Source organism: Orbicella faveolata, unplaced genomic scaffold, assembly GCF_042242905.1.
Source record: "Orbicella faveolata isolate gen_17 unplaced genomic scaffold, um_ofav_v1 contig_24, whole genome shotgun sequence".
Classification (NCBI taxonomy): domain Eukaryota; kingdom Metazoa; phylum Cnidaria; class Anthozoa; order Scleractinia; family Merulinidae; genus Orbicella; species Orbicella faveolata.
Window position 1 is genome coordinate 28,659,260 of NW_028301552.1, and position 70,008 is coordinate 28,729,267.

Here is a 70,008-nt window from a genome sequence, read left to right on the forward strand (position 1 = left end):
TTACCTAGTTTTAAATTATTATGAGAGTTTATTATAGATGATAAATTCTTCGGATGAACTTGTAAAATGTACAAATATTTATTATTATTATTATTATTACTATTATTATTATTATTATTATTATTATTATTATTATTATTGTGCAGACCGAGGGGACATTGATTGAGGTTTGCAAGAAAACCAAGCCATTCACCATTTGTTTTGATTTTGGCTTAATTACTGTTGAATATTTTGTTGGCCTTTAGGATGCAAATATAAAGATACCAACAGGAATTTAAGTGTAGACATAGGTAAGATTATCATTTTTACATGTCAGAAGATTAATAGAATTATGTTTGCTTGATAAAAAAACCTGGCCTTATACACAATGGGGATAGTATGTGGTAGCTTTATGTAAGTAAGAATAAAAGCAGTGATGACATGTCAAATGCCAGTCTGGTTAGACTGTTCGTGAGTAACATGATCAAAATGCATGTTGCTTTTATTGTTTGTTCTTTGCAGCTCACCTCAAGGCCATCAACATTACAGATGTGTTTGTGTTCTGTTCTAATCGTGAGATGGTCAGGTAATTTGATCATATCTATGTAATAATTTTATTTGTGGACTGAAATGGATGTTACGCGTATGGGAAATATAGGCCTTTTGCATTAGTTGCTTACATGACTGATAATTTCTTAAGTTTTAGCTACAGCTAAATGAATTTCAGAACTGGAACAAGCGTGTTTTAAATGGCTAGTGAGAGCAAGGAATCTTTTTCTTCTACAAATCCTTCTAATCCTTCCATAGAAAATCCCTCTTTTTGCATGTAAGTTTGTAAATCTTCTTTTCATTTCTGATAACATTTTTGGTGCATTACCAATGACTAGATCAGTGTGTTCTTGAAAAGTGCATCACATGACCAAAAAGGCCTATTTCTGAGAAAGTTGTTATTCAGACACTTACATGTAGTCACAATGAGACTGTCTCAAGCTACTCTAAAGATAGTTTCTAAGTTCTCTCAATAGGAGTCAAAGTTATGACTCTCATAGGCCAGGGTGATGGTCACTCACCTCTTGGCTCCAGCTAAGTATCTGTCTTCAACTGGTGTGCATGTTAAGCCACACATGTAGGCCTAATACTTTTTCAGGAGGATTCAGAGAAGAGTGGTTAAACAACATAAAACCTCAACATGAATTGGATAGTCTAATGTTCAATTCTTCCTTCATGAGAAAGATGCCAAGCTTCTTTTGGAAAAATTTTGTATTAATGATCCAGTTGAACAGAGGTTGGTTTGTAGTGTTTTGGAATGCTTGTCACTTGCATGCAAAATTTCAAAGCTATAATGATTGACGAATGCTAAATGATGGATCTTGGAAAAGCTAACAATGTCATCAGTATGGAATTTTTTTGGGTTGATTCTAAGACATCTCGTGTGGGAGAAGAATCGAATACACGGGCTTATTGTCATTTGCCAGTGATAGAACATTTGTTCAACACACTTGCAATTGATTTGTGTGGTGTATGTGTACCTCAATCGTCTTTCCAGGTGTAGAGTCCCTTATCTTGTTGACGAGTACAGCTGTGCTGGATTTAAAGCTCATCATTTCCCAGTTGAAGAAGGAAATGTTCCTACCATGGCTGATTGCAGTGATATGATTGAACAGTTGAGACAATGTATCAGCTTTGGACACAGGACACTTTTACAGTGAGTATGGCGGTAAATACCTATTCGTGCCAGAGAGCCGATCTCATCGGCCCATTGATTTAACAAGTAATTTGAATGGATACGATCATCCCAAAAGCTTCAAGATGAATTCGCTCGCAAAAAGCTAGTCAGATGAATGCAGAGCAGAGAGCAGTGATATTATTTCAGAAGCAGATGTTTTAAGTGAAGATGAAAGTGTAGAACCTGTTGATTCACATGGGTTGTCAGATGAAGAAATCAGTGCACTTTGGACAAGAATTTGCCCTCCATAACCAGATGGTCAAGTGGAAAACAACTTCAGTGTTCGAAATCCTGATGTCCAGAACATGTTTTCGCAAATGAAGAGATTTAGGTGCATACAAGTAGTTAGCGTATGAAACTCCCTAAATCGACCCTAAACGTACAGCTATACAGTAGAACAAAACAAGTGATGCACTGAATCGCTACGTACATCACAAGTCTCGACAGTCTCTGAGCTTATACGATGTAAAGTAGAAAACATGTTCTATAATTATATCTTTTGTTAGACTAAATCTGAATATGAGCACCAAACCAGGGCTTATTTTCAGACAGAATTTTGCATCTGAGATTTTGGGGGTGGAGTGTTACTTTGAGGAGGGCTTATAGTAATATTTTGAATTCTAATGATAGTTAGTTTTTGTTTCAGTTGTGTTTCTGGCTTAGGAATTTCTTGTGTAGGTGAGTGTTTCAGATATCGTTGAATACCGTAAGTACTAGAAGAATCTAATTCCACACATGTAAAGACTAGAAATGCCAACACGTTCCATTGTATACCGCGCAATGCCCAATGCAATGCAATGCAATTATTTTTTTTCCGCCACAACGCGCCTCCGGTTTCTTTTTCGTGTCTGACAAAACGCCCAGTTTTTTCCCGCCAAAATATTAGCGTGTCTGTCAGTACTTCGATTTTTTTCCGCCGAGAAACCATTAATATGCAATAAAATAGTTTTGTCATCAAAGTTATTATCAAGCTATTATCAATTTAAGTACATGTTCTCTGCTCTTTTATATGATAAGACTTTATTTTTTTTATCAGCTGCAGCAATCCTACTGCTAACCCTGGATGAACTTGTGACTCCCGATCACGTCATTTCCAAGCTGCGCCAAATCAGAGGTCAGCGGGCATTCCAGACAGTGAAGGTACGTGCTGTTTCTCAATTTCATCCATTCAATGTGCAATCTCGTTCCCAGAGCCCTCGTGTCTTTTGGACAGTGCCAAGACACGGAGCTCTGGAATAATCAATTTCCAGACTCCAAGAATTTAGGAGTTCCAGTTTCACGGCGCATGCGTGCCTTGGTTTAAAACATGGCAATCTCAATCCCAGAGCCCACGTGTCTTTTGGTCAGCGCCTGACCAAAAGACACGTGGGCTCTGGGAACGAGATTGCTATGTTTTAAACCAAGGTACGCATGCGCCGTGAAACTGGAACTCCTAAAATCTTGGAGTCTGGAAATTGATTATTCAAGAGCTCCGTGTCTTAGCGCTGAACAAAAGACACGTGGGCTCTGGGAACGAGATTGTTCAAGGTGGAGCAAGTATCCGTCTTAACCAATCAGATAAAAGCGGAAGCCGGTCGTGGTTTGTGTCTCGTAGTCTGTCTCGTAATGTTCCCGGCGCCATTGAGGGTTATATGATTCAACTGTACAGCGGTCATCTAAATTTCGCCACCCGTTAACTGACAGAGAAAATTTTAAACTGCTGTCAATCAAAACAATGATCGTCGTGGGGTTTAAATTCTCGGGAATTTCCCGTGTGATGACCAAAATCCACGACGTCATTCGGCAATGCTATCCGCAAACTTAATGGTTTACGCAATTTTAAAATCGCGTTAAGTTCAAGTTACAGAGGAAGGTGGAGGGCTTTGAGCTACACACTAGTGAGTTAAATTCTAACTAGAGTCTAGTTTTACAACTAAAATCTCAGAGAACCGCGATCACTGTTCATTTTTTTTCATTTTCTTTTCCAGCAATATAACTTTATTTACGAGTTCCGTGACTCATACAAAGCTCACCTGGAAAATCAACGAAATTCTGTGGAAGCTACGCCAAGATCGCTTTCAAGATGAAGTACAGAAAAATAATTATTTGTACAGACTCATTTGATATGTTGTGTTAATAGGAATTGTTTAAATTATTATTCTTGAATGTTAATATTGATTGTATAACAAATATCACTAGACTAGGATATGAAATGTTTGTAACTAACCACTGAAAAGGAATAATTTTTACAGTTCGTTATCATTAATTATAACCCACATAATTGTTAATTATCCATGTAATGTTCGTTAGTTAGGGAGTACCATGAGTTTGTCATGTTACAAATGTTTGACATTATGAATTATCGCAGCCATATTTTTCGTGTTTCCAACACAAACCCCTCGATTTATTGGATATGATCGCAAGATTGAAGAGAACGAGAGAAATAAACAGGAAACTTAGCGTTGTGTGAAAACAATATCGGTGAAATGTTATAACTTAATATACGTTTGGGTCAAATGGGGATCACATCGTTACCCGATATAAATTATCCATGAAGTTCCATGCTGGTGAAAAAAAAAAAAATGTCAATAAATTTGTCTCTGTGGTTTTTAACTCGTGGATTACGTAAGCAAGCTTACGGGTTGTAGTGGGGGATCAGACTGTCAGTGAGGGGTTCGTCCATCATCTGTTAACTTTTCGCAATTCTGCTGTTTTGAGGGCGCATATATAGTTTGACATCTCGAGGACAACGTGTTTCGTTCGGCCGTGTGTCACGCAACGGTGAATTAGATGCTGCGAAGGAGACTAGGAAAGGGTCAAGGTAAGTCACCAAAAAGTTGGCTTATGTATCTGTCAATATTGTCTTACATCGCTGGCAAGCAGTTTTTAAATAACCTTTCTTCTGTGGGCATGAAGTCCAGAGAAATGATCTTTGAGAAAGTTTACTGTCAGAATAATTCTTTTCGGTTAAAAAGCTTTGATTAATGCTTATTATAAACTTTGCTCTAAAGCACTGGTTTTCTTTATGAAAAGAGTAATTCCATTTTACGCAAAGGTTAACTCGGATCAATTATTATTCATTACAGAATTCACGTGTTTGCTCATAGAACACTTTGATTACATCTTATTGCTGCCCAGGCAACCTCCTATTTTCGTCCTGATATCTAGACTTCGGGTTATCTGTTTGTTAGCAGTTCCCAGGCCCCACTGCGTAGAAAGTCTGCGATTGGCGAATTGGTGGACAGACTTGAATCTGCGACCTCGTGCTTTGACCGTTCGTTGAGTACATTCGTTGACGGCAAGGGAAGCGTTCGAAGGGAGTATATTCGTTGATGCAAAGGGAAGCGTTCGAAGAGTTTGATTATTTTGAAGTAGTTTTTCTCCTAAAACAGCGACGATAACCCGCCATTTCGTTCGTGGCGAATTTTTGACGTGCAGGCGGTCCAACCTACTATAGGCGAAGAGCCTGCAAACTACTTCATCGTCGATGTTGCGGATGTCCCACAAGAACGCAGCGACGAATTATACACAAGATTCTACGGAAAACCCTTGTTAAATGAAGAACTGATACCTGTCAACAAGTAATAGAAACAGATCAGGCATATGTGACAGTTGGCGGGCATAATGATTTTAAAATAAGTTTAATCTATTAAAGAGTTTAAACTGCGGGTGAGACTTTGAAGTGCTTTTCGTTTCACTGTTGTTCATACACTGGAAAGGCTGTATTAATTTGTTAATTTTTCTGCATCCTGTCAGATGGCATGTATTTTCCTCTTTCACTGTCTTGCTCATTCCTCTTGGTGGCATCTGAAGTATACCAACTTTAGACGCCCCGGTAGAGCTAGGTGTAGTGGCTTCATGGTTAGAGCGCTTGTATCTCCCCCTCCCCCCCAGCCCCCTACCATCTTTCTACATGGGCAGGAGCTCATGACATGGTGCAGCACGTCACTTCCAACATGGAACCCCTAGTTTTCTTAGTTTTGCTTCCCTAGATTCTACCTCGTGCCCAGTCTGCAGCACCACGTTCGCTTTGGGAGGGCAAGGGACTAAGGAGGGCGTCTCTGGGTCGTTACGCATTCCACGAAGCCTCGCCGTCATCCTCGTAGTCAGGCCGAAAATCCTCAGAAGCATCCAGACCGTCCAGTCACGGGACGGCTTCGGAATTTTATGCTTTGTCTTCACCAACCACAATCTCCAGTTTGAAGAAAGGAAAATGCATTAGGCAGAGAGTTAAGTTTCTTTGCCTCTACAGTTATGCCGATATCTTTTTGCGTGATTTCTGGATTGTTTTTCAGTTATCTTTCACCATTTCTTCAGCTTTCCCTCTCAACTCGCCGGCACTGCTGAATGCGTCAGAAACTTCTCATCGTTTGCCAATTACATCATAACAAAGTCAATAAACGAGAAAAGAAACGATTGCGCCAGAGTTTCCATTCAGTTTGCCTCACTAGCTACAGGGAGGCTGGTTAAGTTTCTGAAATGGGATCATTTAGCTCGAAGGTACGTACACCACACGATGGTAAAGAACATTGCGAGGCCACCGAAGTTGAAGTGGATGCGACTGGAATGGCAGAAAGCTCGGTTGGTCGGCCCAACGAAACATCGAATGAAGACAGTTCAGAGGTGGCGTCCACAAGTGAAGAACAGCATTCTCCGCCGAAATTCCGCCAGTCATTTTCTTGGCTGGTGGACACGCCAGTCGTTCTGACCACCGGCACTGGAAAAGAACAGAAATCAAAAGGGAAAAGATGCGGCGATGGAAAAGAAAAGACGAGCAGCAACATGCTGAAATACACCAATGGAAAATATCTAAAATCCTGCCAGCACCTCACGGAGATGCCGCCATCAGACCTGAAACGACCGATCACAGACGCTGCACAGAGTTCGTCGTCAGCGTCGTGCAGTAAACACGTCAGGTATTCTAGGTGTGATGCTAAGCATGAAGCAAGTAAGAGTGGGTTGAAATTAAACCAGAAAAGCCTTGGTAAAAGAGATGTCATTCCATCGGCGAGTGGTTTTCGTGTTGGCTTTGGTGCGGACGGAACTGAGCAGATTTGTCAAAGCCAGACTCGGCAAACATCATACAAAGGGAATATTTAAACTCATGGCATGGGACTCAGTGGAAACAAAAAGACATTAATAACCCATTTGGGACATGACTTTCAGTGTAGTTTATTTCGCGTGTAAGGTAATTTGTTTCGATGGCTGCAAATGTTCACAGGCTAGCACTATTGATTTTTAACGAGATTTCTGACGTAGTGAAATTGAGTGGTTTATAATTCTCCTGTTACGATCATGAAAAAGATTTTTTTCCATGTAGTGATAATCAATTCATCATTGTCCTGTTTCGTTCAAATTTGTTTTTAACATTGTCGTGTTTCGCTAATAAATTTGTTAAGACCTTGATATAATTCAGTGTAATTCTTATAGTTAGCGCAGCTCTGTTGTTTTGGTTAATTAAATATCTCCAGGTGCAGGTTCCAGTGTACAAAACGAAGTAGATAAATAGCGCATCAAAACCACACACACAGAAAAACCAGCGTTAGTCCTACATTTATAGGTTTGCGAGTGCGGCACGAGGTGTAATCTTTGGAAAAACGATGAGCAGAATGAATTGTAAATGTTTTAACGAACTTGAAAAAGAAAATTAAGTACGTCGATTTAGTGCAAATGGAGCGATGTTCATAAAAGCGAATAAAGAGCGTCGGCTGGGATTTTAATAAGACGAACAGCGTTTTCTTTGATGGTGTCGGGAAGTTTTAAGATTACCCAAAACAGTACATTTTCATTAATTCCGTAGCGAAAAAAAAAACACCACATTTCTGCTACTGAAAGCGAAAAGTCTATTATTTTACATCTACTCCGATATATCTCAATTTTGAAAAAAAAAAATTAACCCGTGATCCTGATTAGCTCGAGTTGAAATTAATAGGAATCAAATAATCTGTTTATTTGAAAACGATAAATTTCTTGAAATCGAGTCGAATCGAAGATTTCAGAAACGGAAGGAATGCAAATTGAAAGTTGTGGTAATTTTCCGTTAAATCAATTACGCGGTCATTAACTCGATGACGTCAAACGACAGCAAGTAAAATACTGAATATTGTCGCACACTTGATATGATAAGCACTGGGATATGAGGTTGGTTTTGGTACAGGAAGAGTGATTTTCAGAGGTGCAGCCAGGATTTTTCCTAGGGGTCAGCCCAAATACGAATTCGGTAAATGTTGCGCAACACATTGATTTGTACCAGAGAGGCAAAGGAGAGAGAGAGCCTGGGATCGAGGTTGGATTTATACGTGTCTTGATATTGTTCTTGTTTCTCCCTTTGCTGTTATTCGTTTCAAATTTATTAATGGCGGATGAAAGTTCCTGTTACAACTACAACAGTTCGTTTCTCTTATCATTCAAAATCTCTACAAATAACAAGCGGCGTGGTTGCTGTGTAGCAAAGACATCAGTGATAGCATTCTCTTTCGTTATTCATTGTATTGCGCAAGTATGTTTTCAGTCGCTTCACAGAGCTGAAGGACCGCTCGCTTTCAACTGAGCCTGCTGGTAATGTGCAAAGGATTGCCAACACCATGTTTATGTTAGGGATTTACACGGCATCACAGCTTCCTTGAGCTCCCAATATGTTTGTAGGGAGGAAGGTTTTTTCAACTTTCACCCGCATATTGCGCATCAATTGCCTCGGGCGAAACTTTGTCGCTCTCACAGAACTTAACTGCTTCAGCGATGTCGCTGTGATCTGTGACAAGCAAATGAACTTGCATACAGGGATCACGCACCGGGGAGGTGCTTACGTTTACGTGAGCTCTTCCGCTACTCCGGTTCAATAGATTTCAGTAGATCTCTTCTGGTTAATGCTAATGCTGAGCGGGGTGGGGGGGGGGGGGGGGGGGGGCGCAATCACGGAACAAACGATGTTTACGTGTCGCACCAGGAAAAGGTTAGGAGAACCCACTGGGAAACCAAGAAAGAACGCACGTGTTACGTATGTTACAACGTACCGGGAAGGGTCAGGAAAAACATAAAACGGGAGAAAATGAACGTGGCATGAACAGGAAACTTGCTGAATAATGTACAATTAAATTTACCATTGGCCGCTTAGGAAAAGCACGGTGTCATATACAAGGAAGGCACGGCGAGTATTGCAGGGACTTATCAGGGAACCATTAAGGAATTGATTGGACAAGAGAAGGAAACATGAACTGAAAACATGAGGGAAAGCCTGCAAAACGTACGGGGAACGGATTGGAAACCGATATGAATTGCGCTATTCCCACAATGAATGCACGGAGTATCGGACGGGAAAAGGCATTGGGGAACCTACATTAAATGAACGGGAAATGTAAGGGGAATCTCACAGGGAACCCACGGTGTAACAAACGGGAAAACACATGGGTGGGAACCCACGGTGAATGTACAGGGAACGCAGAAGAGACCCCACTAGGAAACCTACCGAGGAGGGGAGGGGGGGAGGGGGACGCAAGGGGTTACGTATGGGGGAACAACGTGTAGGGGAGCGCACGGGAAATAGAAGAGACGCAAAGTGAATGCACGCATGTAAGGCAGGTCACATAGGGCAGCAGGCCGCATAGGGCATTCTTGACGAAATGCATGAGGAAACCTACGGTGTAACAAATAGGCAAGGGCATTGGGAAACTCACAGCTAAAGTATGGGTGACTTGCAGGTAACGCACGTGCTCAAAGCACAAGGAAAGCCGTAGTAAAACGCAGGAAAACCCACGACAATGCACGCGAAGCGTGTAACGCAGGGAGGTCACGGCGTAACGGAAGAGAGAACACGAGGAAACCCAGTACGAATTCACGGATGTCGGTGAGGGAGACCCGCAGATGAATGAACGACTTAGCGTGTGGCGAAAAGCGCAGGGATTAGAAGGAGAACCAGATCGAGAAAGGCAAGAGGAAACGCACGAGGGAATGCACAGTGAAAAGAAGGATTAATTATTAATTAAAAGCCCGCGGGATTGTGAATGCAAGCCGGAAAAGAGGTGGGAAGCCACACGGGAACCCATGATTTCCAACGGTAATACCTCGATTTTGTGTTAGTGCCCTTGATTTCAACGATAACATACAATATCAAATTTTAGAAACGGTTTAATTATAGTATTTTTTTTTCTTTTTTAATTGTTTCTAACTTCCACCTAATTTTAAGTTTTGATTCGTAGGCCATCAGGTCTTTGCACGGGGATGTTAAAAACCTTTCAAAATCGACCATTACGATTATCACAAAAGGTTTATTTAACGAAATATGACGACCGCGTGATTCAGTCTTGACAAATGTTATGTTGTCTAAATAAAGCCTAAAAATGCAAAGATATGGAGAAAAATTGATATTTTTGAAGTGATACAATAGTATCCAAGCCGTGAAAATGCGGGACATTTTGATCAGCGATTGGTACTGGTTTGTAATCAATATTCATGACTACTTGTGGAATTGCGTCCAACCAAACACTTGTTTATGGTGCGCAGACGTGGATTTATGTGCTCCTGGTGATGTCGTACCTGGCTATGTTCTTCCTTCGAAGCACAACGAGAGAGAAGTATTAAAATATTGATGGTGAGTGTACGTTTGAACCTTTCTGCTCTTCACCAAACGGAACAATTTCTTCCTTCGTAAAGTTAAGTTCCAACTTTCGCTCGCAATTTTGTCTGCCGAGCTGCACACAACTTCGCTCATAAACCAGACATCTGGATTTTAATTCGTAGTTTTGCAATCACTGAGATGAAACGTTTCAGTGAAGGGTTAAGAAATAATTTTTGCAGAAGTTTGTAAGATACTTGAGGTGAATTTGTTTAATATTTCCTGTTCTTCTCGTTGCGTGTTGCTCCCTGAAAGTCGAAAACCGTTGCCACGTGCAGCCGGCTCATACGAACTTTGGTAACTGCTTGCCTTTGTGGTAATAGTGTATCTTGGAAATACATTTGTCCTGAGAAAAATACTTATGTTTCTCTTTATTGTCTTCTTCAAGGAGAGGAAATGGCCTAACGACGAAGACGGAATTCATTGGTATGACCCGTGGAACGAAAGAAGAGATTGAAATTCATGAGGAGTTCAAATGGTTATTCAACAGTGGAGATGACAAAGAGATGAGAATTTTAATTTCATAACTTTCGATTAAAATGGTGGCGATATATTTGAAGCTTGCGTTGTAAGGATTAGTTGCCGAAGTTTTTTCTAGTAGAAAAACTCATGGTATTTATTTGTTTCGAACGACTGATATATATTTTCAATATTTTTTCAATAACTAAACTTCGACCGTACTTCAAACCTGAGATCTCGATTCTGGTAGCCACCATTTTGGTTCGGACAATTTTTGGAAATATTTTTCTGGAAAAATTTTAAGTGGATAAACAACGTTGAGTTTTTACGGTGGCACTATTCAAATAGTGGGTGTTTTTTTTAGACAAAAGGAGACTAAATTGGCCTGTGCGACAACGAAAACATATGTTTGACAACAACGAAATTCACTCTACAACAATAAATTGTCTTGCTACAATTAAAATGATGTCGCAACAGTCTACTCTTCGGATCGAGTAAAACCTCAAGTTATATTCAGTGTTTTCCCATGTACGAGGAGATTAAAATAGGACCGCATGCCTGTAGCGTGAAACAGAGAAAATATATTTTGGAACAAACGAAATTATTGTGTAACAAATTTAAATTGTCTTCCTGTTATTGAAATTATCTTCAAACATTAAATTCTCATCGCATAAAGCCTCGAAATCATAATGTTATAAGCATAAAAATTCCAGGATAAAAAAAACTACTCTTGAAGTCATCTGAATTGATCACAGGAACACAGAATTGAATAATGAAATTATTTACAAACATGTTCAGCAATCTTGAAACACTTCAAAACAAATATCGACTCTGGCCAAAAACGGCGACTGCAAATTACGAAGAAGATTTCTGAAGAAATGCGAAGATTCCGAACGGCTGCCGACAGCCATCCGAGGTATTCCGAAGATTGCCGACGATAGAATTCCGGAGATCACTCGAAGATTTCCCAAGGGTAACGTACGTTTGGGAATACTTTAAGGAATTCGGAAGGCTAAACTGCAAATCGAAGCTTTTCTTGCTTATCGTTGTGCCACAATTACTTAAAAATAAATTGAAAATATCTTCAGGTTATTGGACGTACTAAACAGCTCTCAATTTTTGAAAGTGCCACCTTAACGACAGATCAACGTTTGTTTTAACCCCTAGATATTGAATGTTTAAGCTTCTAAAATCAATATCTGGTTTATAAAAGGTGTTGTGAAAAGGAAAAAGCAGAGAAGTATAGCGAGAGTGATAAACAAAATGATCGAATATAGGTGATATTGCCTTGATGTCCTACTGAATTCTCAGAACGACAGATAACACCAAGATAAGCAATTGTTAAGGAAAATTGATATTTTCAGCGTTAAAGTACGAACGAGTTTTGCATCGCGAACAACTTAAAATATAAAACCTGTTTCTGTACATGCTTTAACATTTGCAAATCAAATTCGATTCTGCTATCTTTTGTTTTTCAAAAAGGCTGCCGACAATTTTGTAACAATCGCAACCAAAACTAGAAAAAAACCAGCAACTGTATTTGTTAACAAGGATGATGCTGAATATTTGCATATGAATTGGTATTAAAACGTGCCTTGTCATATATAAAGTTCTCGTTGCGCCTTTGCAAAACATGTTAGTTTTCTTCTGTTATTTCTCACGATTAAATTTCTGGACGTCCAAAAGAAGTACCTCAGCATTTTTCTTTGATAACCTTTGTTCCAAACAGAGTAAAACATTTTTGAAAATATTTCAACAAGAGCACTTGACGAGTTTATAAAATATACTGAAGCGGCCGGAGGAATTTGGCGTTATTCTAGGAAACATCTTTGTTACCAGATATTGATTATTTTGTGGTGTTAAAACTTTGGTCGTTGTGCGGGAAAAGAGAACGGAGCGAACAGTCTCATCGGAAGAGAAAATTAACTTGTTTCGAAACTTAGATGGGTTTATAACCCATCGAAATTTGGTCAATTTTGCGGGGGAAAATGATTGGATTTTAACACGAAATTATTAATTGATGAGAGAGTTCTTGCTCCTGCGTAACTGATCCGAAGAGTACAATCTATATCATCGTCTGACAGAGAGAGACATGAAATGAAGAGTTACAAACAGTTGCAGATCATACTCGATTGGATATAAACTGATTCAACTCAGTCAGTTGAAACGGTACTTCACGGTCATTTTGCGAGGTTTAAAAAATCTATTTCGGAATTAAATTTCATTTGGTCGCCTATTTGATCAGTTTGTCTTTCACGTCTCGAGGAATTCTTGCACCAGCCTCTTCCAGGCGTTCAGTTAGTTGGGGCGCATCGCGCAAAACAGCTCGCGAAAAAATAAAAAAAGCGCGGTGAGAGGAAGCACTTTTTATTTTTTCGCGCGCTAATTTTCGCGCTGCGCCATAACTGAACGCCTGGAAGAGGCTATTCTTGCACCACCTCGCACAAAAACCATCGGGAAATTTGAAGACTGTTTGGCAAAAATTTATTTCGAGACGGAAAAAAAGAAAATTGCTTTTTTAATGCGAGGTGGTGCAGTAGTTAGTTTTTGACAAGATTTTCTGTCAACTTTTGCCTTTGAGAGTTTTTTACAATCAGAAACTTTTGAAGGGTAACCTCATTAAACTTTTCTCAAAAAAGTTGTAAGGGGAAACGCTGTGCAAATTTCTCAGATTTTCCGCCAAAAGTCTTAGTTTTTAAATGCGAACTTTTTCCTTCACACTTTTTAATTTAATTTTACTGATTTTCATTTAATTAATTAGTTACTTATTGCAAAACAATAAAATGAAATGAAATGAAAACAGCTAGTGATGACTTTTGTGTACATTATTTTAGCATTGTTAAAAGATATTACAGACAATAAAAATACAACAGCAAATAGAACTCAATTACACAGGCGAATACAATATAACTTTTATTGACTCTTTAATAATTCAATTAAAATTCATTACAAACAAGTGAGGAAAAAAAAATGCGCTTTTAAAAGGGCCTGGTAACTAGTCAAAATGTAGGCTCTCTTTTACTATTTTTTGACTATGTAGGGTTGCCAAAAAGAAAAAAATTCTGCGTATTTGAACAGAGTCTAGCCAGAAATCAAGTATATACCGTGAGTTTTAATGGGAAAAACCCTACATAGTGCAAGATTTTTTCAACCAAAAGACTCCGTATATGTTTGACTCTAAACCAGACACCATTTAAGATTGCAGACTTTTTTTCTAAGGACAATTTTTCCACTTTTCAATTTTTTCCTTGACCCTTTTAAAAGCGCAACCTTTTTTTATCAATTCAATGCGTCTTTGAAAACTAGAGAGATTTCAGTAAATTTGTGAAATATATACAAGACAATTTGACAGTAATTTCAACAAGTTTACTAACGAGACTTCGTGTTGCAAAAACAAATCCAGGTAGAACTAATGTTCTACCTTAATTTTACAGCTACAAACTTGGAATACACTTCACGGCTTCCTCAAAAAACTAGCAAGACACGAGACAATTTGACAGCAACTCTTGTGTTGTGAAATCACTAATACGAGCTCCGCCCTAACAATCTCTCGCATGAAAACTCAATCGAGATAAACTTTGCCTTGTAATCTACCTTACTTTTAAAACGTGATCCATCTACAGTGTAAACGAAGTTCTTTGCCTTCCTTTGCTTCCTTCTCCATGGTAATGTAGCTGCATGTACACTTGAGATGGCAGCCTGAAAGAAAGAAAAATAAAATGTCCAATTAACCATGGGCATTCTGAAACCCCCAAAACAAAATATACATACAGTGCATTCTCGACCATAGTTTACAAGTTAATTCTCTCATCGGGAATGCGCTTGTCGTTTGGTTAAATCATCATCACAGAAATACACGGAGTTAACATAATGAAATTAAGAACAACCTAAAACGGGGACAAGCAGCAACACGAAATAAATAACCCCAGCAAAAATATAGCACTCTATATTTTTAAAAAGTGTATATGACACAATTTTTTTCCCCACTGATTCTGGTCGTTAATAATGTTAGAAAAACAGTTGTAAAGTTTTTAGATCGTGAGAATATTTTGAATTATTATATGGAGAAGAGTGTTTTACTGGGAACTAAACCACTCGTAGATTCCATACGCCACTTCATCCGGGACCCGAGTGGCGTATTTTCCGTATGTCACCTTTGTGAGTGTCGTATCGTTCAATGAAGTCACGATTCCCGCCTTTTGCTTTTGTTGAATTGGTTTCTCCATATAATAAAAAGAACATTACACGTTGGCTCGAAGATATGAATTTTATGTTCTCGTGGCAAGAACAATATCTCACTCGTTCGCTTTGCTCACTCGTGAGATATTGTTCTTGCCACTCGAACATAAAATTCATATCTTCTCGCCACCGTGTAATATCCTCTATATACGTGCTATTTTCATGTTGAAATTGTCCCAGGGATCGCACGGCCAAAATGTCACATGATTTACGTCTGTGACGTCACTGTGTTTGATAAACAAACCAATATGGTTGAAAGCGAAGGGAAATGGAGCGGGTTGAAAATTAGCGTTGCTAGCTAGCTAATCACTTGCACATTTGAAGCCATGTGCAAGAGAAATGACAAGGTGGCTTTGTGCCACTGCAATGTTATCAAACACTGTGACATAACAAACACAATTCTCATCCCCAGTTTCCCGGGACACTTTTATAGTGAAATTGACTGTATTTTGGCCACGAAAAATCATCCACATAATTTTTTTTTTTTGCATTTTCAAAACAGTATTCGTCTATTAGATATATCCAGGAAGGAAAATATTTAAAAAAAAAAATTGTGTCATACACTTAAAATTCTTCATCTGCATTGTGTACAATTACATGTACTCCTAGTACTTGCACCATCTAGTGATGAAAAACTCTCTGTTTTAAAATAAATTATTGTCACTCACCTAATAAGGGATCCAATGCCTCAATTTAATTCTTTTTCCTCTAAAGTCTCAGAACAGCCTTTCTTGTTTCTTCTCTGTTTTGTATCTAGTAAGAATCAGAAAATGTTTTAACCTTTATGACATCCTTCAACTCTTAATTTCAAAAACTACGCAACTAAAACGAAACCATAAGAATTTTCCATTTCAACCCTACAGGGACAAGTTTCCACAATGAAGGTACGGTTAAGTCTGCATCAGGCCAAGGGATCCAAACCCCCACAGCTTATCCAGGTCTATAAGGTGTATTTCTATTCTGCCAGTATGGGATGCTAGTCTGTCATAGGACTAGCACCAAGTATTAAATTCAGCCAGCACCCATTTGTACACCTGGGTGGAGAGAGGTAGTGTGAGAGTAGAGTGTCTTGCTCAAGAACACAACAAAGAGACCCTAAGCATTGGCTCAAACCCAGACTGCTTGATGTTCAGTCCAGTACACTGACCATTATACCACTGTGTCCTTCCCCCACAAAACAACACTCCTCAACAACAGTACCACTGGCATTGTAGTCTTGAGGAATTTTTGTACGCCCTACCCCCAAAGAGCTAAGGTATATGGTCACATAACAATGGTTTGTTGGAATAACCTAACAGTAATGAAACAATAAAATCTTTATGCATTTTAATTTTTAGCCTCCCCCTACTAAGGGGTGTTTAGATGATGAAGGTTAAGGTAAAGTCTTCATCAGGCTAAGTGATCCAAACTTCCACACCTTATCCTAGTTCCTGTAGCATCAATTGACAATGCGTCTTTCTACTCTGTGCTCTCCAACCCATCCCCGACCAAATGGGATGCCAGTCTGTGGCAGGTTTAGTCCCAGTATGAAATTCACCCAACATGCATTTGTATATTTGGGTGAAGGGAAGCTGTGTGAGAGTAACATGTATCTCCTCAATATAAATCTTTCTCCACATAAGTCTCGGCATACATCTTTCTGGTTTGAATCTAGTAAGAAATGGGAACTGTTTTAACCTTTATGACAGCCTTGATCTCTTAAGTTCTGCAAACTACTCAATTAAATATAAGCCATCAGATTTTTAAGGTTTTAATTAGGGTAAATTTGGAGTTTGAAGGCAAGGTAAAGTCTGTATCAGGCCAAGTGATCTAAGCCACCATCCCCAGTCTCTGTTACATCAAGTGAAATTGAGTAGTTCTAATCCCCTGTGTATTGGATGCCAGTCTGTTTGTTTCACAGAACTACACGTTGATTAGAAAATCATCACATTTGTAAGAAGTGGCAATTTTGAAAATGGGATGGGATAGGATAAAAGCCTGTTGCAGGGTACAACTAAATTTACCCAGTAACCGTCTGTACATTTAGTACACCAAGGTGGAAAGAGGTAGTGTGAGAGTTAAGTGTCTTGCCCAAGAACACAATGCGAAGACCCTAACTGTTGGGTCAAACCCTGACTTGTTGATCTACAGTCTAGTGTGCTCAATTAACATTAGATTACTGTGTCCCTCCTCCCACAAAAGAATACTAATCTTGTCAACAAGTTTCCCAGGCATTGCAGTTTTAAGGAAGGGCTAAGCTGTAGTATTGCCACATAACAACAGTTTCTTGAAATAGCTGAAAAATAAAACAGTAGCCTTTCTATTTTTTATAAAAATTTCCACCTGAAAATGTCATGCCTAGTGCATGAAACCAAACACAAAGAAATTGTGGCTCACTTACTAAGAATATGGAATCCAATGTTTCAACATGATTCTTTCTCCTCATGACTCTTGGCACACACTTTCATTGTTGCTTCTCTGTTTGGCATGTAGTAAGAGAAGAAAATGTTTCAACCTTTACCAAATTCCTTGATCTCTTATGCTTTACAAAATACACAATTCAACATAATTCATCAGATTTTTAAAGTTCACTAAGGCCCAGTTGAGATGCTGAACTCAATTATTTGAATTTAGACTGGCCCATATTATCAAAAGTATGCCTGTTGATTCAGATGTTGAACTTAATTCACCAAACTTTAGTTAGTTTGAACCAAATCACATCGAAATGTCGGCGATTTTCAGGCAAAGTGTAAACTGCTCGTAAAATGTGTTATAATAATTTATGCATTAGGCTCGGCACGTGAAAAGTTCGACGTCTGAAACAAAGCCGTTCCAAAGCCAAAATGCCTGGCTGAGCTAGGCGGGAAGAATGACTGAGCCATTCTAAATTCAAATAGCCGTTCTTAACTGTTTCAGGTGCCAAACTTTTCATGTACTTAATTCAACGTATTACATTCGGCTCATGAAACGTCTAGCGTCTGAATTGGACCTAAGTACCAATTGTACAGCTGGGTGGTGAGAGGTACTGAGAGAGTAAAGAGTCTTGCCCAAGAAAAAAAACGGCTTGATGTGCAGTCCAGTCCACAAACCATTAGATGATCAACACTGTCTCTAATTTTTCCACAATAACAAATTATAACTAAATAGCATGAAGCTAAATGGTTAAGGAAGTACTGACGCATACAGTGGAAAGAAATTAAATTTCTTTCCACTGTATGCAGCAGTACTTCCCTAACCATTATGGTCCCTCCCTCCCTCATCAACAACGGTACCCCAGGCACGGCTAGGTTATCTTGTCACATACATCTTCAAGTAACAAGCAATTCTTGAGGTAATACATCAAACACGAAAGACCGTGTTTGACCACATTTCCAAACACCACGAAGAGAGTTGAAAATATGACGTGCAACTGAGTATTATTGGTGAACTTCAAGGTGTTTGGAATTGTGGTCAAACATTGTCTTGAGTGTTTGATATATGTTCTCAATCGAATCCAAAACTATGGCGAAAACAGAGAAATAAAATCGTAAAAATCTATGCTAATTAAGATCAGATATCCAAACACTGCCACGGTCATGATTTCCCTTGTTTAAACTTGATGAATTATTAATGAATTTGAGAAATAGCTGAACAACATTGAAACAACCACTTCCCTGTTCATTTAATTTAGCAAGTAAGCAATAAAGGAATATTAATAATCACTCCAACCAAACACAGACAAATCATGATCCACCTTCTCTGGGATCTAATGTCTCAAAGTGAATCGTTTTCATATAAGTCTTGGTACATAGAGTTATTGCTGCTTCTCTGTTTTCTATCTAGTAAATATAGGAAAGGTTTTAAATACATTCAAGCTTTGTAAGCACTGGAAAAACTGCAAATATGAAACAAGAGGCCACAGTCGTAAGATGAACAGAAGAACAATACGACAGGGAAAACTTTGCTTTCAACATGCAGATAGCAACAGCTACCCAAAAGGTTCCTGACCCATTAATTTGCTTTGATTACCAATAACCTTCTCTTCTGAATGCAGCTGGATGTGTCTGCTGGGGAGATAAACAAAGTATAAATAACAGCCATGCACCTATAATTTGCCTGTCATACAAACTGCTGAGAACCTGTTTTCTCTTAAAGCAATATGCTGAACAGCTGTTGAACCACTAATTAATGAATCTGGTAAATGCTTTAACCTGTAAGTGTTAAGACTGTCTCATCCAGCCATCAGCGTGATAGTGTTAAGGCCTTTAACAGTGCAACATGGAGACCTTGATTTGAGTTAGGTCAGTTGTCCACTTGGCAAACATCAGAACCTGTTGCCTGCTGGCTTTGAATAAAAGTTCTTCTGGATATTCCTAATAAGAAAATATAAATTGTATTGAAAAAAATATATAGACCATTAAGAGGTAACAAGTAAACTAAAGAGAAAAAAAAACCACCATTAAGAAAGGCATTATTATATGGGATAAAGAACAAATTTTTCTGGTGAGACACTGCATGTAGCCTGGAGTGGCAAGATAGTGCCATCTATTAGTCCCTGCTGGGGTAGCCAATCACAGTGCAGGATTTAGTTAATCTTGCCTGCTCAGGGAGCTAGGCATGTAGGATCATATAGTAGTATTACTAATACTAAACTACACCTCCATTCAGAGATTTGTAATAATTTGATTAGAAGGATAACATCAACAATTCACAGGGAGACTAGTTTCATTAAGAGCCAGGCACCAGGCAAATTGACTAGTTGTGAGGGTGATTTGACCTGTCTGGTTTGACCATCTAGAGGAAGTCTTTAAAGTCTTTAATAAGTATACTCCTTAAACAGTGGAACTATACTAGGAGTTTAAAATAACATAATAAAAGCACGTAATAAAGGAAAGTTTCTTTTATCAAGAAGTTGTTATGAAAATCAAACAAAGGATTTAGTAGCTTAGACTATGTACTGACTGTGGTATTGAAGCCCTAATGAAGTGATACAAATTGCAGTGAAATTGCCATGTGCTAAAATTCAACAGAGGCTCCTGAAAACGCTTCCTTCCGCTTGCATTAACTTCTGCAAGTTACTTTTCAAGTTGACGGAATAAACCTCACTTATGATAATATAAGACAAAGCCACATAAGGGCAAATAAAAACAGAAAAACGCTAAAATGCCTTACCTTCATACCTTGCAAGAAACAAACCCCCGCCATATTTTTCGTAGACATCATGCTTCCGGACACGTGATATTGAATTGTGTATGATGGGATATTCAACCGGATGTGACATCATGTCATTGCGATGCTACACCTCTGAATCAAGACCGAACACTGTAAACTGTAAACTCGAGTAAGTATTCCTTTTTCTCTCTAGGTCGTTAAGATTTCCCTCTTTCTTTATTAAACATTTACAGCTGTTTTCTTTGCTCGTGTCACGAAACGCTGACGCTCCACATCAGCGTTGCGTGACCATCCCGGCGACCTGAAAAGAAATTTCCTTGCCCAGAGAAAACACGAAGTTTATGACAAAGTCAACAAAGTTCAAGCAAAGGAGCAAGATGGGACTGGGTATTTAATTAAATGCTGAGGAATTTTCTAGGATCGTAAGAACCGTGCCGCGTTTCATCATCATCAGCATGACCGAGCATTACTGGGTTTTGTAGTTTGTGATGACACTTCCGGTGAAACTTCCAAATTTGGCAAATTTCATTATGCCGCGAAGTTTGTTTATCTCGTGAGGGTATAAAAATCTGACAGCGTGCTTCAAGAAAATCAGTCTTGATTGTGTTGCATCAGACTTCACAGAGAGGATACTGTTCACCAAAAGCTTCAAAATGTCCTTGCTTCCAAAGTTTCGTCTGCTTTGGCCAGCCATGCACCGAATTAGGTGAGTTTCTTATTTAAAAAGCGTGGCGAAATCAGTAATAGCATTTTTAAAATTCACCTCTACATAGAATTTTTAATTCAGTCGATACTGTGCCAGATACTGTGGAACAAGCCTGCTCAAAATGTGGAGAACTGCCCGCATATTTAAATGTGTACGACCTCCTATACAAGGTACAATGTTTTTTTTTGAAAAAAAAAAAAAAAAAACACGAAAAAAGAAAAAAAGCTTAGCTTTTCTGTCCAATTTTGCAACAAATTGAGAAATGTTTTGAATTTACCCTGAATTTCTTTCAGTAATTTTCTGGCACATGTTCATCTACAGGCATAATCCTGAATTTTGGTCAGGCCATGATCGATTCTTTCCATCATTATGGGATTCGTTCCACTCTCCTTGGTATCGGACGCCCGCACTTGGTACAAGTTACACTTACATTGAATTCACAGAAACTGGAGGGGGTACGGCGAAAAAAGACAGCAAAGATGGAGTGAAGGAGGCACGGAAATCTCCCGAGAACCTTGTGGAAGATCGTGACAGCTTCAAGGTTTCGTTTGATGTGTCCAAATTCAAGCCAGAGGAGATCACTATTCGCTCAGAAGATGGAGAATTAGTGGTGGAAGGAAAGCAAGAAGTAAGGAACGAAGAAGGCTTTTCCACTCGCCACTTTGTTCGTGCGTTTTCTTTACCCAGGAATATTGATCGCGACTCTTTCAAGTCCCGTCTCTCCAAGGATGGAATACTGAGCATCGAGGCGAAAAAGCTGCAGCAGGCAGAAGCGAAGGATAACTATATCAAGATCGAGAAAGAAGAAGAGGTGGACTAAAGTTTCAAAGGTGATAATTTCATCCGGAACTGTTGATCAAGATAGAGCAAAAATTGTTTACATAGAATTGACAGCATGACTCGCAAGGCAGTTAAAATCAGTGATAAAGGTATTAAACTGTTGTTTTTCACTAGCTACAGACTTCAGCTAATATTGTATCTGTAACCATTCATGTTAAAGTGGTGTAGAATAAAGCAAATGCTTTATGCCGTAGAAACTGCTGACTCATCTTATTTACAGTTAGGGCAGGTGGGGGAAAGATGTGGTGCCCGTAGGGTGTGTGTGTGTGGGGGGGGGGGGGGGGAGAGGTAGCTTCTTCAGATCCTGTGGGAGCACATGCAGGACTGTCAACCCCGGGGAGACTCTCATATAAAGAGGAGGGGGGTGCTAGCCAAAAGTTTTGAAAAGAACCCCTAAGAGGTACCAAGATCTTGTTTTGTGGGTGTGGCTTGAATTTTTTACACCCCTAAGAGATACCAATTCTAAAACAACACATCTCCTGTCATATTTTTTCAGCCTAATACCCTTAGAGGTACCGCAAAAGGTCCTGCTGTGGACCTTTTGAGGCTTGACACTCTAAGAGGAACCAAAACCACGTTTTTAACCCCTAAAAGGTTCAACAAGCACCCACGTCCTTTTTATATGGGAGTCCGCAATGGGCTATCAACCATGCCAAATCTACTGCTTGATTGACTTCCCATCGCTATTGTCCTACTCTAAGTGGAATCTCCATATACTGACCACAATATACTGGCCTGTCTTCATTGTCTTAATTCCTTAGACATGTAGGCAGCCAGACTCAAACTGTGCCACGAGTAAAATCTCGTCGAAAAAACTTGTTCTTTAAAAACGCACATCACATGATATTCTGTAAATCATGGAACAAAACTTGATGATAGGTACTTAGCTGCACCTATATTGCAGCGGTTATAAGACCTTCCTTCTAATTATTGTGCCCCCATGTGTTTCCAGGCATAATGATACTTTACAAAGTACTTCTTTCCACCCAGCAGTACAATTAATGCTTCCTTAACTGAGTGACCTTTTCCTTCAAACCTAGAAAACACTGAGGACTAGTTTTGGCTGAAAACTGTCAAATAGAGGTAACAATAGTGTTGAACAACATTGAATGATCCAATAGAAACTAAAATGTGCAGTGATGAAACCAGTTTAAAATGTTCATTGAAATATAGGCTGTAATTAAACCTGAAAATGACTCAACTACCATCAGTATACCATTTTATTCTGTTTGGTACAGCTTTGTAATCAACAGTTAAAAATTTATACATAACACAATAACATACCATTCCCTTTTTGACTACACTGTCTGTACACACCATACAGATAACATCTCCATATGTAGATACTTAGGGCACGTTCCTTTGGGGTGATCTGGATCAGGATCAGTGATCAGATCACTTGGATCATGGTGCATCAGAGAAGCTGATGAATCCGTGACCATTGTGATTAATCGGTTCCTTTGATGTACCATGATCTGGGTGATCTTGAATCACTGATCTGGATCCAGATCACTCCAAAGAAACGCACCCTTAACAAGGTCCCAGCCACATTAAAACACAAGATTCTTAACCTTCCACAAGTGGATACCTCTCCTGTGGATCCTTTTTCTGCCCCTAGCTACGACATCCGCTTACAGGAGGTTCCAGTTTGTAATATTAAGCCTGGGTAGGAATTATTCCTATACAAACAGTTTTTTGTTCTTGCCCCAATTTTGGCAGGACTAAGAGGCAAGAAACTCCGGAATCGAAAGTACGGAAATGATTGCTACACAGGCTATAAATTTAATATTATCATCAACTTGACAATTTAAGTGCCAATTTTAGTCATATTTTGCATTTTATCATTTATCACTAATGTATCACACACACAAAAAAAACAACTTGGCATACAAATCAAACCTCATTCAAAACACACTAAATATAACTTAACAAATGCATGAAGGACTTTGAACTTGCACAGTTCTAAAATGAGTCATACTGTCGAGTTGACTGTCAAAAGGAAAATTAGCTTGGTGTCTAATTTTTTTGCCAAAGCTTTGTCAATAAAATGAAAATGAATGCCACCTTTAATTTGAAACTCTTGCCATCCTACTAAAATGTGACAAATCTTGTGTGTAATGACAGTAAGTGAAGGGTACATGATAGAGAAGGTGAAACAAGTTTTCATGCAAAACCCTTCACATGAAAATGAGTTTGATTTGCATGAAATGAACCTGAAGGGGAAACACATTTTCATAGGAATGGTTTTGCATGAGGACTCATTTTCACACGGCAGCAAAAGGCAACACAACAACATAAAGGCAACAAAAATTTCCAGGTATGGAGTTAAGATGACTTCCGTCTTTTCCAAATTGTTGTGTGTGCCACACTCCACTGATTTTTATGTGCAGTTTCCCTGATAAAGAAAGACATGGGTTTATCTTCTATCAACTCAAAGTTTGGTCCAAGGTAACTCTTGAGCTTGTCAAATCCTGTAACAACTTTCCCTTCAGTATCCTTGTAGCCTCCAAGCCAAAGATTCTGTGAACAACAAATGAAGATGCTGGTACTGTATTGTTAAAGTTCTGTATGGAATTATTTATGATATGCAAATTTATTAATTTAAGAATTCCTTTATGTCAACCACCCTGGCCTTGAATATAATCACAACTTTACGGGCCAAAGCTAAGGTGATGATTGCATCAACGGTGTGCCACTGCATCTAAGTGAACAGAAGGAGTGAGTGATTTATTATTTTGGGTGTACAAAATGATTGATAAAATAAAGAATAATAAAAATAAAAATCAAATTAAAAAGGCAAACAGAAAACAAAAATTATGATACAAAAAAGAAAAACAATAAATAACAATAATTATACTTATATTTACATAACGTCTTCATGTGTCAAGCTTCTGGGATACCAAGAGACATACAGCACATTGAATTGAAATAGCCGTGTTATTGCAGTTGAGTCTGTGGTCAAACGATTCTTTTGTTGACAAAGGCATACAAATTACTGAATGAGATGAAAGGGTCGATAGCAAGCAGAACCGACCTCTTTTGGCTCATTTGTATATCAGACTGCTGCAAACTGTGATGCTGAGTTTTGGTTCTTTTTGGGTGGTAAATTTTTGTGGGTGAATCATGTTCCTGAAGACTGAAATTTGATTTATATTATGAGAGTTTTACTTGTCTTATGATCACTAAAACACACCTTGGGTGTGAACTCCTCCAACCAAGAATAGGGTGAGGTGATGACCAAAATACCACCGGGTGCGACCAGAGAAGGGAGCCTGTCCAAGAACTGATATGGATTTGGAAGACGGCAAACCAAATTTGCAGCTAGAACACATCCAAACTGCCCAAGATCACTGGGTAAGTTACAAGCATCTCCTTGGAAAAAGGATACATGACTCCTATCCTAAAGAAGAAGGCAAAAAAATTGTACATTTAAATTTTGATAGTACAGATGCCTTAAGTTCCCTTCACAATGAAAAGAAACAAAAAAAAAGAAAACACCTTGCAAAATATTGTGACTTGCCACAGCTTTATGAAAAAATCAAGACTGTAAGACACACATAACCTGTGGCCACTGTTTAATACTGTGAATATAGCCTGTATTTTTTAAACTTAAATTGTTGGGCTACAACATTTGATTATGGAACCCTCACCTTTGATACAGAGGTTGGGCCCTGAGTAGTTTTGTCCTCTCCTTAGGCCCTGTCAACACTTCACTGAAGTAATTTGAAACACAGCTTTATTTCTATGGCTAGGCCTCCCACCAACACTAATACATCACAAAAACAGAGCTTTTTGAAAACGTTCTTCAGACCAGAGGAATTTGAAAACACCAGCTTTGCATTTTATTGTGGATAGAAAACATTTTGAAAACAAAGCTTTTGAAAATGATGATGTCGCGATAGTCATGTGATTTCCCTACCCGAGTTTTCCTCAAGGACAATATCCAAAATAACCAGCGATTGTTTTGTTTTCAAATTTCTCTGGTGTAGTGTGGACGGAAAGCATTAGATGCATTAATGCTGCTTTCAAATTTCTTCAGCAGAGTTTGGATGGGGCCTTCTTTTAGGTTCCTCTCTTCAATTTCAAGCTGATCAGGTCTCAAGATCAAACATAACAAATTGTTGACTGCCGGGCTACTCTTCAGATAGCATGGTACACAGTATTATAAACATAAGCACTTTAGTACACAGGCACAGGCAGAATACCAAACACACAGGTTTACTTACAATCTCAGGATCTACTTCTGCTACATGTTCCGATACAAGACTTCCTTCTGTCTGTACAGTGAAGGGTAATTTTCCATATGTCTTAAGCTTATTGCAGGCATCAATAAAACCATGCGAGAAATCGATCCCCACAACTTGATTAAATCTCTTGGCAAGTTCAAAAGTAGAACGACCTACAGCACAGCCAATGTCAAGTGCTATACTTGGTACATTATCCTATAATGAAATTAAAATATTAGGTCATCGATATCATCACAGTGCTTATTATTGTAATTTTATATGATTGTATTCAATTATGGCTTTTCTCAGGGATGGCATTTTATGAAAATTAATAAAAAGGGTAGGGGATAATAATTATTGGACCTTGAGGCAGACAGACGTACTCCTCTTTTTTCTGTGTGGAATGTAATGGAAGAAATTTCTTTGCCATTTTCTCAATTAAAAAAAAAGAAACTAGTGAAGCATTAAACAGTCCTGGTGACAGCATAATTGTCAAGTTCAAACATCAGTGGCTTGTGGGATAAAGTATTTATAACACTCAAATATACTTCATCGCACTTCACACTGATGTTTGAACTTGACAAACTATGCTGACATGATCAGGACAGCGAAACGTTGTTGGCTACTGATTTCACTAGTCACTTCATTTTAAGATGTTTCTCCACAACATCTCTAATTTACTCAACTCCCCAGGAAACGATATACAGCAAACCAAACTGTAAACAGGTATATAAGCGTCGTCTTGTTCGGTTGTTTTGCTGATTTTGAAAAAACCCTTACTATTATTTTGACGGCCATCTCAACCAGTCCCTTCAGATTAATGGTAGGCACCCAGAGCCTTTGATGAGTACCCCCTCCCCCACCCCGCTCTGGACAAATAGCTTTGAAATACCTTGCCGGTTTATCTAAACTACATTACACAATATCTAGAGCTTAAATTTGAAATGCGTTTGCAGTAAAGTCACTGATGTCAAAGTCCCTGTAAGCTAAGGAATTTAAAGCTGATGTGAACTGAAGTTATTAAAGTAAGCTTACATTTGGTCACTGATCTCGCTAAGCGTAGGTCTGTCCTGAGCTTGTATGCTTCAAGCATGCCTAATATATATTGCTTCATGTGATGCCGGCATCTACATTTCACCTCTGCCAATGCACTAAATTAAAGTAAACAAAAGGATTGAAGGTCATTGAACGCACGAACTTACCTCGGTATGTTTTATGCATTCTAAAGCGCACCGTTTTGGAAAATCGAGGGATTCTGTTGGGCCAAATCCATACGGTAACAACTCATCAGGTTTACCAAAATGGAATATAAGGTATTCGCCGATCAACTTCTCTGTTTCGTAAACGTTTTCCTTCGCTTCACGACGTTTAGAAAGGTAACGGCAAGCTATGAATGTCAAAGCTGAAGCACTTAGAGCACTAGCAGAAGCAATCATAAGCTGTTTCTCCATGATTTTGAGATCTTTTGATGTTGAGTAACCGGCACCACGTGGGAAAGTTGGGCTGCGGTTTGAGATTCAAGGGTAGGGTGGGTGGTGGATGGGTGTCACAAGTGTTCTATCGGAAGAGAGGAGCTGTTTTCTCTTACCGGAAGTAATTTTGTGCAGTTGATCCCTGAGTCGATCATCGGACAATTATTGAGCAGGATTTTATTTTAAAAATCTATGCCAAAAAACCTTTTCGGAGATCTAATCGTTTGGGGGTCCTTATCGGGCTTGCTTGTCTGAAAGCCAGGTTAAATTGTGTTTGCCTTTAGACGAGATAAAATGAAATGAAATTTCCCCATAGAAATAATACTCCCTTTTCTAGCCAGGTGGAGATATTTACGTTTGGTTCATTTTTGTTGGTCTGGATAAATTATTTAGCAAATTAATGGGTTACATTTGTAGCATTTGTTGAATTGTTATTCAAATATTTTAATTTCCACCCCACAGACATCCGTAGGGGATGTAGCTCAGTGGTAGAGCGCTCGCTTCGCATTCTAGATTTGGGTCTGCGAGAGGCCCGGGGTTCGACTCCCCGTATCTCCACCTTTTTTTTTTTTTTCCTGTCTTTTCATTTTCAACATGCAGAATACTTTTTCAACGTTTTTAAGATTTTAGAAAAGGAAATAACAGCGTGAATGATCAAAAATTCCGGCGCAGCAAATGCATGGCGAAAACGACTTTGGGGTTTAGTCACCGTCAGATCAATTTTAAAGAATGCTCTGAAAAATTGTTTATTCTAGAGCAGAAATGCAAAAAAAAAAAAACCACACAAAAAAAAAAAAAAACAAAAACAAATGAAAACCCATCGAAAGCGACCTGTAAAGGGTTTCCAACAAGGCACTAGCACTTTGTTGGTGTCTCTGCGCAGGGTCTGGCACTATATGGGGGGAGTTCGACTTCTTGTCCAGTCCCTTTACAGCACTTGCCCAACTCCGAGTAACTGACGGATAAACATCGTCGCCATGTGTGCCTGTTCCAGTTGGAGCAAGAGGCTATTACAGGAAGGTATGTTACAAAAATTATTTAGAGAATTTCATGGAATCTTCCTCCATGGGGGTTGCAAATGTATTTCGATTTCAACAGTTCCCGGGGAACAGTTGCACCTATAGATCGTTCCACTAGGCATTTACTAGGAAAATGAAACGCGGTATCCAGTATGCCTACTGCAGGTTGATCGAAAGGGTTACCATTTTCCATGGCTGGTACAACTACATTGTAAGTACTGCAGTACCTTTTCGGTCACCAAAGGTTTATAAAGGGTAACTGCTAAAAAGAACTTTTGGGTATGATCTCAAAATCATATACGCCTGCGCGCCTAATTTCTCTACTGCAAGACCGTAGAGTTCTTTTTCAAACATAAATAAGAAATCAGAGAAGGCGAAACGTATTTTGAATTGGAGGGCTGGGGCTTACAAGCGAGCGCCTTGTAGGGGGTCTGGAGATATTTGTAAAATTATTATTTTATGTATTTTTTTTTGCTTGAAATTGGGGGGGGGGGGGGGGGGGGGAGGGCTAAAGCCTCCTCACGTTTTTTTTAAAGTCATTATGAGATCTAATTTTGTAATTTGCGAGGAAATTCTATTGCTGGTAAATGTACAGCCAAAAACAAGGATGATTTCTTTTTCAAGATTATATGTCAGAAAATTCAATATTCCCCTGCGGCAGCCCTCTGAGGCATTAGACATATTTTTGAATTTTCAGTTGGTCAACTTCCCATGTCCATCCACTGGGCCAAAAACGGTGTCCAAATGGCCCAGCTCAGGGTCATACTATTAATTTGAACTCTAGGTGATTAAACATAATTTTTTACAAAGATAAGTGAATTTGGAAAACAAAGAAATTCTCTCTTAAAACACCTGTTTTCAACTTCCACTGTGTACATAATTTATTGTTTAGATATTAAGATATGAAAGTGATTAAATTTTTACCTTCAAACACAAAACCAAGCTTTCCAAGGTCTTTTTTCAAGCCACAGTGCTACCAAGAATAGTGTTATCTCTTGATGTTTTCTAGGTTCCCAGCACCCCTCACTCCCTGGCACATGAACAAGTCAAATGCCAAGGGTACGCCTGGGGAGGGGTGATTTAATGTTCTTATTTGATTGCTACATAACACGAAACATTGAGTTCAGACAAATAACAGTAAGCTTGAAAAACAAGTCAGGCCAACATTTTCCAAGTACACAGGCCTGAATACAATCCCTAATTATCTTTTTGAGTTCTTCATTTCACTCAGAAAGTAATTGCACCATGATTGGTCAGTTTAATGTGCCCTATTCAACCTCAAGGCCTGCTTCCCGTGGGAATGACTTGAAGTGTTTTCTTTCTCCGACATGATAATTTTGCTGCGTTTTTTCTCAACAATATGCGATCTTATTGCCTGTCCGAGGGTCACATGACATCTACTACCTAGTCTCAGAGCAGGAAAAATTGTAAAATCTGATATCAGAGGGTAGCAGTAACAGTGCAATGTAACTGATCAATGTTGACCATCAACAGCTATGAAATATGTCATATTTTGTTGCATTATGTAACAAATTACTGGATAACTGGTCTATTAGGAAATGAAAGTTAGTTTCCCTGGAATTTCACATTATTCTTTCTGCTCTGCCTTGGAAACATTCTGCAGTTCCAGAAAATATTCATACTTCCCCCACAAAAGGGATTGGAATTTCCTGGGGAGTGGGGGGTTCTGTAAGATGTAAAAATTTAAAGAAATATACGAAGCTTCCAGAGGGGTAGGGGAGGAGGGGGTCTTAGAAAAATCCCTTCCAAGGGGGAGGTTTGGATATTTTCTGGACCTACACATGGAGATTCTGAAAAGAAACAAAATTCTCTATTTTCCTAGGGACCAGTCAATAAGAGTTCATTTTTCATACTGTGCATTAATGAAGCCCAACAAACATCAAATGAGCAGACAAAGATGCCAGTTAGATTTATGTTGAAGGTCTACAACCGTGCACAATCTTTTGTTTTGCAGTCATACACTATGCATGAGTTATGCAATCAAAACATTTCATTGGTTGGTTCCCTGGTCAGTAGTAAACAACTATTTTGTTTTGTGCAGTTGTTCAAGGCCAAAAAAGAAAACAAAAACATACAACAAAGAACTTTGTCAAGTTTCATAACAATTCCCCTCTATTAACTATGGTGAGAAGTTACAAATATTTCACCTTTTCTGCTCTTGTGGGACCAAAGTGTTCTTTGAATGTTGATCTTTGCCTTGTTTTAAAAAAATCTAAATGTGGGAACATTTCGGGCATGCATGTCCTCAAGTACCATAAATCCTCGAATTAGCACCCAGGGCTCATTTCAAATTTAGAAGACATGGGGCACTTATTCAAGGGAGGTGCTTAATATTCAATTTTTCCCAAATCATGGTAAGGTACGATCAGGTTTTTTTTTGTAACATGTGTCAGTCTCTTAGAAGTCTCCTGTCACTCTTGAAGAACTACATGATATAACCCCTTTAGGTGAACAGGACCAAAACTGTACATCCTCTGTTGTCTCAGCACTCTTCCATAAACCAGCAGGAGGGAAGGGGGCACTTATTCGAGAGGAGGCGCTTATTTTAAATTTTGGCTGATAGGAGGGGTGTTTATTTGAGGGGAAGCGCTAAAAGGGTATTTGAATTCAATATCCTCTAATCAGAGGCCCAGGGGAAAATGTTTTAACTTTAATGAAGCTATGAAACAGATGATTATTCTTTTTCCCACAAGTCTGAAACTTCACTCTTCCAGCTGCCAACCATATTATATTTCAGTCGTTTTAGTCTCCAGGGAAGGAGTTAGTCAGAGTCCAACAGAGAACAAGTCAAGTTCAATTTTTTTTTCTACTGTCAGTTTTTTATTATATATCATAAATTGAAAAACATTGTACATTCAATAGTGTTCTTCTAATCATTAACTTTTCACTTCAAATAATCATGCAGTTGTTTCAAGTAGCAACTTGTATCTAAATAATTATGTAACAATTAAATATTATTTTTATGGATTATTCTCTGTTAAAATTATGAACATTAATATTGCATGTATGTGAATAAATAAATACTATAATCAGGGTTCGTACCCTTTTCCAGAAACAAATTTCCAGGACTTTTCCAGGACTCAGATTGATTTTTTTAGGACTCTAAAATTCACATCAACCCTTTCACTCCCAAGATCTCAATTTTAATTCTCCTTGCTGTCTGCCATATATTTCATATTTTTTACTTGAGTTTGACAGATTTCCAGGACCAGTAGCCCTTTTCCAGGGCTTTCCAGTCCTGGAAAATGCCACAGTAAAATTCCAGGACTTTCCAGGTTTTCCAGGACCTGTACGAACCCTGTATAATCTATCAAATATTTTTGTTCACATGAGATTGGTCTAGACGCATCATGTGACTGAAGATGTCCCAGGTAAAAGTGGGGAATATCCGGGTGATAATCCTCAATTTTCAAATCCTGCATGTTGTGAAAAATATTTAAAGGATAATAAACATGGTTGCCCAGTATTTGACTTAAAAAATATGCTTGGATACTTGTCCTTGGATATTATCTGTTCCTCAAAGCTCACAGTTTCCTTGAGCTTTGCTCACAGAAGACTGTTCAGTTCTTGGAACAGATAATGTCTGCGGTCAAATATCTGAGCATGTTTCCTGCCAGATGGAGGCTATTGCTGATTTATTCTCTACGAATCGATAACTTTATTTAGTGCAGTTATTGCAGTATATAATAAGTAACACTTGAAGTATGACTTTGCCAAAATGTTTGGACTGCAGATTCTAATATCCAGTTCACAAAGCCCCTTTAGCCTTAACTGAGACTTTTAATGCAGGTAATTGAGTGATTGCAACTTGTAGAATATCTCATTTCCTGAAATTTACAGAAACTTTGCAACTGCATAACATCCAATTGCATCCTAAGACTTTCTTTGAGCTTGTTATACAATCTGCTCTGCCAGTGAACCTGAGTGGGGAATGCATGACAAACCCAAAGAGCACCTGTGTAAGGTCACTAAGCAGCATGCGAAATTTGCAAAATTATTTACAAAGAACCCAATGATATTCTTATCACCTTCAACATTACTAATGACATAAAAACCACCAAGTGATCAAAGCAACACTTTATTTTAAGGTGGACATTAATACTATTAATATAAATCTAGACAGGGGAGATTGACCGAGCATCTTGGGATCCTGCAGGGACATTGAGTAATGATTTAGCATGAGAGTCATAAGACATAAGATGACCAACAGTATTTCTCTATTTACGTGAAATACACAACCTATTGTTCAAGTAAAATTTTATGGAAAGCCATGAAGATTTTAGGGCACTTATGCATAGCTTTTGATCTAAGCCGTTATCTACGTTATACAGCAATTGACTAGTTTTAAACTATAGTTTAAGAAGTCAATTTTGACATATTTACCAGATGTATTAACATCTAAACCGTCACCATTTAATGAGCTTTTCCTGTTGTTGATCAGTTAGCACACTATTGGAAAAGATGCATGTCTTTTCCAGGGATGGTCATGACTGATGTTTTTATTATCACCTAAACTGTAACACACATTTTTTGCTCCTTAAGAAACCAATAGTATCAGTTTAACCCAAGCACCCAGGCCTTTGTTTACTCCCCTGTACATGTACAGTACATGTTTAACAAACTAGTAAATCATATTTTGCTGTATGACTAATCCATAAGAGACCATGCATGTTCAAATGCCAATATTTATCACTTATATTGTCAAGGTAAATGGGTGGAACCAGGGAAATGAAACTGATTTGGAATCCACTTAACTCTTTTGCACACAATTGCTGAATAAAGATCATTGACAAAGTCCCTATATACATCTAGCTGCAACTTTAGGGCTATTAATTGAGATGTCCTTGTTTAAATTCTTTGCTCACTGTTCTTTCTGAACAGATGACCCTTCATAATTTTGCACAACTGCACATAGATCAGTTCAGGGGGACAGCATGAACACTCCACGATTACATGTCTTACCTTCAAACATTACTGATTACTTACTTAATGTTGCAGATTATCTTGATCAATATGCAACAAGGAAGTCAACACCACAGAGACTGTCCCAGTATCTTGCGGTAACGCTGCACAAATCTGCAGAAGAGGTCTTGGCCAAGGCCAAACAGATGTATATACAAGGACTCAGCCAAAGTTGTGTAAGATATTGGTTAAAAAATCTTCAATTTTATTCATGTTATTTTATCAGCATCAGCATCAGCATCACCATTACTGTTAGTATTAGTGTTGTTGTTGTTGTTGTTATTATTATTATTATTATTATTACTACTCCTACTATTGAAGTTTCCTTGTCTTCTTTCCAGGTTAACTCAATGTTGGTGGCCTGGATCTGGGTATAAAGATAACTGGCATGAGGCCATCTTTGGAAAGGAAAATGTTGAAAAGTTGCTCCCCATTTTGGGGGACAAGATACAAAGCTACTGCATAGCCCTGTTTAAAACAGGGTATGCATCAGCCAAGTGTTAAAGAATAATGCCCCCAAAAGACTGACGCAGCATCTTGCGGGAACGTCTCAAAAATCTGCGGAGGAGGTCCTGGGGGAGTCCAGGGAGATGTACATGCATGGACTCTCCCAAAGTTCTGTAAGACCCTTTTTAAAAAATAGGACTCATTTGGATTGTTGATGTTTAGCTGTCAATTTATGGGCTGTTACTAATATTTACCATCATCATCATCATCTGCATCGTCATCGTCATCATCCTCATCACTAGAATCAGGAACAGCTTCAGTATTATTGACGTTGTTAATGTTGTTACTATTACTAATATTATTACCATTGAAGTTTCGTTGTATCCTTTCCAAGTTAGCACGATGCTGGTGGCTCGTTCAGGCTACAAAGAATGGCATGAGGCCGTCTTTGCTAAAGAAGACCAAGAAAAGCTTCTCCCCATCACAGAGGAAAAGCTGAAAAGCTATTCTATAGCGCTGTTTGAGGCAGGTTACGCGCCGTCAACAATAATGCATATCCACGTGACCGGTCTCTGCATTTGGGTGGCATTTGAAATGCTGTTTTTCTGTGTATGATTCGATGTGCTCCTGAATATTGCAAAAACTCCATTCCTTTTTTAATTGACCGTTTTCCATAAAAGTGAACAATGGGATTATGCTTTCCACAAGGGAAACAAAGGCCTTGGCACTCCATTCCGTTTTTCTTGGAATTTCTAAAAATGAAATTCACTTTTCTTATGTATCCACAGCATGCAAGCAACAGCATTCCCTCACCTAAGAGGACTTTTCCAGGGGTTACGGGCATATTGAAAAGATACTTTAAAATCCATCATGGCGAAAGAGCAAATTTTTCCCGGAAGCTGCTATTTCCTCAAGATGTGGAACATCTGATTGATGTTTGTGGCATTGAAACGCCACACCAGCTACAAAGTAGGTTTGTTGACATGTCATTCATCACTCCAATTTTTTTTCCCTGCCAGTGGGATTGGGATCTCCGCATATAAGATGGTTTACATTTCTTTCTTCTCCAGTTGCATTTATGCTCTCTGCTTCGTTCCACTCTGGACAGAGAGGAGGAAGTTTTGTGGGACCAAGGTTGTGGTCTGGTCTCTGCCCATTGTGCTGTTGAAATGCTCGGAGACATTAGCTGTTAAAGCTACTCTACAATCCGAGGGTAAATAAAGTATACTACTACTACTACTACTAAGGAGAAGGACAGCAGCTGAAGAACTGCAGTGGCAGTTTAGCCGCCCTCCACCGGTGCCTTCCCACATGAAAGTGGGCTCACTTGGTTTCAAGTAGGTATTTAAACTAATAAAGAGACTGACAAAGGGATTTCATTTACCAGTCATCAAAATTTTGGCAGTACCAACAGCTCATTGTACTGCAATATGTGACACAAGCTGCTTATGTGGCTTACAAACATCCATGGCCATTTGCCTTATTTTGTGTGTGTGTGTGTGTGTGTGAGAAAATTTCATCCATAATGTTCTATTACTCGGTGTGCACTATTATCTACGAAAGGCAATTATAATTTTTTACCTACAGAAAAGATGAGAATGAACTACACTTATTAAAACAGGATGCAACAAATGCCCTCCACAGGAAGACTATGTTTGAAAGATTCTAAGTCACATGCACAATATAATTAAGCAGTTACTCTTCAAGAATTTCTCATAAACTTGTCCTCAGTAGGGATGGCTACCAACTTTATTATTCAACAATCAATCCAAAGAGGGGGAGTATTCCCACAAGAGGATGTGCCAACTCTTTGCTACTTAGCCAGCTGGTCAGAAAACTCAGGGGCATGGCGGTTATATGTTAAAGAGGTGTGTGGGAGCAACTTAGATACCAGTGATCTCATGTACAGCTTCAAAATTTGTTGTGTTTGTTAAATATCTACCTCCTTTTTTTAAAAAAAAAATGTCAGGTTAACTTGAAAAAAAGTCAAGTAAAGTTGACAACTGTATAAAAAATTAATTTGGATCAGCTATAGGTTAAAGCAAATATCCACAATTACACATAAAGTAAACATGTTCCATATTGTTAACTTACGGTGACCTTCGAACTCCAGAGGAGAGGGTGAAATACCTAAAAAACATTACGACTCATTATAACTTGTCTGCTGGCACCAGAGAAGAATCTGGAGACACTTGAAGATTGTTTGGAGATTGCTCCAAAAGAGTGGGCAGAGTTTTGCAAGAGATTCCATTCAAATTGTTATATTATTTTACACCTCTTTCTTTCATGTTCATTCATAGAACGGCACTCCACTTAAAAGTTTATGGGATGCTTTTCACTCTGTGGTAATCTGCGGTGGATTCAACGAGAAAATGGTTACTCATCACTGCAATTGTGCTGTAAGTAATTTCTGCAGTACAATGCCAATCCTTCATGCAACCTGGTTTAGTCATTTTAGTATATTGAGAAGCAAATCATAATTCTGTTATACCAGGGCTGGCATTAAGGGCCGTAACTTGTAGCAGCTGTTACGGCTAAATATGCTTGATGTCCCCTTGATGCTACGGGTAAAATTAGTGATGAAGTAACAAGTTTGCTATGGGCGTGGAAAATGAGGCTGCAGCTGACTCAAAACTTAATGAGAGCCCTGTATACACACTCTCTTACTCGAACACATTTTCATTTGTAGGGTATGGCCACCAATTTTATTATTATCAGATCGATTGAAAGAGGGGGAGTATTCCCACAAGAGGATGTCCCAACCCTTTGTCGTCTGGCAGGATGGTCAGAAACCTCAGGGGCTTGGAGGCTCTATGTCAAGGATGTGTTTGAGAGCAACATAGACAGCAGTGGCCTAATTTACAGGTTCCTAGTTTGTTGTATTTGGTTTATTGTCTCTTTTTGGAAAAAAACAGTCAATTAGACTTCATGCAGTAGTAACAGTACACAAACAGACACACACGTTTCAAAAAAGCTGATGACTGACAGAAACTAAATTGGGATCAGGTTAAAGCAATTCACAATTACACATAAAGTAAACATGTTCCATTTTGTTAACTTACAGTGACCTGCGAATTCCAGAGAGGGTGAAATACCTTAAAAACATAACATCTCATTATAACTTCCGTCTGCTGGCACCAGAGAAGAATCTGGAGACACTTCAAGATTGTTTGGACATTGCTCCAAAAGAGTGGACAGAGTTTTGCAAAAGTATCAACAAGAACTGCCTAAACATCACTTTTAGTGACCTGGAAAATGGTAAAATTACTTCATTCTGCAGATACAAATTTTTCACCTGCACAGGCTATGCAAACTAAACTTCATCAAAATGTTGTACTTTTGGACTTATGTTAATTTACAACATAAAGAAATAAAAACGATACTCTGAATCAAAAGGTTATCATAATTCTTAACACTCTTTTACATCTACCAGTAAATATACACTTAATTAATACCAAGTGGTTTTTATACCATATATGGGTTTTCTTTTTCAGACAACAAACATTTGGAACCAAGAGAAACATATCAGCACAAGGTATTTTTGTGAAGTGCATAATAATATTGTAACTTTAATTGCCATTTGGGGAAACAAGGCTAACAGGAGTACATACCATGTTTGTATTACCAGTCAGAGTACTATTTTGCACAGACATTCCTCTATAAGTTTTCCTTCCCCTGCCTAACTCCCACCATGGCTTAATACTGGAAAAGATTGAAACTAATTGCTGACCAGTAGGTAATGACTAAGGCATTTGTTTAAGAATAAGGCTCTATTTTGACTTTGAAAATGAATTTACCCCTAATTTTCCATGAAATTCAAACATAATTTCTGGTTCATATTGCCTTAAATAAACATTTGGCAGTATAATGGCAATAGCACAACTGCAAATCATTGCCCATTTTTGCCAATTTCTAACCAAAAGTTCAATGTCAATAACATATAACTTTTCTCTATAGGCAAAGGTATTAAACAACTTAAATCAATGTCAAGCAAGACAAAGAAGCAAGCTGTCAAGGCTTTCTGTCAAATAAAAACCGAAGAGCTCCATAGAAACAAAGGCTCCCTTCCTGAACAGGAGCTGGTAAACAACCTTATCCCATTTGGATAAAGCTCGAGTCGCACCCAGATTGGTCTCCTTTAGGCATTTAATTCAAATTTTCCAATGAGCATCCCTGACCTTTTCATTTGGGAGCTCCCCCAGGTTGCTGGCTAGGCAACATTATATTTACTTGCATATCTTGCATGGCCAAAACCTGGAGTCACATTTCCATGTACAGTATTGCTGAATCAAGCTGGGAAATTCAGGCAATCTGCAAAATAATAGAAACTGATTACCCCAAATGTTCTTACTTCCCTGTAGCTACAACAGTCTTATAAATCACTCGATTTTATCACAAAAATGATTACAGTTACCTTGACATGGGTCTTGTGATACAAACCACAAATCATGGCACAAACTGCACACCTTTTCCTTGTTAGTTGTACCATTTAATACAAAAATAAAAAAGGCAAGATAAATTTCAAGTTTACTGGTAATGACAGCAGGTTTTTTGATAATTTCATTAGCCATTCTGCACACCACTGAACATCATGGAGTACCCGTCCAAAACAGGACAATGTGTTGGGCATGAACAGTTGCAAAGATTTATGTACATCCCAGCCAGAGAGCCGCTGATGGGCCCGGATAACTGCCAATTCCAGGAATGTGAATGTGTTCAACAGTAGAAGAAATGTTACAGTGCCAGGTCATCTCAGAACATCCTGGCTGGTCAAAAAATATCCCCCTGAACAAGTGTGTTCCTGGCACTGTGAAGGGTGTGGCAAGAATTTTACCAAATGAGATGCTCTTTCCAAACAGCAACACCCCCTCCGCCCCCCCCCCCCCCCCAAAAAAAAACCCTGCCTGGAATGCTCATTTTTAGCTGCAACTGTGACTCAACTCTGCAAGCATATGCTGGCAATTGACAAGATAGACTTGGGCCAACAGAAACACTGGGTCAGTCGACAAGAAGGGCTACTTCAAAGAATTTAATCTAAAAGTGAACTGCCAATCCAATGTTCAGCTGTGGAGGATATGCTCCAACACCAGGCCTCCTCACAACATCCTGGCTGGTCAACCAAATATCCCACTCAGGAGCATTGTGAAGGGTGTGGCAAGAATTTTGACAAATGGGATGTACTTTTCAAGCATTAAGGGATAACTGTTCTAGAGTAAAACAAAATACATTTACAAAACAAATTACTATATGCAGTCTAAACCAGAGGCTGATTACTAACTAGTCAGAGCAATCCCTTCTATTGTGTATATCTGTAGTGCACAGGAGCATGGGTGTAGTAGCTCCAAAAGTACATGATCACTACACAAGATTGAGTTGGACAAGGAAAGATTGTGTTTTTTTATTATTTTCTCTCATTTCAAAGATACTCATTTTTTTGTATTACATAAATAATTTCACCATTATTACCGAATTTGTAAGTACTCTTAAAAATTTTCGTCCCCTTACAGAGACTACCCTTACATACAAGACAAAAATATTAATCATCAGTATTACTATGCACAACCTTAACATAAAAATCCTGCATTCATATTCTAAATAATATAAGCAAGGCAAAACTGAAATTCTTTCAATGAAACAAATACAATTATTTTTATAAACGTTATTTGTCTGTTTTGTGCACCTTTATATTTTATTCCTCTATTTCAATTATGGTATTATTCCTTTCATCTACATTGTCAATTAACTCCTTTTACTTTCATTTGCATTATGTACTGGCAAGAACAAAAACTATTGAGCCTTACAGAAGTCAATAAAGAAAAGTGGAAGTTTGCACTTCTTAATATTTTTATCTAGCCAATAACCAATTTAAAACCTTCGTAAAAAGTGACATTGACAAGTATATAACATACCAGTATTGAGTTTAAGATCATTTTCCATGACGATAATAATTTTTTATGTACGAGAAACAGGATACACAGTCAAAACTATGTGATGACATTTGTATCTGCATTAAAACAAATCAAACAAGGAAATTTAAGCAATTATTACAATATCCTTATTTATATTTTTCTCCAGCTTCTCAGCTGTCCAGAATCCTAAATCCTTGAGTATGATTGGCTAATTGTGCACACTCCAGCAGTCTGGATTCTCCCATCTGTACCCTGAGTACAGACCACTCAGAAATTTCCAATTTTGGCAACTTTTCAAGCTTTTAGTTACACTGTAAAACAACTTAAAGGTAAACATTCAACACTATGGCAACGTTTCAAGCTCTTTTTATCGCTTTTTGTACCATTCAGGCGGTTGTGAATAATGCCTCCAATTTTTAACTATTTTCTCCATTACTATAGTGTTTGTAAGTACTCTCCAAAATTTTGGATCCCTATGAAAAGCAAAAAATATGACGTACCAATAACATTATTTTACAAATTTACTAAGCTTTTATAATGAGTTCCTCTATTCGTATTCTATATGTAATATAGCTATGTAAGGCAAACATTGAAAGTACAGTACTTTTACAATGCTATTGTAAACCCTTAATGCTTGGTAGCTTAACATCTGTTCATGACATTCACCACCTTTATCCTTGTTTGCATGTTTATAATATTATAAGTCCAGTGTCCTTTTATTTGCATGGTTAGTTCTGAAATGAAATTATGCAAGAATAAAAATAATTAATTATGCACCTGACAAAAGTCAATAAGTTTACATTATTTTGTTTAGTCAGTGTTGTTATCTAACCAATGACCAACTTCAAGCCATCACATAAAATGATATAAACAAGTGGATACAAAAACTCACCATTCAGTTTGAGTTAATACCCTCAAGGTTGTTATTGGCTATCAGCTTCACATTTAACTTTCAATCCATCTAGGCCTGCTGAAATGGTCTTCATTGGGACAGAAGAAAAAAAAAAAACACTTGGCCATAAACCCAAGCATTTAGAGAATTTTGGAAACAATAGGGCAATGGAATCAGCACCAACATTTTTGTGTATTTATAACTGTTAGAAATGTGTAGACAGAAGCATACAAATTAAAAATATAACTTGATTGAAACAGTTGTGTTGGTTTTAGCTGCAAAAAATAGGACTTCTTTTTTAGTTCTATTTAGTTTTCCACAGTTCCTTCCATAATATCAAAGATCTCGAACACAGAATATGTACTGCACTGTTTTGCAGTTCATTATCTACGGTGCACTGCACCAAAAACTTGATTGATTGTTTCTAAGAATGGCACTAATCGGCTTCCAATAATAATATAATAATCTAATATAATATTAGTACCAGTTATGATTGCTTGAGATAACCATATCTTATCAGACTTAAGTGCATTCCTTTCAGTTCCATACCAAGGCTTTACCCATATGCTTTGACAATTCTGTAGAGATCATAATTTACTACGAGACACTGGATTATTATGAAATTAATCAATACATGAACAGCAGAGTGAAAGAGAGGTCAGGTACATGAGGTTAAGGTTGAAATCTCTTGGTATCTTGTTTGGAAGCAAGATCAAGAAAATTTGGCAAATGACAAAGTATTGGCTATTGGATGTAAAGTTATTGTTCCTTATCACCATTGCTACAATGTCAAACAGAAAATTCTTTCATCAATATTTCTTTACATGTTACATTGACTGCAACCCCAGGAAAAGCTTCTTTGGTGACGGTACATAGCTGCTTGTAAAGGGTTTATAGTATTAATTCAAAATAAGTTAAGATTTGCTATCAGTAACAGACATAAAAATAGTTCTCTTGGCCAAATAATAGAACAGCTGAAACAACACCAACCATCTTGTGTTCCTATACAAGAGGTGCATCAAGTTTTGATAATAGTTGTTATGGCCACAAATTTAACAGTGTTTCAAGCTAATTAATTAATCAATTAATTAATTAGAATTAACACAAAATATATAATTTCATCTCAGATTGTCCCAGGGTTTGAAAGAAAATTGAATTCCAGCTTGCCCTTAGGACAAGGTAGCTCTCACATTTTGTTTGTTCTGGGCAAGTCTTGTTTGCTCTTTTAAGGATTTAGTTGGCAGATGACTTGCCAATCCCTTGCCCATTGGGCAAGTGAGAATAAAAAGTTACTTGCCCAGAAGGACAATCTACTTGTCCTAGATGACTCGATGACACTTTTTGAGCCCTGTTGACCTATCTCTACTTTCAGGCTAAGTAGCAGCCTTAAAAATTACTATCCATATCCACACCTAAGGAGGACTATTAAAAATTCCAAAGAGGCTAGCCTGAGAGTCATTTTCACTAGCCCCTCCAAATTTCATCTCTTACTTTACTTTTGGATGTGCATCAGCATGTTGAGAGTTTCAGAACATAAACTGAAATTTTCAGTAGATATGGGGGTTTTAACCAAAGTCTCAAAATCAACAAAATATGGCACAGTAGAGCCACATAAATTAGTTGTTTGGAACCTAAGGTATGTCTGGATGTTCATAATTTTTAAAATAAACAGCAACTGGATGAGTGCTGAATCAGCAGAAGTTTCTTTCTATTACTCTACAACATGAGCATACAACATTTATTCCTGGATATGCAGTCCTTTTAACATCTTCACTATGCATAAATGGCGGGGTTGCAAAGCAACAACATGTACAAGGCCAAACCATTCTGTCCTGTTCGATTGTGGATGCACCCAACAGCACAATTAGAGCAATAAGCAAAGCACTGAAACAGAATAAATCCAGCTATCAGTTTACTGGCTAAAATGTTCAGTTGTGTGAGTATTGTTTAAAGACTCTGGCCTGAGCAGTCACGGGGAAATAATGATGTCTTCTAGCATTTTCAATTGCTCTCTCCTGGCACCCAAAAGTACAAATTGGGTATAATATTTTTACAAAAACCTAACAAAATGCTAAGGCTACATGTAACCCTTGGTTTAACTCTGATAATTATAGATCTTGTAGGCCACTACACTTGTGAAACCTTGACCTTCCACCGTAGAGAAGAAGAACTGGTAGCTTACCCAATCTGAGTCTGACCCAATCCAAATGCACCTACAAGGTGGTTGCAAGACCATTTCCACTCTGATTACAGCTCTTCAGTAACTTCCCTGATAGTGCGAGTATCAGATACCCTTCTTCCAGAGACTAACACCATTGTCTACTTTTTACTTCATGGCTACAATTTAAAAACGTGCAATTGTGAAATTTCCCCTTTTCTGCCAGACTAAAAGTAATGAGAAAACAATCCCTTCAAACTCGGAAAGAATTGACAAAGGGCAAACAAGAAAACCAACTTAACGCTTTCTAAAAGGTTAAGTTAAACCTTTAGCCTCTAATTCATGAATTTTTCAAAAACATTACAGAAATCATTTGACAGAGGTACAGTAACCATACACTCGTTTTAAATTTCCTGACTCCCTGTCAAAATAGCCACCAAAACTGCGAAACGTCTTATAGTTTAAACGCGAGGTTATAACTTGACAAACCAAAAAGTAATTGCCAACGAACACAATCTCTTTTTAAAATACTTGCTTCAATAGTTTGCGTCATTGACTTTTATTAGTCAGTAAAATTTCTCACCTTATCGAAGAGAGCACTGCGCAGAGAAGCTAGTTTCCACAGCTGCGCTCCGTGTGATGTTTTGAATCAAAGCTCATTCAGCTACTCTTGGCGTAAAAATTCATGGCTTGCCCACAGGCATTCCCAGTATTTTTTCGCTTCTGTGAAGCTACGTGGCTATTTTACAGTTCCTTTCTTCTATACAGTCACTTTTGTTTGAGCTGCGGAAATCTCTATTTTCCAGCAGTTGCTTGTCACGGTCGAATTCCCCAGAACGAACATTTCTCCTTCGAGCTGACAGTCATCTTCTTCAAGTCAACACATATCGCGGTCAGTCCTGCTAGGTAAAATGTCACTGTACAAATTGCACAATTTCAATGAAATTTAGGTCAACATTTCACAGAAAATATGATATGAAGAGGTGCGGCTCCTTTCCGCAACTTCTCTGTTGAATCGGCGCGGTTTCCCGCCATTTTTAGTAAAAGTCACGTGATTCATAAGAACGCACCAATCACCGCATACCCCAATACCGACCTCGTCCTCAGGGCCTTCTCCTCGACGAGTTCGTCGAGGAGAAGGCCCTGGGAACGAGGTTGACCCAATACCTGACCCAGATTCCATCACTTTTCCAAGGTGCGAAGGGAAGGAGGTTAGAGACGGACCATTTAACAAATTGACATCAGTTTTTTATGCATCTGTCCTCTTATTGATGATAAATTGCGGCATAACATTGTCAAAGTGGCTGTGGAACCACAAGCCGCAGGCGGGTGGTTCTGCAGTAAACTTTGACAATGTTATGACGAAATTTATCATCAATAAGAGGACAGACGCATAAAAAACTGATGTCAATTTCTTTTTTTAAAAATAACAAGACCCCAAACTGGTCAAATGCCGGGAATAAATGAGGGGAAAAGACGCGTAAACTTGCCGTAAACAAAGATAAGTGAATTTTATTCAAAATGACGCGAACATTGTCAATAAAATGCTACTGAAGGACATCCAACGATTTTCGATACCTTTTCTCGCTTTTTGATTGGCTACTTAAAAAAGTCCATAAAATCTCATTGGTTAAAAAGTTGACAGTTTGACAGCTGAAATTTGAACTTGAAAGTTTGCATAAATTAAAATTTTATCCGTCTGTACTCTTATTGATGATAAACATGAGCCAATCAGCACGCGAGAAATTAGACAGTTATTGTAAAATATTTTTTTGAGGGGAGACGGGGGGAGGGGGTTGGGCAATATTCTGTGGTATGAATTTTTTTTCCTCACCTTTAGGTTGTACATGCTTTTTTTTTGTGGGCAGTAGCTTGTGCAAGAATTTTTTAAAAAGTAAAACACAGGACCTGGATAGTAGAAAGCACTTGCTCAATTTTTTTTCACATGGCTCCCCTTGTACGATGTTTTTGACCTTTTTTCAGCACTTTTTACTGTGCAGGAAATTCTTTCGGGAAATTGCCCAACCTCCACCTCAAAAAAATGGTCTGCCCCTAGAGGAAACAGCGTAAGATGGGCCATATTAAAACACGGACAGAAGTAGGCAAGGAACACACATTACAAACCATTCATTGATATCTACAACAGTTTAATAGCTGACAAAGAAATTACATCTTGATGGTTATTGCTAACAATTACCATTACATAACAATTTGTAATTTGAATTTGGTAACTGAACTAAGTGAAGTGCAATTCAGAGAGTAACTGGGTATGCAGTACAAAGACGCAGTTTGAAATTGTATGACACAAGGTCCAATTACAAATTAATCACATCACCAACAAGATTCAAGTTTGATTTTTTCTAAAAAAAAATAATTTTAAGTGTAAATGACATAAGATCTCTCGATGAGCAGTTTAAGCAAGTCTAAGAGAACCTCTTTTGAGGAAAAATGTGAGTCAGAGTGGTATATTTAGTAGGTGTCCAATTACAGGTATTGAAATTTATAAAAAAGTTGTCATTTGACAGCTGGAACTGGACACCCACATCACACTTGCTCAATCCTCTTCGCACCCTTGAGCACATGTATAAGGCCATTATTGGGATATCGAGCTTGTCTCTCGCACACCCTCAGTGACATTATTGCAGACACTAATATTACACAATAAAGGTGTGCAGCAGGGAACCAATCAGAATGAAGAATTTTGTTATAAATAAACTACTCTACAGCAAAGTAATATTTGCCACTGCTTATTACTTTTAAGATACTTACTTTTAACACTACAGTACTTACAAAATGAAAATTTCATTTCATTGGTTCTTTAAGACTATCTAATTAAATATTCTATTAAATATTCAAAATGACTTCTTGGCAGGTGTGAGGAAGAGTGGTCAATTATGACTGACAGAACTCTGATTTCCATACATGTAGAATATGGTATGATGCCACTAGCTTAATGGAAGGTTTCTAGCATTTTGTGAGACTGCGTTAATAATTTGCCGGGTGACAAGAAGCATTTCAGAGGGCAGAGTTGTTAGAGGGGAATGGTAATGAAGCCTGGCAAACATCAAAGGAGCAACAAAGATACCAAGATATGTTTACTGGAAGGTCCACCACCATGCACAATCGTCGACAAAACATTTCTATTGGTTATATTTTCTCAGTCAGTAGTAAACAACAATTATTGTGTTTTGTGCATAATCAAGGCCAAAAAAGCAAACAAAAACATACAACAAAGATCTAAGTTGTAGGGTTTCATAACTGTGTAATCCCCTCTTTTAGAATCAATATGCACAGAGGAACATTCTATTGGAATTTATTGCACACAGAGGAAAGAAATTATGACACTTACCTAATTGTACTGCTGCTATGAAAACACACAGTGACGACCTCTAGTTTTTGGAATCACATTAAACAGACCACACTGTAATTTTACATCCTGACCAATTGCAACAAGTATGGGCATTCCTAATGATACCTCATGTGCTTTCCTTTCAACAAAAAATTTTGGTTAAATTTCTGAAAATTTCCAGTGACAAAATGGAACAGTATTTTCTAGAAATATTTCCAAAAGTGGAAAATCGAGTAAGGTATACCACATTTTTTTGAATTTCCATTTCATTTGATTTTCCTCCTAAAGTTTCCACACTTTTCTATTGAATGGTTTGCATATAGGATTTTCTGGAAACTACTCTTGGAACTGTCCCTACCACTTGTACCCATTTTGAAATTTCCAGAAGTTTTGGTTGAATGGAGAGCACCTCTCTACAATAAACAAGTATAGCCACATTTCAGTGGCTGCTGCCACATTTCAGTGGCTAATGGCATAAGGGCAGCCAAGGACACAAATGTGCCACGGCTTACTTAGTTTCTTGACAGCTTTACAAAGCTGAATGCTGCTAACCCATATCTTCTTTCTAGTCCAGCAACACTGACTTTCTCATAGCAGGGACTTACCAAAACACTCAATCCTCATCGGAACTTCCAATCTTAAATCCATGTTACATCAATGGGCCCAATAAATTCACAAAGTCCCACTTCCCTCCCCCGTTTAGGTTAAGACATATTCTAAGAATTTTTCAAGTTATACCTTTTGCTTAGAAACAATGCCTAGGATGAACCTTAACTTGTAGGGAGGGCTTCACAAATCTGGCCCCTGGATTCTTAACCATGGTTATCTAAGAATACTTTCTCAGATTTTACCAGATATGTATGTAATTGAATACAGTGAAATCCCAATTTTACAAACCTCCAAAGGAAACAAAAGTTGCTTTGAAAAATTAGGTAGTTTGAGAAATTGGGGGTAAAATCATAGTGTTTGACTAGAGAGAGGGAAACAACATTTGGTTCGAGCTATTAGGAGGTTCAAAAATTGACGTTCAAGAAATTGGGATTCCACTGTTTCACCATAAGTTGTTGCTAAACTATCACCTAACAAGACAAAAAACTACAGCGAGTCATTTACTGAAGAGCAATGGTCTGTTTCTCAACCAGCTTCCTAAACAAACCATTAGGTTCATCCATCAGCTGCCTGTAAGAGCCAGCCTCGGAGATCTGTCCATCACTCAACACAACAATGTTGTCTGCATTTTTGATAGTTGAAAGGCGATGTGCGATGGTGATGACAGTTCGACCCTTCATTAACCTTTCTAATGCCTCTTGAACCAAGTGTTCACTCTCGGCATCTAGTGCACTACAGGGAGAAACAGAACATACTTGACATTAATTGACTGAATATTCCAAAGGTGTGTCGCAGCCGTCTTAGTAATTGGCTACAGGTGTTTTCCTCAGTAGGTCATAAATAAAATTTTATTGATCATTAATAGATGGTTAGGTGTACAGTATGACATTTATATTGAATCAGGAGTTCACTACTTAAAAGCTTGGGGGCAGCTTAACCTCGAGTGCCTATATGATGTACTCATTGGATCGTGAATTTTGCCTCTCAGGTGCCTGTATAACGTATTGAGTATGTCAAAGTTGTAAGTCAAAGAGATTTAGTCAAACTTCCGGCACACCAGGAACAACTTTTTTCAGCACCTGAGACTCACAAGAGGTTTTTTTGAGAGACTGCTAATTTCCCATTGATATGATGTCATATGGATATCAAATTACATTGACCAATCTCAGCAAAAGTAACTGCATTGAAGACTGAGACACTTAGGATCTTTCAGTGAAATTATGCATCCATGTCTAAGTGAAAAAGCTTATGGCATTTGAAGTTTTAAATGGTGTGGCACACAGCATACACTATGGTCTTACACCCAAGGGGATAAAATGTGTCTTTGCTTGCTCCAAAAGAAAGGGCTTAAAAGATTTCACACTAGTTCAATATGGGAGCAAGAGGGGGCTCTCTAATTTTCATTCATCACCATTTCTACATCAGTTCACTGAGTGCAGAGTGGGATAGGTTATGCAAATAGCTAGACATTTGATAGAAGTTGACATTGTACCTTGTAGCCTCATCAAGCAGCAGAATGGAAGGGTTCTGGAAAAACATATCATTCACAAAATAAATTGTTTTGAACAAATTAAAGGGATTGGAAGTAGAAGCTACATTACAGGAAGCAAATTATTTAAGCTCTCTGTTCCCTTAATTTTGCAGTGGAATGGGATGAAATTTTTATTAAATTAATAACGATCCCATCCCAAACAAGGCTGTTGTCCATTAAGGAAATTATCAAGGAACCCTTTGGGCTCCTAACTTTCGAAGTTAGGAGCCCAAGCCATTTTTTTAGGAGTCGGGGATAAAATTTGCTGTGGTGACAATCCTGGGGATTGGCAGATTGGAGAAGGGGAGAGGTTGAAGTGACTTGGGAAATCTAAGGGATGGGCCCAGGGGACATCCCTCTTCTCCCTGTTGAGATTTTCTTTGAGGCACTAATATCAATCAAATTTCGGGGATTAAGCATTCAACAAAGTGATCAGGTCATGACTGAGGAAGAATACTATTGGTTATAATTTGAACAAAATAAATCAAATTTAATAACTGGTGTATACATGCAAGTGCTTCAGCTGTTTTCTACAAAATGATATTTTTGCCTTAGTTTTTGAGCTTTGTCATGTCAGAGATTCCAACCTAAAAAAAATATATAAATGTGGGATATAGCCAATTTTACCTTCTCAACCCTAAAAGTGTTGTTAATTACTTGTAATTCCTGGTTACAAGGGACTGAAGTCATCCGACAGATTAGATGGGAATGAAAACTCCATCACAACCATGTTTAGGCACCCACTTGGGCTCCTTAAACAAGAATTTAGTCACCTGCACTCGTAACGTAGGCGTCTCAGGTGACCATTAGGCAGCAGGCTTGCCAAATCAAGGGAACAATTAAACTGACTGATTGTATGATTAAATTAACATGTTGGCTTCTTTAAAACTTCCAGGACATAGGCTTTAAGGACAAATTAATTCAATACAATTATGGTGAATATTTAGCCATTGGTTTCACTGACCTTCAGTATTGCCCTTGCAATTGCAATCCTCTGCCTCTGACCTCCTTCAAAGAGTCAGAAAACAAAATTAGTCGAAAAAGATCTGTACTGTACATGTACTGTACATTACTCAGTACCTCAAAAACTTAACAAAGCTTATAATGGACTGACTTAAGCCTATAAGCCCTGGGTGTCTATTCTGGCTTTAAACATTAAATAGTTTCATTAAAATCTGTATTTAAGCAGATATCCTCTATTAATAGACTAATGTCAACTTAGTCTGAAAACAAACCATAACACCTGTTACAGGTGAGTATCACTATGGTTGACGAGTCCTTGATGTTACGGGTGAGTTTGCATGTTGTTAATCCACCCACAAAGCAACAAGTTTGTCACGGGAGTGAAGCCCAGGGCAATAGGTGACTCAAACCTTAATAACAGCTTTTTGTGTTATTAACAGTTGCAGCATGCAGTAATACAGGGTTTACAAATCACCAACCTGACAGCATTTGCCCTCTTTCCCCAACAATAGTGTCAAACCCTTTAGGAAAGCTCTTTATGAACCCGTAGGCATTAGCCTGCACCGCTGCATCCATGATGTCGTCACTGCTCACTTGCTGACCTGTGCTTGCTCCATAGGCAATGTTGTCGGCAATGGAACTTGAGAACAAAATTGGTTCCTTAAAAAACAGTGCAGCAATACTTCAATAATATACATTGTGTTTTCAGCACACATCAAGCCAGCGCTTTGACAGGTACTTGTAATAGATTTGAATAAAGTCTTATAGTAGCCAACAAGGTACTCTTCTAGGGCATTTTTGCTGTTGTTGTTGTTGTGTTTCATATGTGATGACCTTGGTTTAGGAGAATGAAAATTATGGTGCAGAGTTCTCTATTTTTGTTTTAAATGTTGGGGCTTTGGTTTCTTAGACTGGTAATGTTTACAAAGACAGTCCATAACTCACATCCTAGTTATGCCAATTATAAAAAATTCTATGAAGCTCGCTTAAAGAAAAAAATCAGTGGCACAGGTTCAAAAGAACATATGTCTACAAACAACCAATGCAGTGTTATCTACACGCACCTGATGAACAGTTCCAACTGCACCTCTTAGCCAATCAGGTGAGAGTCCACGCACATCATGTCCTCCAACTATCACTTGACCCTGCTCTGGATCATACAGACGAAGCAGTAGTGACCCCAGTGTGCTCTTCCCAGAACCACTTGGCCCAACAACTGCTGTAATAGATCCGGCTGGTACATCAAGGGTTAGTCCTTGGAAGATTGGCATGTCAGGTCGTGATGGGTAGGTGAAATGGACATCCTTAAATTGAATTCCACTGCTTAAGTCATACATGGCTGGTCGTAATCCTCCTGGAAATTTTAAGAGCAAGGGGAAAAACAATCAAACTGCCCAGTAAAAGTTCTGTAACTAAAAATTTATGTACCAACAGTCTGGTTTGTACATATCGAAGCCTGTGTTTAATGTTACAGTTACACTTAACCCTCAGGCATACAAGGGAAAGGGGTAGATTTTTAGGTAGAAATTTTTAGATTTTATTAATTGTACATATTTTTATTCCCCAGGGCCCCTATGGATACCAACCTCATTGCTGAATGGGCTATCCTGGTAAAATAAAGTTACTTACTAGATGCACCCCACCCCCCACTCCCAGTAGATGTTTTTAGAATTTACTTTGTGGTGTAGCTATAAGTTCATTTATCCTTTGCAGAAACAGTTGTTTTCTTCCCACGCCATTTGACATTAATTGCCATTGATAGCAGGCCATAATTTTACATGCAAATGGAAGCCAAATTTCATCTTTTAAGACAAAAATCTTTGTGTTCCATATTTTTATATGTCATCATTTTGGATAAAACTTCCATAAATTTACAGTATTTTTTTACTTTCTAAAAAAATAGTAAAATCCAAGATCACTTGCCACCATTATTAATTTTGCAGCATGCTGACTATATCTAACCTGTCAGGGGTATGGTAGGGTTTCTGTCAATTAACTCCCACAGACGACCACTGGCACCAATCCCTTTCATAAGTTCTGAATAAAATGAGCTCAGACCTAGCAAAAGAAGAAATGAAGTTAACTTAAACTTAATATATTATTTTTCTTACTCTTGTTGACAAATATATATACACGAGAACAAGTCTCAAAACTCCGAACTGGCCCGTCAACTTGCAAAACACCCAACCCACACGTACACATGGAACATTGCATGCACCGAGAAAACCACTTTTCTGAGGAAAATAATGGAACGCTAGTTGCTTGCAAGAAACCAACCCTAAACAAACAAGTACATTCTTTCATTTGCAAAAATGTTCCCCTCGGGAAAAACTTAATAGTACGAAACCAAGTTGTATGTAAATTTCCATCATGTACCACTGATGATAACCGTACGGTCGAAAACATTTTGGTTTTTAAAATTTTAGTAACTTTTAGCCTTTTATAAACATCTAAAAAGCAACTATCATGACAACATATAATTATATATTTAACAGAATTTTCTACTTTTTCATCACAAAAATAGTGTAGTGCCAAATTAAAAGCACACATGCATGTTTTACAAGTGAAAATTAAATCGAAAACAGATCCCAACATCCAGGAAAAGGCATATATTAAAATACGTACTAATAAGTTAATATTATCTCCTGCAGCTGCAGTTTAAGTTTTGAGTTAGATTATTTGTCAACTAGACATTAGGACATTTGACAGTTGCCTTTTCCCTCTGTGTCAAAAGGAGTCTTCATGTGACACCATTCACGTGAAAATGTGTTTCCCAAAAGGTTTGTAATTTTTCATGCAAATCAAACTCATCTTCACATGAAAGGTTTTGAATGACGACTCAATTTGAAATGGAGGCCCAAGGTAACTCAGAAATGACCTATTGAGGCAGTCTGTAAGATGTTACCTCCAAAGGATATTCCAACAAATCCAGCATAGAGCAGAAAAGATGTGAGGTCTCCAACTGAGATCTGTGCATCTGTCATCATCATCCCACCACTGTACAGCACAGAAAGCATGATGACATTACCCGAGAGTCCCGTCTGAAATAAAAATCACCGATATGAATTCTGAACCGGAGTGCAACACATGTTAAGCATATAGAGCAGTTTCTAATTGAGTGTCATAAAATCAAAATCAAAGTATTCACTCAAACCACTCACAAAGGGTACAGACAATCCTGTTAGCCAATCAAAACCCAACATAAATTCACATGGCTGACTTGAAACATGAAAAATTGTGTGTACAAGTCAAGATTGGTCTTGGTTTTACTTCTGACTGGATGACAAACTGGCATGAGTTTTTTTATGCCTTTAGTGCAGCATATACTAATGCAAAATGAAAGCAAACACTAATTAATTTCAGCGGTCACGTGAAAACTACACTAACTCACTATTATGTTGAAATTATCTTAAAAGCAATTTTGGAGCTTCAAAACCGCTAAAAACAACACAAATATATGACCTTAAGATTTCTATGAGGTGATAGTTACTGAGGACTAAGGCCAACTCAACTATCACCTCTTATAGGTCACCGCTTTAATTTTATCTGATTCTTATTGCTTTAAATTGATCACATGGTACATAGTGTTCAGCAGCAGTACTCAGCCATGAAAAATTTTCATCTAAACAAGCTTAGGCGGGCCTATAGAAAAAATTGAAAGATTTATTGATCTGCATTCAGCGAGTTTTTGTTTGTTTTCTTTTTTAAATTTCACATTTGGCTTTCACATCTTTAATCTAAAAAAGTTGAAAATAAATCAATATGAATTTTTTAACAGACACGGGTTGAACTGGCATGCATGTTTTGTGGGGCCACTCATTGGTTCTTCAAAAAATTTTGAGGTCTTTAAGTTGTATGACGGTCAATTTCCTTTCTTTAGCATTCTTGGGAATTGAATTATCAAGTAATATTTCAAATCTTACTCGAAACATCAGAGAAATCAGACAACATTGTCATTATGTAGACAACCCAAGGGCAGATCTAGGGGACTTCAATTTTAAAAATTTTCCAGGGGAAGGATGAACCGGACCAACCCAGACCCCCCTAAAGGGTACTGCCTTTCATGGTCTGTATCTCAAACCCCCTTCTCTAAAATCCTGTATCTGCCCCAGCAAACTCCAGTCAAATGGAGGCTTTTGTGTTTAAAATTATGCTGTATTATCCTTCACATATTTTTTGCAATACATGGGATCTTTCGAAAAATGGGGAATATCACCTGGATATTTCCCAGATTTATCCTGGGCACATTCAGTTATTTGCAGATGAGTTCTTACTGAACATCGAGTAAAGCATTATTCTCCACAGTCAAAATAATCAACTTACTTATCAACTACTATTAATAACTGGTAGGCAAACTTACAAAGCCAAAGAAAACTGCCCTTGCAACTGCTTCTTTCTTTGCCAACTTGAACACATCTTGTATGCTGTTAGCATACCTGTTTGGGCGAAAACAAGCTTAAGGAATGGAATTAACAAAGCTGATGCAAAAAAGAACATTGTATAATTGCAATGGTTTCACCAAGGCCTCAAGCCTGCCAGAGCTCTGCAGGGCATTCTGTTAATTGAACTGCCAGTTGTTATGTTTAGAAGTTTTCAAAAATTGGCTCCCTAGGAAGTTCTAGTTAAAAAGATAAGATAGTTTCCTTTGTTTCAACGGCATGCCTGTAAACTAGCTAAGCTTAGTGCTTGTATAGGTAAGTACATGACCACTATAAATAAGATTTACATTTTTTGTTTATATTTTACAGGCAAGTTAAAGTCAGTATACAAGCCCATCAGGCCAGTGCTTATCCCAAATTCAGTAGCATAAAGTTCCTAAGAGGATTTCTACTCCCCACTGGATGGTATCTGGATGGGATGCTAGTCCATTGCAGTCTTACCCCCCATTAAGTTCACCAGTGCCCATTTATACACCTGGGTGGAGAGAGGCACTACACATGAAAGTAAAGTGTTTTACCCAAGAACACAACACAATGTCCCACCACGCCTTCAGGAAGTTGTTTTGGGCCTCTCTTATTGCTCCTTGATGGTTGCTGCAACAGGTCAGCCACCTACTTCAAGTTTTATTGAAAGCCTTGCTTATATTCAGTACTTCTTCAAGAATTACATCTAAATAAGATATTTTGTATACCTCTTCTTTTATCTAACAAGGTAGTAAAGTTTTTACATTATTTGACCTTACAAGATCTACAAAAGTTGAATTTTCAGCAGATTGTAAATGTAATCATTGGGGACAAACAAAAACATCAAATCTGAATCCCCAATGGATGTCTGAGTTCTAATGAGTCTGAAAAATTAATTGTCAACTGTAAGTTTACTAGGAAATTCTTCAGCTGCATAAAAATCAATTTTAAAAATTCATTTATTTGTGTTTCTGAACCTGGAAAATTAATAGTTTTATTCCTACTTACGTTTGTATCTCTTTCAGCTCTTGGCCAAATGCCCTTACTGTTCGTATATTGCTGATTCTCTCTTCTGCTACCTATAATTTGAAAATAAAGAACCACTGTTACATTTTTAACCTGAGACTGAAATCTAGTAATAATATTACTGATAACAACTCCATATAATAGAACACTCGTCAACATTACCTGAGTAGATTGTGCAAGAGAGTCCTGTGTTTTCTTCGTAATACTTCGTAGATAATGACCATACATAACAATGGCAATAGCTACTGGTGGCACAATACCAAGGACAATACCAGCCAACTTGGGTGAAACATAAAACTGGAATATGAAGTACACAATCAGACAGTGTTACAACAGGAAAGTTTACTAAAAGTGAGTGGCATTTTAACTTTCAATCCCTTGTCATCAATAAATCTGTGATTACTTATTACTTACCTTGAGAGAGATCCATGATAATATTGTATCAGACAGTGTAAGACAAGTTCTAAGTCTGATCACGAGACATATTATAAGTCTAGACAAGTAATTTATTAATAGAAAATAAGGCAACCTTTTGTTCACCTTCCTTGATAAATAGCCCTTTTGAGATGTACAATATAATGTCTAAAATGTGTGTGTCTTCCTTAACACCATGCCATAGAATATGACTACAGCCTGAGTCAACTGGTATCTCTTTGTTATGCTTAATCAGAAGCATATCTTCTGGTTTAATTCAATATCCTTCTTTTACGAAATCTGACTTGTCAGAAAAAAATTCTGTTTTCAATTTATATCAGCATCTTAAAGTACATATGACATGAAAAATAATTTCTGCTTATTTGAAAGGCCTTTCAAAATACAGAAGAATGACGTTTTTCCTTTTGAAATATCTTTTTTCATTGTAGAGATATTGACATTTTTTTATCGTGCAAGTTAGAGCAGTGATGACATCATATTGTTTGCAACTAAAAATGGTAAAATACTGAATAAACAATATCTCTAGAAATATTGAAGCAGTGTTCTTGAAACTTGACACTACAAATGTGCATCACAAAAGAAACAAAATGACACCCTTAGTGCTGTTGCCATAGCAACTCTTTTGTCTCCAGTCTCTTTCTGTAAAAGAAACAAATATCCCCTTTTGTAACCTCTAGAGTGAGACAAAGGGTCCTACTTGGAATAGACATAGTGCCCATAAATATGTCTTAACTCCAGTCATTAGATTGGGTGGGGTAGATGGTTCTTGGTTAAAGACAAAAACTGGGAAGTTCAGTTTTTATGAAGACAGCACCTGCGGCAAATCTGTTGTCATGGCAACAGCACTGAGGGTGTCATACCGAACGCACTCTTTAGAATGCAAATGGTGCAAATGGACTGCCTGGCCAGGAACAAAGGATTGGAGGAGTTTTGTCAGTGGCCAAATGTGGAGTAGACAGGCTTCAGATCAGATCAGATCCCATTGATAATGGTCCTTGCACTTGTCCAATAAACAAGACATTTATGATATTCGATTAACTCACCATCATAGAAACACCAGCCACTGACTGAGCAACAGCTCGTAATCCATCAGATACATTGTCGGTCACAGCCTTACCAACAAGGATGGTGTCAGCTGACAACCGATTGATGAGTTCTCCAGTTCGTGTTTTATCAAAAAATGCTGTTTCCTGCCTCAATATGGCACTGAACAGTTGGTCACGCAGACGCTTTACAACTTTCTGGCCTGGGTTATTGGTACAGAAGAAACCAAGAAAACAAACACAGGTAAAGTCATCACTCTGGTCCACATTGAGGGAGCTTAAATAGGTTTCTATATCATAATATGGCTAAGAGTATTGCTACCCCTCCCTCCCCTCCCCTCCCTCCTGGATGGGAAGGCAGTTCATTTTAGGTAACCTCCTCTTACCCAAACAGTTTGCCAGTACATCTATCAAATAAGTGTGTTGTTCCAGAAAGTATCCATATCACTCCCACGGAAGGTTTTTGTAGTTCAATTCCCTCTCCCCCACCCCTCTGGAAATTCCAGTTTTGTAAAATTTTGGCTTTCTCTTGGAATTCCTGTTAACTTTTCTTGGGGTGGGAATGGATATTTTCTGGAACTGCACAATACTCCAGGGTGTAGAGAAGAACTGAGAGTGTCTCTCCCATGCTAAGAACACAACCCAGTAGCACTGGCCAGCACTTGAAGCTAAGTGGACTGCTTGATCAAGAATCCAATGTGGAAACCATAAGGCCAACACTCTCCCCTCTTAGCCTGCAAAAACAGCCATCCCTCTCACTCCGAGTGAAATGCCACTCAGCGCAGGGGGGTGGGGGGGGGGGGGGGAAGAAGGTTATATATTTCGCAAATTCAACCCCTACAATTATATGAAGGAAAGGGAAAAATCTTTCAATGAAAGGCAACAATAAAGATTTCTTTCTCACCAGAAACTTGAATAAGGTAAACTCTTCCAAAATTTGCTGCTCCACCTAATAGAAACACTCCACAAAGAATTTTACAAACATAGGAGAGTGTTTCCACCATCTGGGAAGTATCTTGGCTTGAGGTATATATAATGTCAATGATCTTTCCCATACAAAATGGCACAGACATAGTCACTGCCGATGATATAAACAGAAGACCAATAGCTCCTGTAAAGAATCAAAACCCATGGAATAACTAAACTATTAGTATGAACTCCCACTAAAAATATCACTGGTCCAGAATCCTAAATCCTTGAATCTGATTGGCTTATCACATGTACACCACACCCATTAGAATTTCCCTGGTAAGAAACCTGGGTGGCCACCCATTAGGATTTCCTTAGACCCATCAAAGGATGATAACTCCCAGTGAGCTGGTGCATCAGAAAGGAAAGGTGACCACTGACATGCACTAGCTACTGACCGCAAGGCATCAACACCTAACTGCTGAACAGGCTTCCTTTAGCATGGTAATGTAACAATGAAAAGAAGCACTCCACACAAATTCCTTTCTAACTCTTTTGAAAAAATCAAAATTATATACATATTAACGACCCAGTCTGCATACAGTACCCAGTATGTAATCTCACAGTAACAACACAGTTTGAAGAAAGAAAAGTGCTGGTTTGATGACATCCCCCCCCCCCCCCCCCTCCACTCAAAAATAAGCCAATATTTACCCCTCAAGGAGAGAAAAAAAATACATTTTTCTTCTGAACAATGTCCACAGAGCTACCCCCTATGAAAAGACTCTCACAGTAATGATGAACCAAATCCCGTGCTGTGATTGGCTACTTTAGCAGGTAAATGTATTTTACTCGTTCGGGATTACCCGCGGATTACCTGCAAGACTCTTGTATTCTGGTTTGGCGAGTGATAGTATCCGAAACAGGTCTTCACTCTTTAGCTGCTTCTTGGCAGGGCTTTGTTTCACAACTTCCGTTTCCTTTCTCCCATTATTGTCACTGCTGTAACTCCGCCGAACAAAACCGGGGACAGTTAGCACTCTGCCTCGATCAACTACCTCTTGACTTTTCCACGGTAAACTAATGGAAGTTCGAATTGTTCGTAAAGCATTTCCAGCATTTATCCTATAGGAGCATGCTTTCTGTAGATTAAGTCGTGAGCGAACGTGCACGTAGGGATAAAGAAGCGTCCACTGGTTGAGAGTAAGTTTGTTAACTTGTCTTCCAAGAGAAATGAATGCACTGACAGAAGACATGATCACAGAGGAGTGAACGACAAAATTGACCTGCAGCTCCAAACTCTGGGATGTCAACTACCGCAAATGAAGAATTTTCCATCACAGCATAGTTTGGCTTGATATTTAAGTATTCAAAAATATTCTTGCCAGAAATTTTCCTGGAAATCGCTGTCAAACTTTGTAGAATATTAGGCGGAAAATGTGATGTAACCTAGATGTATCTTTCACGACTCTTTCACGAAGTTTTCAAGAGAGAACCGCTGACCAACTAAAGGCTGTGAGGGAGGGGGTGGGGGTACAGAAAATTGCGCATTCGACATCCCCGGCATTTGTTTGTCAGGCTGCAGGCGGTTAGACTACAAGATTTCCACAGTGGAGTATACTAATCTCATTACACAGCTAATTCGGCTAAGTTCAGAGGAGTTATTTCAGAGATTCAGCTCAGAGGGCCAATTGCTAAAATCAACCCGCAGCGCATGTTGTCAAAGTCAACCAACCAGATTGTGCTATTGCCGGCCCAATATTTTCCAAGTATTGGACTGCGACGAGCACTGTCACGGACATTTTTAGTCCGTAAGATTAAGGGCCCATCAACTGATCTTTTCAAGCCGTTGCTAAGGAAAATTTATTCTCATATAACCTCATCATTTTTAGTTAGTACAGAGTTATTTCATACGTTTTAACTTTTTCATGATCAGTAACACCATTGATGACGTCATTAGGCCACGCCTTTGGTCATGTGACTAATACTGAAAAAATGCAAAGGTTCCCAAGTAAATTACTTTATCGGGATTTTTTTCACTGATTTGATATTTTAAATTTAGTCCTCATTACGCTATGCATAGATTTTGCTTCATTTCTAAAACGTCAGATTTTGAGAGAATTTCAAAATATTAAAAAATTGGTAATTTTCTGAAAAAAAGCATGATTGTGAAAAAGGAATCCCGAGAGGGTTGAATATGACGTTTTCACTCTGAAAGCGCATCAAATGTTTTCCGTCGACTCAACGCCGGAGAAATTTGAAAACGCAACAAACACCGGTCATTTTGGATTTATGTTTGAGAAAAATGCGGTCAGGGAAATTACATGACTATCGTAACGTCATCGTTTTCGAAAAGCTTCGTTTTCAAAATGTTTTTCGTTCACACTAAAACGCAAAACCGGCGTTTTCAAATTCCTCCGGTTTGAAGATATCGAAATGCTCCGTTTTCGTTACGGATTAGTGTTAGCTCCAGGCTCTCAGTAGTTGGAGACGAGCGGAAAAAAGAGGGCGAGCGTTTTTTTTTTCTCTCGTTCGCCCTCCCTCTTTTTTTCGCTCGTCCCCAACTTCCGAGAGCCTGGAACAGGCTAGACTAGTGTGGACAGTAGGCCTAACTGTAGAAATAAACCTGCGTTTTCAAATTCAGTCTCGGGCGTAGTGTGAACGGGGCCTCAGACTCGGCTGTTAGCGTCTTTATAAAATGTTGAAATCTCAGTTTTAACTGAGTTAGATTTTCAGCGATTTCTCAGCTATCGGTTAAAATTTTGGCCACTTTGATCAAATAACGTGGCCCCTTTTACAGTTTTGTTCGGGGAACAATAGTTCCTATTTGGTGTTAGAATGAGCTCAGAATGTTTGTACGGCTGTTGATATTAGTTCCAAATCTGGCGCTGGAGAACGAGAGACGTTTACTGATAACGAAACTCTTGGACAACTATGAACTGTGAGCAGACAGTGTCCAAGGACAAATTTTTGCTGCAGAAATGGAGCCTAAATATGCGCTTATTATTCTTCAAAATACGCGTAAAAGGTATCTCAAGCTGTTAAATGTCAAAGCCGTAATTGTTTCAGCCCTCAGGAAACTTGCTAGGCTGTTAGAAACATTCAGCTCTCCCAGAGGTCCATGTTCTACTTCATCGAGCAAGTGATTTAGACGAAAACTAAAATCTGTTACCAAGGCAACCAGGGAAATTCAAATAAGGGACACCTCCAATATTGCCTGGTGTTCACTTCGTTACATTACCTCGTTTTCGCTTCGTGTTAAGATCAATCGGGCAAGAGAAAATATTATGATGAATAACAAGTTGTGTTGTTTTTCTTCAAGGTTATCATGAATTTATTAATATGGCTTGCGTTTGAAGTGAAGACACGATTGATAAATATAAAGATAAGTGAAGATATGATATTTCATATTTTCACTTGTATGGCATGTGTTTGTTGCCGATACAACGCGCTCTCTGATTGGCTAATTAATTGTAGGGCATTATTCCCCCGTAATGCCCACGGACTGATGACGGGCCTGCAAAAACAAAGCAAAAAGCCGTGTCATAAACCTCAAAGTCAGGATTTACTGGAAATTCCCAAACCTCGGCCCTGCCGTAGTGACCTTCCTATCGCTCGGTCTATAAGGAAAGGTTTCAGTTTGAGATTTTACCGTAAAGACCTCACTCTCGGTTAATAAGCAAGTGTAATAGCTTATTTGGCAAGATGGTATGGCTGATAAGGATAAAAACAGTTTACAGATAGAGTTGACATTTATGCACACTCACAGTTTTGCTAAAACATCATACATTTAAACTGAGGGAAGCGGTTATAGTCTAGTTTTCCCGAGAATCTCGTTATTTTGAAGTTCTCGAGATTCAAGTAGCCTCTTGTTAGATCTTGTTAGTGGGAGAGTGGGCAACATTTAAATTTAGCCATTGCCGGCACGTGACCATGCAATAAGAACGCACTCTAGTTATATGACAATGAAATGTGTCGTTTATGACAAGGGCTATCCCGTCATGTTAATGTATTCATTTCTCCTTGCATAAAACCCCTTTGGTACTGAAGAACTTGAACAGTGAAAACGGCCAAATTCTGAGTTAAAACGCGTAACCTAAAATGTAAAAAAGTCACCGCGGGTGACTTGTGATAATGACAAGAACATCCAAATGAACGTTCGGTTATCAAAGCCAAAATTGTCATCACCAGCCACAGACTCGTTTACTGATCTGAACCACTTAAAGCCAACATTTTATAAGGCTCCAAATCAAACAAAAAGAATTTGTGTCAAATTGTGCAATGAGACGTAAGCATAGTGTTTCAAAGATGACAGACAGGAGAAAGGCTCCTACAAAATTGAGCAGATTTAGATTCGGTAAGCTGATAAGAGTGGCAGGATTTACGGAACTTGAGAGCGCTTTAAAGTTTGCCATCAAACAAGCGACCCTGCTTTTTGTTCTCTCGGTTGGTTTGTGCCTTATCAACTAGCTAGGCCACCGAACCTTTTACATTTCTTCTCAATACTTCCCAGAACTGAAGGTAAAAATACGTTAGTGTTCAGGAACTGTAGTTCGTTTGTCAATATGGTACCTATTAGGACTCGAATTTTAGTGACTGCCTCTTGTAAGACATGTAACCACTCTTGAAAATTGCAAAATGACTGGCCGTCGTCCGAGGGAAGTTTCGTTAAAACCATAATAAAAAATACAGAGACAAATACATTAAAACCGAACTAGTTCTTAGAATCCGAACTTGAAGAGATACTTAATTTTCCTTCATAGCTCATAGCGTGCAAGCATTTGTTAAAATAATGTTATAAATCGCATTAACCGACCACCAACCTAGATCACGTCATTGCGGCATTTGCTCGAATATAAAGGCAGCTCAGAAAGCAATGACGACGACGACGCATAGGAATTCACCTAGTAAAACATGGGTTTATATTTTACCTTCGAATTTCGCAATTATCTTAGACCTGTTCGGCACGCCTATCGGTCTAAAAACCTACCTAAATTAACTATGTAATGCAAGCGGTAAGTTCCAAAAGGGCTAAAAATAGAATATAAAAAATTAGTCTTCGCAGCTCTCGCAGTCCTTTACACCGGACTCATTTCACGTTGTTATTTTACAGAGCCGAGGACGGCTACGAATGGGAACGAAAGATTCATAATACAAGTGCATAGTCACTGTTCTGCTCATTAAACCTTTTTGCTTCGTGACGTTATTATTGTCATTATTATATTCAGAGAGAGAGAGAGAGAGAGAGAGAGAGAGAGAGAGAGAGAGAGAGCTTATTAAAGCTCTCTTATGACTCAGCGGGCGAATGGGCTTGACGCACAAGCCATCGATTCAAGTGCATTGAATTGTTTTTTTGCACTAACTCATAGAGATGCATGCTGTATTGCAGTTGTAAATAATTGCATGCTCAGCCTCGCAGCATAACGCGCGTTTGCTGGTGCTATGCCCGGCTTAAAGAAAGATCTAAAACTCCAATTTTTCTTAGTTTTAGCTTAAATTTTGTGCTCTTGAAACTTTGAAAACACTTCAATGTTGCTATAAAAAGAAAACGCACTTCAATGACAAGCAAAAGGAAGAGCTATTTTGTAAATGTATACGTGATGTTAAAGTTTAGTGCAACCCAAGAAGTGGGAGGTGTTCCGGCAACCTTTCGGCAAACACTATGTTAAGAGATCATTATGAGATGCACGCAATTGTTATAATTCTCTCATCTCGATTCTTGTGGATCAGTTAAGAGTAAATCGAGAAACCAGTTTTCTTAAACAGTCTTTTTCTCCAGCTTTTCATGTTAAACTATCCTGTACACTGACTTACTTTTAGAGGAATAATCTTGTTAGAGGCCAGAAGAGCGAGCAATGAACTGGGCCAGTGGGTACGTGACAACCTCATAGCGGTTTTCCTTGATCTGTTGTGATAAAACTATATTCTACTTGAGCTGATTCCGGTTTGAATAGTAGGTTCAAGTGTGCAGTTTACTATCACGTGGGATGAATAATTAGTACTTGCGCTTATCGTGTTAGTTGAAGATTATCCTCTTTCAGTGAGTACCGATCTCCTTAATCCAACCTGTTTCAACAAGTTGAACGGCAAAGGTTGAAGCAAAATCATGCAAGGCCAAAAAATAAAAAAAAGAAAACAGTTATGGCTCAATTGGAACTCAAAAGGAGGCCTATTCTTACATTACACTACGCAGCACTTTATGAAAAGCTGTTCTCTTGCTCAACTCCATTACAGGAAGTCAAGACCGACCCACCGCCTCCGCAAACTGAAAGATCTCCCTTCTTATTTAACATACGCATGTAAAACCAATCAGGAATTGGAAAAAAATGTTCTGCCCGACGATTATTGCCAAGTATGCGATCGTTAAAATTGAGCATACACTGATATAGACTCTGACCCAGCAGCGCTCGTCTTACTTGAGAAGCACATGCCGCTTTTGACAAAGCGTGGTAGTAGCACTTATAAAGAGTTTACCACTTCTCTTATAAGGTCATAAAATAACACAACCTGTCACGAGTTGATAAAGAACTTTTTCTCGTACTCATCTTGATTTGACAAAAACGGCAACTTTTCCTGTAATAAATAGCTTGTCAATCATTTCCCGTCCTCAAGAGGTGGGGGAGGGGGGTTGGCGGTGGAGGTAAAGATGACTGACATTTCAGGCTACCAGTTGAACCTCTGTTATTCAACATAGCGCAAATCATAGGTATTCGCAGCTTAACAGGCGACCGAATCTATTGAAATTCAAAAGTATTGTCTTTGATTTATTTTCGGCTCCGTTGAGCTTTTAAGTTGTTGCAGAAGCTTGAGAGATATTTTTGGCCTATCAGGTGTGAAAACTGTCTTTGCGCACGTGACTATCCCACGCTTTTTCAAGCTTTTGGCTTCTTTTTGCTTTATGTTGAGAGATTGGCTCTGTGGGTTTTTTCGACTTTAGCTAGAATAGTCATTAGAAAAGTCCTCTCTTCCAAAATTGCGTCTCCGGCAAAGGTAACTGTAAGTTCTGACGGTGTAGGAATTATATCTCTGCGAAAAAAAAAAAAAAAAAAAGAAAGACCTTGCGTAACAACTGATTTGAAGCTTTCGTTAAGAAAAAAAAAACACTGTTTTAATTGGATTTCCTTTTTCACTTTTCTCGATGGCATACGTGCATATTTTTTTCCTGCGGGTCCCGTTTGTTCCAAAACCGATTAACTAGGAGCAAAAAAAAAAAGAAGAAGAAGAAAGCCTCCCCAACGATATGTCAACAAAAAGAAAACTGATGCTAATCCTAGATGCGTAAACAACTCAGACCAAATGGTCCAGATATTCAATAAATGTGATGATTCAAAACCTCGAAGTTATATTTCTTATCGCTGTATATATTTAAAGGAGCTCAGTCACGGTATTTTGAGTGATTTTGGCCGCGTACAAAATTAGCTTTAAATTGAAGAAAACCTAACAATAGTTGTTTATTAAGATGGAAACAAGCCAAAGAGATAACAATAAACCATTAAGGAACAAGGATGGTTTGGTATGGAGAAGATTAACACGGATCACAAACGACACAAACCGTTACGTAACTTCTTTACGAGTCGAGCTGTTAAACAGTTAGACAGTGAGCTTGAAGTTTCTAAGATTGACAGGTCGCCCTGAGCCACTTTGACATCAACAATCAAAGGCCATAGAAAGTCGAATTATGTTGGCATAAACCCCTTAACGATGAAAAATTTACGTATATAATTCAGAAACTTCATTAATTCGCGAAGTTGAAGCAATTTTCAAAGATTGTAAATTGAGAGCAAAACTAGTGAGAAGAAATTTGGATGCCGTCTTGATCATAGAAGACTTAGAAGGCTCTAGCGGTGACTCGGCGCGTTTGCTTGATGGGTAATCATGTGATAAAGTCAGTTAGCAAGCCCGTTTAGTCTGCCCTTGGAACCACACGTACCTATACCCTACGAACAGAATCACTTCGATCTTTCCTATATAGATAAGCCAGGAAAGCAGGTGACTTTCCCGACTTATCTATTAGCTATGGAACATTCAAGCGACTCTGCTCACAGGTCAAGTACGCCACAAAAGTCAATAGCAATACCAGTTTTCTTCCGTTCAATTTTCGTTCAACTAAGGTCCTTTCCATTATCATCTGCTCAATTTGATGGTTTGGCCATCACTGGGTTGCCCTTCGTTTTATTGGAGAGCGATATGCTCTCCTACCGAAGGTCGACCTGCATGTGGTAAGTATTACAGAGTCATTGCAGCGTGCATATGAGAGATTTAGGACAGTTTTGTAATGATTGCCTCGAAGTTTGCTCGAAAACCAAATGATTCAAGAAAACTATACGAATTTACCGCAAATCCAGCAACCGGTATACCAAGGGTGGGAAAGCGTCCAAGTTACAAATGGTGTTCGAAGTTTTGATCCAGCACCAGGATTGCAAGACAGCACGTTTGCTCTCATTCAGTCACAGAGAAGGTAACTTAAAGTATTTTGGGCCAATTACGAGATTAGCAGACGCAAAACTAAAGCGACCAAGAAATTGCTAGCGAAGGTTAATCGGGAAAACGGCTGTATTATGAAGCAGTTTTATGTGACCTTTGACTGACGCATAGTTGGGGCTTCGTTACACTCTCACAGTGGGACTAAAACGAGATGCTATACGAATATCGTAGGATATTTGCATTTCTTTCTTGGCTGATGACTGCACTATGCCGAGTTGAAAAAGGCTGGCTATCAGCTGCATGACTTTGAAGTGGGCGTCGTACTGAAATTACGGGTTCTGTCACGGCTTTTTTAAGAGGGACACCGGTAGTTCAAGTTATGTAATGCAGAGTGAGAGGCCGCTAAGATTCTATTCAATTTGGTCTCCTGTGTGAGTTGATTACGAATGAATTGCAAATAATGAAAGCCGGAGAAGAATACACATGACTCAGTTACTGTTTTACCTCCCGCGAAATTGTCACTCTTTGCATGGGGTATCAACTTGAATAATTCAGTCTTCCTCAATAGCTTAGCTATTGCCAATTTCATCTTCAAGGGAGCAATCTTGATGGGTGCTAACAGGGGCTGTTCGATAAGAAAATTGCTCGATTCTGACAGCTACAACAAGAAAAGGCTTGTCCACTGCTGTCAAAACATAAAACCGGCACCTCAAGAGCAATTTAAAGTTTTAATTAAAGGAGTATTTAAATCAGACAATGACAATTCGTTGTCTGGAATAGTCATTGCCGTCGGTAAAATACAATCGGAAAGCGATCCGTTTGGTACCCAACGAATCGCTTGAAGCGCTCAGGCCCCATTGCACAAAAAGTAATTAAAAGTCGGTTAGTAACAGCGTTATGAAACACTCAAGGAGGTGTAAATAGCCTCCAGTTACAAATAAGCCGCAAAGGCCGCTAACAACAAAGCAAATTGCCCGAAAATTAACTACTGATAGTGGGCGCGAGAAGTGCTAATGAGAAATCCATCATAATAACAAATCAAATAATTTCCAAAAGAAAACACAGCAGAAAAGCTTCGAGAACAAAAGAAATAAACAGATGGTCAGATGTTGAAACACATCGGACTTGACAGTGCCAAATTCTGTTAGCGGCTAAGCATAACGCGAGTGATTAACAAAAGCCGGCTAGTGCCCGGCTTAAAAGCGTGTAGACCCAGTTGCATTCCATGGATTAATAGCGTTCATTCCTGCAGTCAAAACCTATTAAACTAGATACCATAACAAAATCATGTTGATGAGACGTAATTTCTTCCACGGGACCTCCAGCAAGCCTCCGCGGAGTGGACCCCAAGATAGTCGGTCAAAAAGTAGCTGACTGATGTTTAACATGCGCCCATTTCATCATCACAAGAGTCACACCTCATCCAACTGACTTAATCAATCTTCATTTTAATTTAGGTATTTGTCATCACAGACTCTAAAAGTAGAAACTATACATCGCAATTATTGGTCAATTCCTATTTTAACTAGTCAATCTCGTTTTAATTCGAGTTTACCTGGTGTTAAATAAGAGACGCACAATAGATGCACAATCTAAAAGAATACAGTTCTTGGCTTTCGGATTACAATACTATCTCCGTCTCTTAAATATATGATACATTATTTTAGTTAACTGAACTAAGGTCACCAGTCTGTCTTTTTTTTATAACGACATGTACTTTTAGGACTATTAGTTGGCATAGGGGGCAAGGAATGGTATTTGGGACAAGGGAGACAAATTATGGATTGATAACTGCAACCTTACTTAGGTTTAAAACAATCTTTCTGTTTTCATCATTTCTTTCCAAGAAACGGATTAATTTACTATAGGGGATAACCTTCGTTTCATATTCACGTCGAATATAAGGTAAATCTTACTATCTTATATAAACAAATGGACAAAATCCATTTATTATTTTAACTTTGACCTAGGATATCAAAGTTCTATCCATTGCTGTTCATAATTTCACTGATCTCTATTTTACTTAGTCAACGTTTAATTCATCGTCGACAGTCGTTATGTACATATGTTTTCCGATGTATTTATAAATTCTCCGGCTTTTCAATACACGTGCAATTTCATTGATGTGTCCCACGCATCTGGTCAGTTGGTTCTTGCCGTAGCATCCTGACTTGACTGACGGCAGGTTTCAACCAAAGGTTGAATGGTTCCTTCATTTGACTTTGAACTCTTTGGTAAGAAAGTCGTCTTGTGTCCTAACATAGGAGCAATGTAACATCTTAAGCATCCAGGATGTAAAATTTCCATCCCTTCCGTTCACCGGCATCCGCATCCATCTACTACCATGTCCTGGTAGTTTTTGAGCACCACTTTGCTGTGCTCATTCATGAAGAGCATGCTGATGGGATTCAGCGTTGTGGGCACGCAGCATGCACGCGGCGCTAAATCTTCGTTCACACTGTTCATTAGGGTCTGCACTATGGCGTGGTTTGTGGTGTTCAAATGATCAGCGATGGGAAATGGGCATTCACCATTGCAGTAAAATGCCTTGTACCCAGGTGGTGCAACGATCCAGTCATTCCATCCGACTTCAACAAAGTTCACATAGAGTGGAAGCCTTTGGCAGTAGCTACTCTCTTTTGTTGCGGGACGGTTGCCCGTACTTCTCCGTTTACGCCGACGACGATAAACGTGTTGCGCCCCATCGTGGCTGAACGTGACAAGAAGCGGCTTCCTGTCAGTAGTGGCTCTCTCGTCAGTGTGTACGTGAATGTTTGGTGAATCTCCATTCGCGGCTATGTGCACTTCGAGGCCAAAATTTTCGTTTGGATGAAGTGCCCAATGTTGAACCGTAGGTCTAATGTCAAAACTCTCCAATCCTCGAGCAGCTGTTCTTCTCGTGTCTATCAAACGGGTTATGGTAGGATGCCCAGCTGTTCCCGGAAGTAGCACTTGATATACATTCACACGATGCTGCTTTTCGGTTTCATTGGTATGGTTCTTTACATTTGAAAACGTCAAACGAAGCTCTGCTGCTCTTAAGGTCTCGTGGCTGGGAAGAGAGGCGATGTCGAAGAAGAGATTCCATCTGTTTGCAGGCAATCCCGACACTGGAGCAGGCAGCTGGTAACCTTTTGTACAAACAAAAATAAACAGAGTCAACACTTGTTCTCATGAAAAACGACACAGGAGGAAAATGACTAACACTGCATTGGTCTCCGCGTTGTCACGTTTACAAAGGACAGGTTGCCAAGCTAAATACTCTGTGTATTGAATACTGACTCACCTTCATGATCAAATGCCCGGATGGTGTTGGCATAGGTCCATTTTCCCTTGTTTCTAAAATTGGTCGAAATCCACTCAGGATCATTGATGTGATTATGATACAAGTCGAACATGAACTGAGGTACTTTGTCTTTTGATCCTTTCGTCGGTCTGGGGCGAGATGGTAGGCCCATTTTTTGCAACATGGACTGCTCTGCCGCCTGAAATAGCTCTGAACGCTTGGCGTTTGTGGAGTGATCCGTGTAAAGGGACGGTACTCCCAAGCATATCGTTACTCCAAAGAATAAAGACCACAGCCGAGCGATCAACATCTTTCATGCCAAGCACGAACTCCTTGAGAGAAGGAGAAACAAACTCAATGACTAAATGGCTTATAAGGAATGATTTTATAATTTCTAAATCCGATCTAGCAAAGTGAGTTCTAAAGATAAAAGCCAAGATAAACGGCATTTGAGCTCAAGAATCTTGACTTCCCGTCCTAAATCATGTCTAATCTAAACACGTCTGTTCTAAGCAGTGTGCACGATTTCGTCGGCTCAAGTAGTGATCAAAATTCGTTCTGTAAAGTTACCTGAATTATTAAAACGAGTCTTGACAAGCACCGGTTTACTGCGCAAATCTTCCTTGTTCCACAAAAAATTCTCACATAAGCCTAAGCTGCATGCTCAAAACAATTTACGATAAAAATCGCAGCACTTATATTGTATCTCAGTCAAGCAAATTAAATAACTGTCGTATCACGTTCCAATATTTGCTTACTTTCCATAAAAAGCCTCGCGACTTATGTTAACCCCCGGAATGAAGATCAGAGGGTCAACAGCGCGAAGCTGCGCAGTGGTTTAACAACACTCATCACCGAACACGAACCCTTGCTTCAACTGTTAAAGCGAAATTTATAAACAACACACGCAAAGACAATCAACCTTCACAGGCGTCCTACAATGAAAAGAATTCATCCTAAACATTTAGTGGCGACGTGATCTGTCTTCGTGTGTGCCAAGAACAGGATTCTTGATGAACAACGCACCTTGAGAAACATCAGTGCCTCTGAACGTGCTGTAAAAGCTCGTATCTCACTGACATAGAGTTATATATTTTATAAAGGTGTGGATTAGTTAGCATAGGCCCCTTGAGTGTTCATCACAGCGGTTATCTGAACTTATAAACAGAAGCCGTTGTAAGACAAAAGGCTATAAGTATAGGAACTCCCTAGGAGGTCTATTTATTCGTTTCAAAACGGAAGTTACCCAATAATT

The 70,008-nt window shown here is 38.6% G+C and overlaps 7 protein-coding genes, 1 long non-coding RNA gene and 1 other non-coding gene across 19 annotated transcripts in view; 5 read left to right on the plus strand and 4 right to left on the minus strand.

Annotated features, from left to right (window-relative positions):
* Window positions 1-4,160, plus strand: part of LOC110045677 (cyclin-dependent kinase inhibitor 3-like) — a 5,474-nt gene extending 1,314 nt beyond the window's left edge. The window contains exons 4-9 of the mRNA XM_020751283.2: window positions 246-290; window positions 502-565; window positions 1,526-1,684; window positions 2,352-2,383; window positions 2,742-2,845; window positions 3,673-4,160. Of these exons, the coding sequence (XP_020606942.2) occupies window positions 246-290; window positions 502-565; window positions 1,526-1,684; window positions 2,352-2,383; window positions 2,742-2,845; window positions 3,673-3,771 (503 nt within the window). The 3' untranslated portion in view covers window positions 3,772-4,160. The remainder of the gene's footprint in view (window positions 1-245; window positions 291-501; window positions 566-1,525; window positions 1,685-2,351; window positions 2,384-2,741; window positions 2,846-3,672) is intronic.
* A 9,494-nt stretch (window positions 4,161-13,654) lies between these two features.
* Window positions 13,655-20,267, minus strand: LOC110045766 (uncharacterized). 4 transcript variants are annotated; one of them, XR_016207951.1, is made up of 5 exons: window positions 20,124-20,267; window positions 19,163-19,324; window positions 17,374-19,015; window positions 15,662-15,746; window positions 13,655-14,453 (listed from the first exon to the last, which is right to left on the minus strand). It is a non-coding gene; the product is annotated as an uncharacterized LOC110045766 (long non-coding RNA). The 4 variants fall into 4 exon arrangements; XR_016207950.1 differs by adding an exon at window positions 16,411-16,643 and having other exon boundaries at window positions 17,374-19,324; XR_016207952.1 differs by having other exon boundaries at window positions 17,374-17,450; window positions 18,706-19,324; window positions 20,124-20,221.
* Window positions 20,268-20,482: 215 nt separating this feature from the next.
* Window positions 20,483-21,866, plus strand: LOC110046388 (heat shock protein beta-1-like). Its single transcript, XM_020752080.2, has 2 exons — window positions 20,483-20,829; window positions 21,151-21,866. The coding sequence occupies exons 1-2, from the start codon at window positions 20,777-20,779 to the stop codon at window positions 21,647-21,649; spliced, it is 552 nt and encodes a 183-aa protein (XP_020607739.2). The 5' UTR covers window positions 20,483-20,776; the 3' UTR covers window positions 21,650-21,866.
* A 1,005-nt stretch (window positions 21,867-22,871) lies between these two features.
* Window positions 22,872-27,412, minus strand: LOC110045716 (uncharacterized). The gene is made up of 4 exons (XM_020751335.2): window positions 27,098-27,412; window positions 25,896-26,111; window positions 24,863-25,069; window positions 22,872-24,189 (listed from the first exon to the last, which is right to left on the minus strand). Exons 1-4 carry the CDS (start codon window positions 27,344-27,346, stop codon window positions 23,995-23,997), a joined length of 867 nt encoding a protein of 288 aa, XP_020606994.1. The 5' UTR covers window positions 27,347-27,412; the 3' UTR covers window positions 22,872-23,994.
* LOC110045622 (uncharacterized) lies at window positions 27,371-35,160 on the plus strand. Of its 2 annotated transcripts, XM_089291929.1 has the most exons (5): window positions 27,371-28,387; window positions 33,406-34,425; window positions 34,605-34,785; window positions 34,887-34,950; window positions 35,064-35,160. In XM_089291929.1, exons 2-5 carry the CDS (start codon window positions 34,219-34,221, stop codon window positions 35,155-35,157), a joined length of 546 nt encoding a protein of 181 aa, XP_089148055.1. In that variant the 5' UTR covers window positions 27,371-28,387; window positions 33,406-34,218; the 3' UTR covers window positions 35,158-35,160. The 2 variants fall into 2 exon arrangements, with proteins under 2 accessions (XP_089148055.1, XP_089148056.1); XM_089291930.1 differs by lacking the exons at window positions 34,605-34,785; window positions 34,887-34,950; window positions 35,064-35,160 and having other exon boundaries at window positions 27,669-28,387; window positions 33,406-33,545; window positions 33,711-34,213.
* Trnaa-cgc (transfer RNA alanine (anticodon CGC)) lies at window positions 27,839-27,925 on the plus strand. The gene is given in 2 exon segments: window positions 27,839-27,874; window positions 27,890-27,925. It is a non-coding gene; the product is annotated as a tRNA-Ala (tRNA).
* Window positions 35,161-35,552: 392 nt separating the features above from the next.
* On the plus strand, window positions 35,553-40,874 carry LOC149111210 (uncharacterized). The gene is made up of 5 exons (XM_089291926.1): window positions 35,553-35,684; window positions 36,117-36,215; window positions 36,506-36,681; window positions 36,881-37,074; window positions 37,311-40,874. Exons 1-5 carry the CDS (start codon window positions 35,553-35,555, stop codon window positions 37,361-37,363), a joined length of 654 nt encoding a protein of 217 aa, XP_089148052.1. The 3' UTR covers window positions 37,364-40,874.
* A 4,027-nt stretch (window positions 40,875-44,901) lies between these two features.
* Window positions 44,902-58,530, minus strand: LOC110045736 (ATP-binding cassette sub-family B member 10, mitochondrial-like). Its single transcript, XM_020751358.2, has 13 exons — window positions 57,921-58,530; window positions 57,039-57,245; window positions 56,135-56,337; window positions 54,819-54,953; window positions 54,639-54,709; window positions 53,588-53,663; window positions 52,133-52,268; window positions 51,190-51,285; window positions 50,292-50,581; window positions 49,707-49,887; window positions 49,229-49,272; window positions 48,226-48,260; window positions 44,902-47,465 (listed from the first exon to the last, which is right to left on the minus strand). Exons 1-13 carry the CDS (start codon window positions 58,297-58,299, stop codon window positions 47,234-47,236), a joined length of 2,085 nt encoding a protein of 694 aa, XP_020607017.2. The 5' UTR covers window positions 58,300-58,530; the 3' UTR covers window positions 44,902-47,233.
* Window positions 58,531-66,895: 8,365 nt separating this feature from the next.
* The window catches only part of LOC110045737 (bone morphogenetic protein 2), a 30,113-nt gene continuing 27,000 nt past the window's right edge, over window positions 66,896-70,008 (minus strand). For 6 of the 7 annotated variants that reach the window (XM_089291918.1, XM_089291917.1, XM_020751362.2 and 3 more), the window contains 2 exons: window positions 68,754-69,085; window positions 66,896-68,598 (listed from right to left, as the gene is read on the minus strand). In XM_089291918.1, coding sequence (XP_089148044.1) covers window positions 67,784-68,598; window positions 68,754-69,063 — 1,125 coding nt within the window. In that variant the 5' untranslated portion in view covers window positions 69,064-69,085 and the 3' untranslated portion in view covers window positions 66,896-67,783. Of the gene's footprint in view, window positions 68,599-68,753; window positions 69,086-69,323; window positions 69,647-70,008 lie in introns of those variants that run through there. The other variant, XM_020751364.2, reaches the window with a different exon arrangement.

Bases quoted from the DNA above. Each gene is read 5' to 3' on its own strand.
- LOC110046388 (XM_020752080.2), top strand. From the start codon at position 20,777: ATGTCCTTGCTTCCAAAGTTTCGTCTGCTTTGGCCAGCCATGCACCGA. The intron at 20,830-21,150 runs GTGAGTTTCTTA...GTTCATCTACAG, and splicing joins CCAGCCATGCACCGAATTAG to GCATAATCCTGAATTTTGGT.
- LOC110045716 (XM_020751335.2), bottom strand. From the start codon at position 27,346: ATGGAGAAACAGCTTATGATTGCTTCTGCTAGTGCTCTAAGTGCTTCA. The intron at 25,070-25,895 runs GTAAGTAAACCT...CTTCTTCTTTAG, and splicing joins CAGAAGTAGATCCTGAGATT to GATAGGAGTCATGTATCCTT. The intron at 24,190-24,862 runs GTGTGTTTTAGT...TGTTGTTCACAG, and splicing joins TGGAGGAGTTCACACCCAAG to AATCTTTGGCTTGGAGGCTA.
- LOC110045622 (XM_089291929.1), top strand. From the start codon at position 34,219: ATGCTGGTGGCTCGTTCAGGCTACAAAGAATGGCATGAGGCCGTCTTT. The intron at 34,426-34,604 runs GTATGATTCGAT...ATGTATCCACAG, and splicing joins TTGAAATGCTGTTTTTCTGT to CATGCAAGCAACAGCATTCC. The intron at 34,951-35,063 runs GTTGTGGTCTGG...ACTACTACTAAG, and splicing joins GGAAGTTTTGTGGGACCAAG to GAGAAGGACAGCAGCTGAAG.
- LOC149111210 (XM_089291926.1), top strand. From the start codon at position 35,553: ATGGCTACCAACTTTATTATTCAACAATCAATCCAAAGAGGGGGAGTA. The intron at 35,685-36,116 runs GTGTGTGGGAGC...GTTCATTCATAG, and splicing joins GGCGGTTATATGTTAAAGAG to AACGGCACTCCACTTAAAAG. The intron at 36,682-36,880 runs GTTCCTAGTTTG...GTTAACTTACAG, and splicing joins AGCAGTGGCCTAATTTACAG to TGACCTGCGAATTCCAGAGA.
- LOC110045736 (XM_020751358.2), bottom strand. From the start codon at position 58,299: ATGTCTTCTGTCAGTGCATTCATTTCTCTTGGAAGACAAGTTAACAAA. The intron at 51,286-52,132 runs GTAACATCTTAC...TTCTTTTGCTAG, and splicing joins TGTTGGAATATCCTTTGGAG to GTCTGAGCTCATTTTATTCA. The intron at 49,888-50,291 runs GTGCGTGTAGAT...CTGTTTTTTAAG, and splicing joins CAGTTGGAACTGTTCATCAG to GAACCAATTTTGTTCTCAAG.